Here is a 72,089-nt window from a genome sequence, read left to right on the forward strand (position 1 = left end):
TTCATCACCACTTGATCATTTTCCTTCTTAGTAGGTATAGCTTCTACCCACTTGGTGAAATAATCAGTGGTTGTAAGGACCCATTTATGCTATCCACTCGAAGGTGGGTTAATTTCTCCAACAAAGTCCAGCCCCCATTGTCTTAATGGTTCTTCTATGAAGAACAGGATCAATGGAAATGGAGCTGACATCTTTTTCTCAACAAAAAGCTGACGGTTCTGACAAATTCTGACAAACTTATATATATCATCAAATAAAGTGGGAAAATAAAATCCTACCTAGAGAATTTTGTGTGTAGTATCCTTCCAACTGTAATGTCCACCACAAAAATTTTCATGATAATCCTTAATTGTCCTTGTAAATTCATCTTCTGTCAAACATAGCAATACAATTCCCACAAGATCCTTCCAATACAATCTGCCCTCTACAATCACATATAGTTACACCTTGATTTTTAATGCTCTATATCTTCTTCTATCCAATGACTAGGGACAAGAAAGAAAACATAAATAATGAACTATGTCCCTATACAATTTTGAAGATAAAAATTTATATTAGATCTTCATACGTGGATTTGATTTTTCTTCACACTGTTTAATTATGTCCTCATTTACAGGTGTTAACAAGTTTATTCCCAATGCTTGAAAATTTGACATTGTCAACATCTTTGCCAATCCCCGCCCCTTCACCAGCTTTGTGGGCTTTATGTCTAGGTCATATTACTGTATCTTAGCTATCCACTTTCCTCTTTTACCTTCCACATCACTTTTTACTAAGACATCCTTCAATGCAACATTTAGCACATAAGAAATGATTTGCGATTGTAACACATAAGCTCTTAAGGCCTTTAGGGCCCTTACCAAGGCATATACCTATTTTTCAAGAATATTTTATTTGAGTTCAACATCTCTGAGAACCTTACTAAAGGAAACAATTGGCTGCACTTTTCCTTCATCAATTTTCTGCAACTGGACAACAAATATTCAATTGAGTGATGCAAACGAAAATATTTGAAACGACTTTTGATAATTAGGGCTAATCGAAACTGGAGCTACTTCTAACACTTCTTTGATCCTGGAAAATGACTCTCTGGCTTCCTTGGTCCAATGTACTTCATTTTCCTTGTTCAACATATTAGTAATCTCCTTTACAATTTTAGCATAATTGGATAGAAATCTCCTCAAAAAAATTATTTTTCCCACAAAGTTCTGCATTTCTTTCTTCCTCTTGGGTAGGGGTACTTTTTGCACAGATTGCACCCTTGCTAGGTGTAGTGTTCTATCTAGTGTACTAGACTAGACCATATTTATTATCGACCAGGATGTGTAAGCTTACAGGCATGCGTCTAAAGTATATAGACATAAAGGATTATTAGCTAAGTGGTTATGATGTAGGTCACAGAACTTCTTTACGGAAGATTGGGGTATGTTACCTATCATCCAAACACTTAGGTCACTCTGCTAATATACCTGATTACAACACTGTCATTAAATTCATTTACCAAATTAAACACTGTGTATCACTGCAAACCAAGATTTCAATCTCCTTACAGAGACATTATACATAAAACCCTTGTTTAGCAAATACTCAACATTCACTAATATTCATACAAGATAAAAATATACAGAGATCATAAATAGATTTTGAAATGAAAATAAAGTTCATGACATTGCTTTAAAAGACAACAAAGGGATCGAATCCCTTACAGGATACAATTCACGATCTCAGTGATGGACTGTTCAAGCATTATCACAAACACAAACCATATGCATTCGATTCAAATCAACAACCAATCTTAACTATTGAAATCGGAAACCAATCTTAATTACTGTGCATGTCATGTAATACCCTAAGTTGCGAATAAAAAGGAAATGACAGTATACCAGTTTAACGCAGGGCCCGTCTGCGTTCCAGAGGTATACTGGACTGTGTTCAACCGGTTATCAAATCAACGCAACAAGACAAGGATCGTGAATGTAACTGTGTTCTTGATATTAAGTTCAAACTTTGTTTCAAATGATACAACGATTACCCCCACATTGATTACACAGGACTGTATTTACATATGTTTTTTTTTTTACAACCCTTACATTTCGAAAACGAATGTACATTCATGATATGGCTGTTGCCGCTTTTACCATGTCGAGATTTTTAAAATGTTTCCATCGTAAACTGATTTCAAAAAGGAACAAAAACTAAATCAATTTAGAATGCTCTGTTGTTGCTTCCTTTGTCGCCAGTATGCCATACTTTGACCTCTGTTGACCGCGCATGTAGGAGGGTCGACTCTGTTGTAGGATAGGTATTCGTCCATGCTTGGACATTCTACTTTTCATCCCTACCTTTCGCTCTAGCCTAGCTGTTGTGCCACATGTCAAACAATGAGCCAATTACAGGATGTTGGAACTTCCTGTAACCATTTTACCAAAAACTTCTAATTCTTTAACATAAAACTCCTAAATCAATTTCAATGCATTTTAATAACTATAGGACTATTAACTAATCAATTTTCAAGGAATCTAAGAGATATATGATGAAAAGAAGTAGGCAAATGATATGTTTTAGGAGGAAAAAGGAGGTCATGGGATGGTACCAACATCTCTCCCTGACTTAAGGAATTAGCATGTCCTCATGCTAACCCCGAAGTGCTTCCCTTGAACTCTGTCCCTGCCTGGATCTCTGCTACCTTTTGCATTGTGTCCACATTCTTTTTCACCTGGGTATCTTTCTGACCCTTGAGCTCCTGCTTTAATCTTTTGTATTTTTCTTTGAGGGTCTTCTTCTGATTGTACCACTTAGTGGCCCAATTACAAATATCCGTTTGCTCAGCCTCCAGTTCACTGATTCTCTCCCTTAACTTTTCATTCTTCTTTTGAGTTTCTTTACTCTGTGCTCGGAGCATTTCATTTTCTTTCTTGATAACTTTTTCTAGCATATTAGCCTCCATGAGCTCTTCCTTTAATTCTTCAATTTGTTTCTCCAATTTCTTCTGTCTCTTAATGGGAGGTGGTGAACCTTTTTCCTGCCTGTTGTTGCTTTCTACCTCTATATCAACTCCTGGCCCTAGTGGTGAGTGGTCACCACTCTCAACATCCATTGGTATAGGTGCATTGGATTCAAGCTGGTCTTCTTGTAACTGGGATTTTGGTGTCCTCCTTGTTCTTCGTGAGTAAGTGGTGAAAATTTTATCTTGTTCCACCCTCTTAGCATCTTCCTTTCTCATTTTCCTAGTCCTTATGCTGCTCACAGGTAGAGGTGCCTTGCTGGCTTTGGATACTGGGATTTCTTCATCAATATCCTTCATGAACCCTGAGTCCTCCTGCAATTCTTCTTTGTCTTCCTTATCTCTAATTTGGTTGGCAGCTAAGAACTCCTTCCACATTTTCCCTCTTCTCTGCAATTCATGCTCAATAAGAATTTTAATTAAGCCAAAGTGGTATAGGCTCTTGTCTTCATTTCCCTTCTGCTTTTGAATGGTCTTCGACATCTTAGTTAGGCTTTGTAATAGAAAATATGGTAGACTGATAACACATTGTCTTTTCAAGTGGAGCAGTAATTTAATATGGTATAGATAGACAATACTGTAACGGCCTTCGCAGGTTATGAATTTTTGAAGGATATAGACCATCTCATCCCAGGGATGCATCAACCAACTTCTTGGAACACCTTTCTTCCAGTTAACTGATGAGACTCTGGATCTAGACATAAACTGCGTCCACGATTTCTCTTTAAATTTCTTTGCTTTAAAGTACTTCTCCCCTTCTGGGCTAATCCCTATTGACTGGGCTATAGTGTCCTCTGAAACCCTGAATGAGAAGTTACCTATCAGGGCTTTCTCTCCATTGAATGTGAAAGAAAATTGTTTGGTAACCTCTTCATTACTTCCATGAAATTTTTCTAAAAAGGGTAACCACTGTATCTCTCTGAGAATGGAAATGCAATCTTCATGATATTGAGAGCTGTCAAACATGCTCGGTTCGACCCTATTAGTCATCTTGGCAGAGGGTCGTGCCCTAACTCTTCTCTGCTTATGTCTTGCAATTTCAACAAAGAAATTTCAATTTGTTACCTGGTGGTGTCGCTCCAATATGATGCTCGGTTGACTGTCTTGTGACTTTGGTGGGAGTCGAAACCGAATGGTTATATTTCCCTTTTTGTGGCGCTCACTGCTTTCAATCCTCACTGTGTAAGTCGAACCCAAATGGCTATATTTCTATCTTGTGGCGCTTACTGCTTCCAATCCTTACTGTGGAAGTCACAGGAGTTAACTGGCAGCGTTAAATAACTGAGAATGATGGTGGAATAACCACTGCACTTACTTCATAGCGTATTCATTCTTTTAGAACAGAGGAGTGCTATACCGCTTGTATAGATGTCATCATAGGAGCGCTGATGGCGTATATGCAATACTGGGGTATGATTTCAGGGAGTCCTCTGAATCATTTGGCTACTTCGGGTGGTGGAGTCATAATTCAGCCGTGTGGAATACAATGAATAGGTCGCTTTACATTTGTTTCTTTCCCCTTTATTTTTTAAAAACACAATCCACCACGTGTCCTGTTTCGGTTGGCATTCGTTCAAAAGGAAGATGTTGGTATGGCTATAGGATGCATTTAGAATAACAAGGTTGATGTGTTGGTAATGGGTTTAGAGGTATGAATAGGTTGAAGTATGAAAAATGATAAGAATCAGTGGGATAAGGGATGATGGAAAATGTAGGTGTCCTTGAAATCGATCATAACAGTCACAGTCATTAAATTTACATTAAAAAATCATTTAAGAAATTAAATGTTAAGAATAAGAAACATATTACTCTTTTGTTGGTTGTTGTTGTATTGACATGCTGAGTAGGACTAGTCTCTTTTGACTATTCTTTTGCTTGTTGTAACAGGTCCCCTGAGAAAGATTGAATGCAACAGGTCCCTTGAGAAAGATTGAATGCAACAGCTCCTTATATGTATGCAGCTCCTGATGCTGCTCTCCCCCACTAAAGTTTTGACTTGTCCTCAAGTCATTATTGAGTTGATAAATCGAACAGTGAACAAAAGAAAGAGAATTCTTACCCGCCAATGAATTGGTTTTCAAGTAAGAATTCTGGGTTAAAGTGTGCCAGAGGCTGGTTTTCACATCTAACCCATTAGTTTTTATATGTTTTTTTATTTTTATTTTTATTTTTTATATATATATATATTTTTTAGTTTTTGTTTTATATTATTTTTTTTTATTTCTTTTTGACTCTGAAATTGAAAGGAAATGAACTAAGGCAGTGATACTGCAGCTGAGGGCTGCAGTATCTCAACCTCTCTTTGTTGAGATATTGTTTGGAGAAAATCTTGCTTGCTGATGGGCTTAGTGTATAGTTTCAGGCGATGACCATTGACAATAAAGGAATGGCCTTCTCCATCAATAGTTTTGAGCTTGACTTAACCATTGTCGTAAGCCTGAACAATTTGGTATGGGCCCATCCAATGGGTGGTAAACTTGGCTTTATGATCTCTGAATTTAGAGTCAAAAAGTAAAGCCCAGTCACCTTCCTTGAACTGCTTCTTCTTGATATGTGCATCATGCCACTGCTTCCTTTGTTTTTGCATGAGGATTGTCGTTTCCTCTGCTTGCTGCCTCATTTCATCCAGCTGGTTCAACTGCTGAATTCTTTCTTGTTCTGCTTGGTCCAAGTCAATTTGCAAATCTGCAGCCAGTTTAAAAGTATGTATTTGAAACTCAATAGGAAGCATTACCTCTTTTTCGTACACCAATTGATACGGTGTAAATCCTGTAGTATCTTTCCACGTAATTTTGTAAGCCCAGAGTGCATATTTGAGCTTCTCTTCCCAATTCTTCCTGTTCATTGCAACAGTTTTAGTAATGATCCCTTCCAAAGTTTTGTTTGTGGATTCCACCTGCCCATTGGCCTATGGATGGTAAGGGATACTTTTCCTATGCTTGATTTGGTATTTGGCTGTGATGTCCTTCACTAGCTTTGAGGTGAATTGAGTACCCTGATCGGTCACAATTTCCCTTGGTACTCCATACCTCACAAAAATCTCTTCAAAAAGGAAATTTACCACTGTGTGTTCGGTGGCTCTAACCAGTGCTTTTGCTTCAGCCCACTTTGTGATGTAATCAGTACATACTAAGATGTACTTCTTACCATTGGAGGTTGGGTTAATGGGTCCTATAAAGTCTAGAGCCCATTTGTCAAATGGCTCTAGGTGAACTTGGGGCTGAAGGGGCATCTCATCTGTAGCTGTTGGCCTGCCCATTCTTTGGCAGCTGTCACAACTCTTTACATACTTCTTGGCATCCTTGAAAATGGATGGCCAGTAGTATCCAAGAGTAAGAACTTTGAATGCTGTCCGCCTAGCTGCAAAATGCCCACCACACGGTTCATCATGGCAAGATTTTAAAATATCAATTACCTCATCATTTCTTACACATCTTCTAATGATCATATGATAACCAGTGTAAAATAAATTGCCATTAAGCCATGAATATCTAGCACTTTGTTTGACTAGTCTCTTCTTTTCCTTTGCAGTAAAGTGTGGAGGTGTCCTTCCTGTAGACAAATAATTGGCCAAATCAGCATACCAAGGAGTTACTATGGAAATTGCAAATAGATTTTCATCTCGAAAAAAATCTTCAACCGGAACAACCTCACCTGGATTTTGCAGTCTAGAAAGAAAATCTGCCACCTGGTTCTCTTTGCCTGGACTATCTAACACTGTGATGTTAAATTCCTGTAACAATAATAACCATTTGGTAACTCTGCCACTAGTTATTGGTTTATTCATTAAATTTCTAATGGAAGAATGATCAGTATGTACAAAGACTTCATAACCAGTTATGTAATGTCGGAATTTATTCACAGCATATATGATAGCAAGTGTTTCCTTTTCTGTCACTGTGTAGTTTAACTCTGCAGGTGTTAGATTTTTGCTAATGAAATAAATGGCATAATTACAAGATTCCTCTTTTTGGCATAATGAGGCACCCAGTGCGGTGTCAGATGCATCCGTGAAGATATGAAATGGTAGGCTCCAATTAGGCCCTCTCAAGACTGGTGCGGTTGATAACTTCTTTTTGAGTTGTTCGAATGCTTGTTGACAGTTCTCATTCCAGTTGAAAAGTACATCTTTGGTTAGAAGTTTAAACAAAGGTAAAGCTATTTTACTAAAATGTTCAATAAATCTTCTGTAATAGCTTGCATACCCAAGGAAACTTCTTACCTCTCTCTGATTCTGTGTAATTGGCAAATCAGCAATGATCTGGATCTTTGCTGGGTCAACCTTGAAGCCTTGAAAAGAAATATAGTGGCCTAACACTATCCCTCTGTTTAACATCATAAAGCACTTTTCATTGCTGAGGGACAGATTAGCTTCAATACATCTTTTCAAAACTCTCTCAAGGTTTTCTAATGCATGTTCAAATGAATTTCCATATACTGAAAAATCATCCATGTAAACTTCAACACAATCATGAATTAAATCAGCGAAAATAGCTAACACAGCTCTCTGAAATGTAGCTGGAGCGTTGCAAAGTCCAAATGGAAAAACATTGTAAGCATAAGTGCCCCAAGGACAGGTGAATGTGGTTTTGTCCTGGTCTTCGAAGGCTATCCTAATCTGGTTATAGCCACTGAAACCATCAAGAAAAGAAAATGATGATTTGCCAGCTAGGGTGTCTAACACTTGGTCAATAAATGGTAGTGGGAAATAATCTTTGAGCGTTGCTTTGTTCAGCTGTCTGTAATCAACACAAATGCGCCACTTACCATTTTTCTTGGGCACTATAACCAATGGGGATACCCACTGACTGTCAGAAATAGGATATATAAAATTAACTCTCAAAAGTTTTTGCAATTCTTCTCTGACAATATCTTGGAGCATGGGGTTCATTCTTCTCTGTGGTTGCCTCACTGGTTTAATGGTGCTATCTGTATAGATATGGTGAGTGCATGTGTCGGGGTGAATCCCATGCATATCGGTGTAGTCCCAAGCAAAGGCTTTTTGGTATTTTCTCAAGAGTCGAATCAATTTCTCTTGCTGAGATGAGTCTAGGTGATTGCCTATGTTCAGAGTTTTCCCTGGACTAATCTCTATGATCTGACTTTGTGTGTTGGTGATGGATTGAACTGGAAAAATGTCGTGAAATGTGGTTTGGAAAGATTGAATGGTGCATGTTTCCTGAAAGTTTTGGGCCAAAAGTACATCTGCAGCATGATATTGTTCATTTCTCAAATTTTCAGACATATCAGGTTGAGAAAGGAATAATTCTACCAAATCATTATTCTCTTGTTCTTGGAAATCATAGATTTGGTCAATGCTAAAAACAGATTGTACTTCTTCTTTATCATTAAATTTATCATCAAGCCACAAATTGTGTGTTACTGCTGGTGATTGTGCCGATGGATAAAGGGTGAGTTGTTTTCTTTCGGTCCCTCTTGAAATGATCATGTTGCCCGATCGACATCCTATGGATGCATCAGCAGTCGCTAAGCATTGTCTACCAAGGATGATAGGGTGCCCTCCTAAATTGGATTTGGGTTGAAGAACTAAGAAATCCACTGGATACTCCCAAGAGTCCAGTGAGACAATTATGTCCTCCAAAATCCCTTCAGGAATCACTTTAGACCTATCAGCTAGTTCTAGAACAATCGTTGTATGTTGCAAATTTATGAGCTGGAGTGTTCTCATGGTTTCAAGAGTCATGACATTGATTGCGGCCCCAAGATCTATCAAAGTGTTTGGAATTTGTATGTTGTTAATGATGGTGGTCACTTTGGGAATGCCAGGATCAACATACTTTTCCATGGAGATGGTATTGGTCATAAGGCCTGCTAAATATCCTATGACATGAATGGTTTAAGGATCAATCCTTTTTCTAGCAGGCTTCTTGAGACATATGTCTTTGATGGCCTTAGTATAGATGGGAATGTCTTTTATAGCTTGCAGCAGTGAATTTTTATGTAGACATTCTTGAGTTCATCTAAGACATCAAACTGTGGTATAGACAGTGGAGGTTTTATTTGGACCAATCAGTCTGGGAAAGGTGGATGCAGTGGTTGCATCTGTTTATCTTTGGTATCATTGTTTGGTTTTCTTTGATTTGTCATTTCATTTTCATTTTCTGTGTTTTCTTCTTGCTTATCTGTTATTGGAGAATCTTTGTGGAGTACCCTACCAGACCTCAAGTTAATATTTTGCAAAGGCAGTGTGGAATATGAGGTTCCCTCTTCTACATTGTAGGCTGGCCTCTCTGCTCTATTATTTGGATTTGGGACAGTTTGAGCAGGAATTTGAGTGGGTCTGGGAGGTTGTGAGTTAGATGGAAATTGCAGATGTGGTGGATTTATTGGTGGAGGAGCAGGCAGTGCTTGTTGAGGAGGTTAGGGCTGATAAACAACTTGCTGAGGGTACTGCTGATATGGTTGAGAATGTGATGAATATGGCTGTTGGTATTGTTGATATGGTTGTGAGTATGGTGGGTATGATTGAGGATATGTATGATAAGATTGAGAGTATTGTTGAGACGGTCTCCATTAGTGTTGTGGTTGGTTTTGGTGCTGCCATGGCATGGGTACATTCCATGAGTTTTGTGCATACATTTGATCATTTATAGGAAATTGCAAATTTTGATTTGGAAACATACCTTGAGGTGCTGGCCTTGGCTGCCATGTTCGCTTTGTGCCCATGTAATACACATTTTCCATCTCTGTGTTGGCTGCCATATTACAGTTCTGCAAAACCTTAACTTTAGGACAGTTAAACATGTCATGATGTTCAATACAGAAAGCACAAACTTGGATGTTTTCTAGAGGGCCGTCTTTTAATGCATGTTTCTTCCGGCATTTTGGGCAGAAGATAGCCATTATCTGATCTTCATCTTCTTGTCTCTTCTTAGCTTTTAAAGTGTCAATTTGGTTCCCTAGGGTGCTTAACAGATTTGTTTTAAACTCTTCTAAAAGATTCCTTATTTCAGCCCTTGTGACACTTGCAGAGGCAGATTTTGTGACTTTGGATGATAGGGTTCTCTTTCCCATTTTAGCTTTACTCCTTGAATACTTTTCGCACAACTCCACGATTTCTTCAAAGGGTAAGGCAGAAATTTCACCTTTTCCCACCAAGTTAAGATCATCCATGTATTCCTCTTGGATACCTTTCAAGAATATTGTGCGGATGAGATCAAGAGGCATAGTTCAGTGTTTAGATTTTTGTATGTTGTAGACAAACCGTTCTAAATATTCCTCTAAGGTTTCATCCTCTTGCTGGCTCATTCTAAAGATATCATCTTTAGAATCTTTGGATCTACAATAAGGCTGATATTTCCTTAGAAATATTCTCCTCATGCCATCCCAATCAACTATAGCATGCTCACCAAGCCTCATGAACCATCTTAAGGCTGATGCCTTTAATGTCGTTGTGAATAGTCTAAGCCTATGAGCATCATATGTATAGCCATATGTTCGACATACAATGTCAAACTCGAACAAGAATGAGTCTGGATCTTCTGAAGCCATACCATAGAAGTTTAGTAGCACGGATGGGGGTATGTTTTTCATTTTGATCTCATCATCTTCCTGTTGTTCATGTATAGGAAACTTATAAGCTGACTCCTCTTCATCTCCCTGTCCTTGATGTGGTACTGATCCAGCTCCTTCCTCAGCCATTCTAATAGGTCTCTCTGTGTCAGTTTCACTTGTTTGATAGAGGAGATTAAAGAAAGATTGTTCAGTCACTGTGCTACTTTCTCCTTGTGTGGAAGATCTAGGAAAGTGCTTCTTCTGCGATTTATGTGTGAATAAAGTTTGCCTTTCAATGAGGGTAAGTCTCTGTCCTGACTTTTGTTTTTCTTCTAATGCTTGGATGACTTCCTCAGCTGGTGTTGTATTCCCTAGAGAGTCTGCTCCTGATGATGATGGGTTAGCTTTTAGATGGTGGGGGGTTTTTACAAATCTACCCTGACTGTCTCTAAATCTAGGCATAAATGAACATGATTTCTAACTGTGTTTTTGTTTATTTTTGTGTATTGAATTTTTTTTTTTTGAATCCTTTAAGTACGCCTCCCCAGCAACGATGCCAAAAAGTAGTGTTCTATCTAGGGTACTAGACTAGACCATATTTATTATCGACCAAGATGCGTAGGCTTAGAGGCATGCATTTAAAGTATATAGACATAAAGGATTATTAGCTAAGTGGTTATGATGTAGGTCACAGAACTTATTTACGGAAGATTGGGGTATGTTTCCTATCATCCAAACACTTAGGTCACTCTGCTAATATACCTGATTACAACACTGTCATTAAATTCATTTACCAAATTAAACACTGTGTATCACTGCAAACCAAGATTTCAATCTCCTTACAGAGACATTATACATAAAACCCTTGTTTAGAAAATACTCAGCATTCACTAATATTCATACAAGATAAAAATATACAGAGATCATAAACAGATTTTGAAATGAAAACAAAGTTCATGACATTGCTTTAAAAGACAACAAAGGGATTGAGTCCCTTACAGGATACGATTCACGATCTCAGTGATGGACTGTTCAAGCATTATCACAAACACAAACCATATGCATTCGATTGAAATCAACAACCAATATTAACTATTGAAATCGGAAACCAATCTTAATTACTGTGCATGTCATGTAATACCCTAAGTTGCGAATAAAAAAGAAATGACAGTATACCAGTTTAACGCAGGGCCCGTCCGCGTTCCAGAGGTATACTGGACTGTGTTCAACCGGTTATCAAATCAACGCAACAAGACGAGGATCGTGACTATAACTGTGTTCTTGATATTAAGTTCAAACTCTGTTTCAAATGATACAATGATTACCCCCACATTGATTACACAGGACTGTATTTACATATGTTTTTTTTTTTTACAACCCTTACATTTCGAAAACGAATGTACATTCATGATATGGCTGTTGCTGCTTTTACCATGTCGAGATTTTTAAAATGCTTCAATCCTAAACTGATTTCAAAAAGGAACAAAAACTAAATCAATTTAGAATGCTCTGTTGTTGCTGCCTTTGTCGCCAGTATGCCATACTTTGACCTGTGTTGACCGCGCATGTAGGAGGGTCGATTCTGCTGTAGGATAGGTATTCGTCCATGCTTGGACATTCTAATTTTCATCCCTACCTTTCGCTCTAGCCTAGCTGTTGTGCCACATGTCAAACAATGAGCCAATTACAGGATGTTGGAACTTCCTGTAACCATTTTACCAAAATCTTCTAATTCTTTAACATAAAACTCCTAAATCAATTTCAATGCATTTTAATAACTATAGGACTATTAACTAATCAATTTTCAAGGAATCTAAGAGATATATGATGAAAAGAAGTAGGCAAATGATATGTTTTAGGAGGAAAAAGGAGGTCATGGGATGGTACCAACACTAGATCTATCTTTACTCCATCTCTGGAAACAATTTGTCCCAACAGTTTGCCTTCTTCTAGAGCAAAAATAGGCTTCTTAGGATTCAATGAAAGTCCAAATTTTCTACACTTCTCAAAAGGCTTTTTAAGATGTTCCAAGTGCTCCTCATATGACTTAGAGAAAGCAGTGATATCATCCAAGTATATCACTACAAACTTATCATCCACAAAAGAAATGTCCATAGCCCTCTTGAATGTTTCACTTGCATTCATTAACGCAAAAGGCATTCGAGCATACATGAAGGTTCCCCAAGGAGTTGTGAATGTAGTATTTTTTGATCTTATTTATCAACAGCCACTTGGTTATACTCGAAGAACCAATCCAGTATCATTGACATTCTGAATGATCCAGTTACCTTCTACAGCACATGATCCATTTTAGGTAGTGGACAATTATAATTTAAGGAAGCTCTGTTCAAATTTCTAATATCCACACATAACCTTATTTCTCCATTTTCTTCCTTAAAAGTACTAAATTGGCTACCTATTCAAATTACCGGAGTGGAACTATTATCTTGACATCAATAAGATTCTTAAATTCCTTCTCAATCAATGGTAAAAGCAAAGGATTAAACTACCTGCGTTTCTGCTTAAATTGTTTAATCCCTTCTTTCAGGGGAATCTTGTGCTAAATGATGTTCACATCATATGTCTTGAGATCCTCATAGGACCAAGAAAAAACATTAGTGTACTTCTTGAAAAGCTAAATATATCTCTCTTTATAATTAAATGGAACTCCCTTAAACAATTTGACTAACTTGGGCTCCTTCTACGTTCCAATATTGTGATATTGGATCTGCTCATCCTATGAAAATTTCTCTAAACTAACAGCTACATCATTAGAGATAAAAGGTCTTTCAAGAGGGACAAGTCCTCTCAGCAGAATATTATCTTTCAACTGAATAATTTTCTGATTAACTATAGAATTTTTAAAATCGCTTACTTCTATGCCTTTTGTTGCTTCGTCTCCATCTTGATCAATTTTGGTGCCTTGAAAGTCTTCCATCAACATCAAGAATTCCTTAATCTGCTAATCATCCTCAAAAACCCAACAATGTTTTATGTTATCTAGAATAGATGGCTTGTGCCTCATGTCAACCTCATATCTTAGTCTTGGATTCATAGGAGGCCTAAAGGTACTGGCTGCCATAGCGAAAGAGTTTGCTAACCTATTCCCATCTCTTGGAATGAACTGTATGTTGAAAGCCTCAAAGAAAATTTCAACTAAATCCCACACTTCATTTCTATATGCCCTAAGCCTAGGGTGTTTTGTTTGACAATGATTTTTAATTTTCTTTATAATCAACTGTGAATCTCCAAAAATAGAAATAGACTGGAATCCCATTTGTTTTGTTGTTTGAAGAATAATGGTCAAGGATTCATATTCTTCCACATTGTTACTTGCTTCAAACTCCAATTTAAAATAAAATTGGATCATGTTACCTCTATATGTAATTAATAGGAAACCAACACCTGTTGCTTCCTTAGAATAGGTTCCATCAAAGAATCACTTCATTACCCCTTCTGTTTACAGCTCTGTATTTACACGTGCTGAAGTAAGCTTGCTCTGATTATCTCGAGTCAACTCTGCATTATCATGCAGCATGAAACAAGAAAAGTCATATTTTTCTTGGTTTTACACAGGTGAATTGCTTGCTCTATTCTTTGTGATTGTTTTAACAAACCTTCTTTGTCTGTACAACCTTCTTTTCTCTCCACCAAAAATCGGTATGATAGCATAAGTAAAATCCAACTTCAGGACTCCCCCCATTTGAGCCCCCCATGACCTAGATAAGAACATTCCAAACCTAGTAGGGATATATACTACTACTATATCCATTACTAAGCTTATAAGTGGGATCTGGGCTAATGACAACACCATATACTTAATGACACCGATATAATTGTCTTTATTTGAATCAAAAGAATAGAGGTATCTATAAGGCTTAGTAAATTGTAGGTTTAATTGTTTCATTATTGATAGTGGTAAAAGGTTGCGTGAAGCTCCTAAACCAAATGTACAATTATGCAAGAGGAAGTCATGAATCAATAAAGAAATGTAGGAAGGAGGTGCTGAAGAATCTAGATTCTCCACATGTGGGCCAAAAACAACTACTAGTTTATCTTCTTGTATCTTTATAGTGTCATTTATATTCACATTCTGATAGTAGTTGATAAACTCAACAATATCTCTTTTATAAACTGGTATTTTGGCCAACTATGTGAGAGGCACCTGAATTTTGATTTTTTCCAATTCTTTAGCGAGACTAAATGCATGGACCTGGTTGGTATTCTTTTCTATTTCTTCTTCACTTTTCCTCATCACTGAAATATCTTGAGGAATAGAAACATTTTTTTCTAAAAGAATTTTATCAATTTTATCCTCGGAAGACTCACCTTGATGTATCTAAGTTTTTCTATTGGTAACCTGCTCTTGCTTTCATTTATTTAACTATTCTGCAGGTTGTGCTTCTTGTAGAGTCACATTTTGTAGGGGAGCAGGAACCCGCTCCTCACCTTCATTTTCTTTAATTCTAGATCTCTTTCTTGATCTCAAGTCATATTTCTTGTTCAATTATGGCTGCATAAAATCAGTAAATTGCTTCCAGTATTCATCAATTTCTTTTTCATCATAAGTGGCATATGTTTCATTATATTCTTCTCCCTCAACACCTATTTCATCTTCATCTCCTGCATACAATGAGGAAATATGATCATCATCATCCTTGGAATGCCCTTTTGGTATTTCATCAGGAGCTGCCTGTAAGTAAAGTGATGTTTGAACCTAATCTTGGACTTTTCTTTCCTTCTATAAAATCTTAAAAGGTTGTCTTTTATATTGGGGATTAAAGTTTCTATTTTGTTGTACTTTCCTTTGAGAATTTTTACTCTCTAATTCCAATCTAATCAATTTGCTAGACAAATTTTTAATCACATTATTCATATCCTGTAATGTTTGACATTGAGAGGATTCCACTTTATCTTTTCCCTTATCTCGGGTAGGTTGTACCTCTCGTGCTTTACCTACAGCCACCCGATTGGCTTCTATTTCTAAAGCATCAGTTTGAATCTGGTCAAGGGTTGTGGATCTTCTCTCCCTTAATGTAAACCTAAAATATGATCGAAATGCCCTTGAAAAAGTTATTTTTTCATGAGTAGTGGCGGGCTTGATCTCCACTAGAAGACTATTGTAAAGTTTATTAAACCTTCTGATGAACTCAAAAACACTTTCATCAGATTTATTTTTAATAGAATTGAACTCTGTAAGTGAATACCCATGATCTTGTTCCTCTACCCATCTCTGGGTGAACTGGTGCTCCATCTCTTCCCATGTAGGAATAGAGTTATTAGCAAGCCCTTTAAACCACTTTCTTTCTTCACCATCTAACGATTGCACAAAAACTATTAAAAAAACATCTAGTTGTTCAACATTGAGATTTTCTAAAAAATTAAAAAAACACTACTATATGATTCTCTGTTATTTTTTCATATTCCCCTAAGAAACGAGAAATAATTTTTAGATATTCTTGAGGAAGTGGATTCAATTGTTGACGAAAATGAATAGGTGGATACGTATTCAACAAGAATGTAGGTGCTACCATGTTTGCACCTGAACTTATTGAACCTTGATTACTAGTAGATGTAGAACCTGTCTAAGGGGTAAATGGAGTATGAAATGGGGGCAATATATATATATATATATATATATATATATATATAGATATATATATAGGTTCAATTTGAACAACTATAGCAGATATATTTTTGAATATTGAAAATGAAATGGACTCTAAACACTTTTCTTGACAATTGGTTTCTTGAAATAATAAGGATGTGAAAGGTAATTCTTGAATAATAAAAGGTGAATGTTTTGATTAAAGATGTGTTGAACTGCTTCCAGGTGTAGATAGTGTAGGACTTGGTGTAAATGGAGTTTTTGGCTTTCCAACCCTCTTGGAAACTATTCTCTCAAGGTTTAAAATGGCTTGAGCTTTCTACTATGAGGTATCTGACCTTGTATGAGGCTTTTTGAAGCCAAATTTGTTATTTTTTTTGTTCAGTACAGCCAAACATTTCGTCCTCACTGAAAAACTGGAGGAAAATGTTAAAAACCCAGGGAAAATGTTCTTGCTTTCGGTCCCTGACAGTGGCACCAATTAAAGTTGTCCCTTAAGAAACCAATTCCTTGGATGTGGAGAAATTGTGCTTAAGACATTAAATTTTACTATGCAGGTCACTTATTTGTATAATGTCCCTTCATATGAAGGACTGGAAGGACCTGTCCTTTAACACTTAATATTTAGTTGATATGAAAATCTCAAAATTTCATGTGATTCGAGACGTAAATGCTGTGTGAATACTATCTTGATAAATTAAAGATAATATGTTGTGTTTGACAAGAACTATTATCTGTAACTTATAAGAAATATAGAAGAAAGAGATTTAAATATAGGAGTGCTGTTTTAAGGAATTTTAACTTTATTCACATAAGTAAACAAAGACCTGTAGCTTCATTACCATATTTAAAGAGAGGAAGAAACATAATGACACATAATAGAGAAATTACAAAATCATACCCAACACTGTACAAAATAGCATAGTCTATCAAGTACACAATATCACAGTCTTCAGGTTCCTCCAAAATTCGGACCATTCTTCTATAATTTTCCCTCCTTTTATACATCGTGAGACAGTTGGTAACTACCAAAACTGTCGAATTTCTTAAGTACTTTCTAAGTATGTAAGGTAAAAGTCATTACAAAATATTACATTAGAGGGTAAAAGACACCTCATTTTTCTCAGGAAATATGATAACGTGAAGTAGTAGAAATTAAAGTATGATTGGTGATTGTTGCTCACTGTTTGAATCTATGGCTTAACTAGGTGGTCCGAAGTTGTATCTTTGGTCTGCTCTATCATCCACTTGTTGCAGTTTCTCCATAATGGTACATTTGACTTTGGTGCTTCTTCCAATTTGTCAAGTGCTATTTTGCATGTTGTAATCGTAATATAAGTAGGCTTATCTATAAATAGAGTCTTTACCATGCATAGAAGCTTAAAATATTTGTTAAGGTAGTTCACAATAGTGGCTCGCTTTAATGTTGTTTTCCTTTCATGAGTGTTATCAACTTTGGTCTTTGCCTCAACTAGGAAAGTCTCATATGTCTTCAATGGCAACAAGCATCCTTGTAAATCCCAGTGAGAAGGAAGTCCAGCTCTAACTCTTTTATCAAACAAGATGGTAAACCTGGAAACTGATTCCTTCATCTCATTTATCTTCTTCTTAGTAGTATTTTTGTAAATGTTTCTGACAATCATCTTATTGAAATCTATTGCACATAGTGTTCTATCTGGCATGTCATGCTCTTTTAATTCTGTAGTATATTTAGAATTAATGAAATCTATCATTCTCTTTGCAAACTCTGATCTATCAAAATCATTTTTCTTATTTTTCATGACCAAACATTCCATGTCTCAGACTATTGTTTTCTCCTTGGAGATAATAACAAGGAAATACCAGATGTCGGTGATAATCTCAATGATTTCATCCCAGAGGATTTTCCTTTCTTGAATTAAGGACATGTTGCCCCTCATCTTTTCCTTTAGCATTTTAATTTCATCTTCAGCCCTTCGAAGATCTTCCCTATACTTTATTGCATTTTCTTTCTCCATTCTTGCTTCCTCTTCACTCGATCTCAATAGTTTACAAGTTGTTTCCAATTCTCTTTGTGCTTTCTTTACATCATTCTCAGCCATTTTAAGCTTTGTTCCCAACTGTAATACTTGTGCTACTAGATCATCTGTGTTGGCTAGAATCACTATTGTACATACATGAGTATATACATGTTATTGCAGCTTATCCAAATATTCTTTAAGTAGAGAAACTTCTTCTATTTTTTGAAATACATCTTGTAGGAGATTTTCCTTTTCATTCTGAACTTTAATTATCCCTGCAGCAATGGGATTCTCACCAATGGGTAGATTCAATTTCTTCTTCAAAACTCCAATCTTTGACTTAGCATATTACAACAGTTTTTGAATTGTATGTTTATCATTAGGATTCACACCTATTTTTATGATAATTTTCTTTAGTTCATCCACCTGAGCAATAAAATCTCTAGAGTTGCCTTTCTCCAACCTCAATGGCTGAATTAATTTATTTAGCATTTTCTCTACTTTAACAACAACTGCATTTTTTTTTATGTAAATCATTTACAACCAATTGCCCAGTTTGCATGTGCAAATTGATCTTGTCAAGCATTGGAAGCTTGTGGTTCTCAATAATAAAATTTACAATCTTGAAATTACTGGTGGACCCGACTAATATTTTAGTAGGATGAGAGAAAGCAATTTTAAGTTGAATTTTCTCCAAATCCATAGTAGACAACAATCTAGTTTGTTTAGGAGAAACTTGAGACTCGGCATGAGCCTCCATATTTAACTTCACTTTCTGGTTTCTCTAAGCTATTTGAGAATTAGAGGAACCTGATCATGAACAGGTTCTCCAGAAGATGTGGAAGCTGGGGCACCCTCTATTTCTCCTAACTGAATTACTAAACCAAGTTCTGTTGAAGACATCGCATCCAAAAGCTTAGTCCTTTTTGCTGTTTCTGATTCTTCCTCATCCAAACTAATAACTTCTTCTCTACCCCTCTTGACTTCTTTTTTCGTAATGCTATGGGTTTCAATCTCTATCACCTAAGTGTTCTGCAAACCTCCATTTGCCAATTTCTCTGATTTTGGTCTACTTTCATGCACAGAGGTTGAATATCCATTCTCTAGCCTTCTTTTTGAAATAATTTGATGAGGGTCATCAGCCCATTCAACCACCTACAAAAGACACATATCATTGAATAATATCTCGACCTCTTGGGTAGATTGCCTCGTGCTCACAATGAAGAGTCCAACTGCTTTGGGAAATTTAAAGAAATAGCCTTTCTTCATAGGAACAAAATGAACTTTATCTACATTCAAGTTCTATCTGATAAATTCAAGTGCAAAGAGCTTCATTGGCACAAATTTTGGTAACCTGTATGGTTTGACAGAGGCTTCATAAAGCCTGATCTCTGCATGTTGCTCAAATATGAACTATTCTCCACACCTCACATCTTTACTCAATTGAAGGAATTCTTTAGCTTTAGGAAGAAATGTTGGGGGAAAGGTTCCATTCAAGATCTTATAAGCCACTGGAAGGAATAAATAAGTGAACTCAAATAAACCACCATCTCCTAGATCACCCCTTATCGGGTCTATCCAGAATACCATTGACTGCTTCTTTTTATTTATGTCAATAGCATTTAGTCCCAAACCTGTAAAATATTTAACATTCTCATACAAAAATGAATAAGTAATAACTGAAGGAAACTTAAAGGACCCAATAAGGGGCAAATTCATGAATTGGGTATTGATAGTATCCCCCCAGAATGTTGGAATATCTAGTACTACCTTTAGCTTCATCATTAAAGAGAAAAATCCTAGAACTACTTTATTAACCTCTTGGAGTCTTCCTTTCCAAGAATCTTATAAATTACTTGTAAGACAGGTCTTATATCAACTGCAAAAATGTCTAAAGAGAAAAGATTCCCATTTAGAGAGAATTGACCAGATTTAGGTGCCAGGAAAGAGGTAACATGAGAACACTCCTAAGGGGATGGATTATCATAATATGAAACCACATACTCTTCAATAAAGGTGGTGTAAGTTCCTGATATAGGGTAATTCAAAGCTTGGTGAATTAATTTAGAGGTTACTTGGAAAACACTCTCCCCTGACTGATTCATTACAAAACACTTCCTGGGGTACACTACTGAGGCTAACCATTGAATGAATTCAGGGAACAAATGAGTCCTTGGAACAAAAGGTGCTAAAACACCTTACCTAACCATTTCGATGAATATAGGGGACTTTTTATGATTCAGAATGACTTCTTGATATAGTCAAAGGTGCTTAATTGTGAAAAGGGTACCATAGATATGACATTCAACATCCATTAATGGGGTATGGATGACTGAGGAAGAACTTACTTGTTTGGCCTTGGTGTCTGTAGATGACAATTTCTTGTGGAAGTTGTTGATGATAGTTGCTGGTGGCAGATGTTGACTTAGAATGTTGAACTGGAAGCAAGGTTGCTCAGTACTAAAAGCAAAAGACTAATGTAACAGGTATTTTACTTTTGTTTTATATATATGGTAATCAAAATGGATGGAAACCCTGTAATTAATGTAACATATTAATGGAGTGGAAGATGAGGTGACGGGGTATGGTGGTGAGGTGGAAAGTAATAAATGAGAGTGGCGAATGACATGGAAGAGATGAGGTGGAGTGAAACAGTGTGGGTGGCCTGCTGTGGGGGTAGCGAGTGTACGGGAGGTTCATCAGGCTTGAACCCGTGTAGCGATCACAAGCGGTAGATCTTAGTCAACCATATTGACATCATGGTCAACTGTGGGTGTTGAGCCTGAGTTATAATGCGTGCTCATTGTTCCCCTACATAGCACTTTGCCTGCCTCCTAAGCCATCATTTTTTTTATATTTCATAATACCTCTCGCGTTTTAGCACATGGGTCAGGCCCACCTTATATTGCATTTGAATGCCACCAATAGTATAAGTCAAATCACTACTTCAGGCTTTCAAATTCTCTTTTGATTTTTAAAACATACTATTTTATTTTTATTTTTATTTGTTTGATAATATTAAAAATTAAATTCAAATGACGATGGATGTGACCACAGATATGAAGGGACTAAGGCAAGTCAATTTCTTTGGAAGTTCAACTTAATTTTTGTAAGAAGACTGGATTGTTTTTGGGACAACCATTGAAGGTTGGTTGTTGAGTTTTAAATGAATGAGTGTGTTGTTTTAAATGGGGTTGATAATGTGAAATTATGGGTTTTAGAAAGAAGGTACATAACCCATACTTGCTTGGAATCTGCACAGGATAGGAAAAGGATAAAATTAAATGCACAACACCTTCGTATGTAGTGCAGAGAGACTTCATGGAAAAATTCATGGTTGTAGAAGGGGGATAGGGAGAGGGAAAAAAATAATAGATATGGACAAAGAGGAGAAGAGAGCATTTTCTTAGATTAGAGAAAAAAATTCCGGGAAGAAAACAAAAAAAACACGAGCAAAAATAGCATGCAAACATAGGAGGATTGCAAAATAGTCATATGAATTTTTTTAATAGTGTAGAGGTGGCACAGAAAACGACATGTGATGACAATTTCTACCAAGAAAATGGAACCTCCAATCACCATAGGTTTCTATAGTTGATCAAATGTCAAAGTTCCATTCATCCTCCCTCTGCTTCTACATGGTGTAGCATGCCAAGGTTCTTGTTGAAATTAACATAGACCTAGAGAGAATATATATAATATGTGACACTTTGTATGACATGTGCCTACCTTTATTAATGCAAATGTCTATTGTAGCTACTACAAACCCCCTAAAAAATTTTACCCATACTTTGAATTTCAAGCCTCCCTTCAACCACAACAACTATCATTTCAACTTGTCTCAAGCATTCTTCTTGTTTTACTGAGTTTTATAATGACTCATTTTCTCATATTAATATTGTGTTATCTTAACTGTGCTTTCCTTCTAACATCTACTGGGCAATCCTTGGTCATAGCCAGTCCTTGTCGACAATAGTGACTTAGCTTCTAAAGATAGACAACGTAGTACCCTTTATGAAAAAACTAAGTATAACCATAATGGAATTAACTACATGCTTTTATTTGAGGAATTGTACAATCCATTGTCACAATGAACTTTGCAACTCGTTATTGGGGTGAGTTGCACAATCCCTTGTATTAGGAAACTACGCAATGAGTTGTCAGAGAAAATTATGTAACCCTATGTGGTAGTAAAGTACACCATCTAGTAAGAAAGAAAATTGCGCAAATCCTTCTCTTAGTGAACTATGCATCTCCTTCAACCAGTGAATTCCACAATTCCCAGAGTTAACCAAGTATACATTCCTAGAAAATAGGGAGTATGCTCTTCCACACAAGAGTGTAGCAGGTGTTTCTAATTTGAGCTTCTCAAATTGTCTAGTTAATTAGGAGTGTCTCCTTGATTTTAGGCATTCACATTCAAAACACTATCCCTAATCTCATGGGTTGTTATCTATATAAGAAAGCTATCCTAATGCTCATTCTCACATTTCATTTAGATCTCTTCTCATTCTCCTGAGCAAAAGGTGCTTTGGATTCAATTTACACTATTTTTCCAGCCAAGTTTCTCAATTGTCCCTTTTTGTTGATTTTTCTTATGTTGTTTTTGCTTTTGAAAGTGTCAATTTTCCCTTCTTTTATTATAAAAATTGTCATTTCTAATATTAATAGCTTATACAAGTGTCATTTTAGACATTTTAACTTATTTTCAAGAGTTGCATCACATCCCTGTTGGCTACTCGAATGGTTTATTTATTAAACAGTCGAGTACCACATTAAAATTGTCAACCCGAGAAAGTCCTTTTATCTCAAAGGTGACCTCGTACTGTATGCACTTAATTCTAAAAGTATTAAAAGCTGTAGTATAACTAATTTTTTATCAAACCGTTACTCTGTGTTACAGTAGTTATGAGCTATTGTAGAAATGAAATGAAAATAATGAACTAAAGGTAACAAATATGCTAAAAGAAATGATGGCTGTCTTGTAACAGAAGATCAGGACCCTATCCTTAGAGTAAGGATGTTTAGCACCTGCCCCTGTCATCAATTTTCCAATGCACACTGCAATCTCTAATTACCGGTGACACACTCTTGTACAGCGCCAATTGATTAAGAAAACAAAGTATCAGCAAAAGGGAAATATCAGAAGCAATGCCACACAAAACTCACACACACATTCAACATAAAATAAATGGGTGAATCTTGTGAAGAAGGTGGGCCCTGTCCCTCTCACAAGATTCCCCAGGACACAGATACTAAGTAAAAATGTTCAGGACAATACTTTATTCATCTGCCAAAATGTCAAGTTACAGTAAAGGTTTACACTTGATCTGTAATACAGTACCCTCGTTCCCCCTTCCTTACTGTAGATGTCTCCTCTTTATAGAGGAGACATCTCTTACAATAGATTGTCGTTACCCATTTAATTGACCTTTTTGTACAAAAATAAGAAATGTTGTTACAACAGTATGTGATTTTATCATATCGGATCCTTTTGATGTTGCACAGCTGACAGATTTCGACCGTCCCTTTGAGATCCTTGTACAATCCTTGGTTGTTCCACCATTGTTGCTGATCTGGTGAATCTTAACTGTTCCCGTAAAGCTCTCGTGCTGCTCCTGGTGCTCCAATATCTGCAACTGTGTTTTGTCAATTTTAGACAGCAGCTGATCATGCTATATCAACATCTGCAACGTATTGTTCTGGCCGCTTCAGACGGTTACCGCTCGTGCTGGCCAATTGTTGTTCCAGATATCACGACCATTTGCAAAATGAGGATTTACTTGGTTTACTCAGTTGTTGTTTCTGGTATGGCAGTAGCTACGCAGTTGCTATTTCTAGTGTTGCAGCGACTATGAATTATAATGCTGCAGTCTTTAAACAACTTAGTCAACTTCCAAGGATTAATTATAAAGATGACATGCATATGTGTTAAATAATTAAACTTATAGTAATGAGGAGAGTTACTTAATACCTTTAGAATAATCAGGTCAAAATGTTATCAAGGCTTTCAACTTATGGGCTAAAGAGGGTAATATAATAACAAAATACAATGTCAAAAGTAGACAATATGGAGTCCTAACATCCCCCCCAGCTGAAATTGTTGCATGTCCTCATGCAATGTTTATTCTGAATCAGAGTCGGAATACTGGGATGAAGAGTGTAAGTGGCTGATACAGTAGCTAAAGAAGGTGTTTCCATCTTATTTCTGAACCCACAGACATTCTGTATTTGCTGCCATACTACCACCTCCTCCTTTTTGGTCAGTTTGTAATGAGCCTTGTATTGCTGACCAAGTATCCACAAGAGCGGAAAATGAAAACAGTACCCAATCCACTTTTCAGCACACTGTTCCATACATCTGACATAATGGGGTATTCGTGACATTGCTACTAGAAGATTGAGGGGATTGTAAGGATGATACTCCTATCTCTCTTTTGGACAATGCTCCCAAAATAAATTGTTTGCTTTGATGGCCAGATCTCCCTTTGTTTTCACATAATGCTAGTAGTCCTGTAAGATTGTTGTTTGTAGTTGCCTCATATGATCAAGCATGATGGGTTTAGTCAGATTCTGTTGATGTTGTGCAATAAATAGTGTTGCATTCCGTGGTTCACTTCGAATCCAGAGGAGGCAATTCTGTTCATATGTGTTGCAGACATAAAAGAATCTTTACAGGTGAGTTGGTTGGTAAGGAAAGAGATGAAAGCCATTATTTGGGTATCACCAGTGATGGGAAATATATTCATCACTCTATCCTCAGGCATAGCCTCATTGTGAAGATAGAGTTCACAGAGCAAATTTTGATCATTATATGGTGCTTCTGTGAATGTTTCAATAAATTGATCAGGTCTAGCAACTTGATGAGGTCTTCCATCTTTGATTGCCTTTATTTGTAAGAACGCTAAGCGTTCTCTTAAAAATGTTGCATAGTTGAAAGAGGGTTTTCTTGTAGCCAATACCCTCTGGACCAAGTCAAAGATATTGGAGAGCCTTTCTTTTAATCTCCTGTTTTCTTTGCGTTGAGCTCCGAACTGTTCAAGTGCATCCCAATTTTTGTATGCATAGCTGAACCAGGTTGACTTTTGCGGTTGGAATGCTTTCCCTTTTGAAATCTCATATTCTGTTCTCCATGTTTCCTTTAGTTCTTGAAAACTAAAGGTCTCAGTATGAGCATTGCTGACGCTGGGTGATTCAGTCTATGTAAATGCATCAGTAAAGGACTTCTGTTCTGTAATGGTTTGGGTAGGCTGGGGTGGTTTTATATCCTCCTCTACAATTCTTGAGGGTCCTGCTGGTTCTTGTGTAATAGCAGGTTGTTCTGTTTCTTGTTTTTCCATTCTTAGAGGACCTACTGGCTCTTGTGTAGCAGCAGGTTTTTCTGTTTTAACTGTAACAGGGGGAGTTTGTGAGCTAGTTCCAGTCATCGGAACTTCGACTATCTTATATCCCGCCTGAGTGTAAAGCTCACCACACTCACTGCACATATATTCATTGTATTGGCTCTTTTCGGCTGCAGAGGCTACCCGTGCTAAGGTGTGCAGATTGAATTCATTTTGATAAGATTCCTTAACCATTATTATCTCCTGCTGATAATCCTTAATTTGAGACTTTCAAAACTCAATTTCCTCTTGCAGGGAAGCTAAAGTGGGCGGGGCTTGTGTATCTGCAGATTCAAGTGGAGGCGGAGGTTGTTGTTCATCATCAATCTGATCATTGGTGCCCCCAACAGGTGGTTCTTGTGTATCACCTGTTGGGTTAGTGGCTGGTTCTTATGTATCAGCCACATGCAGGTCATTGTCTATTTGTTCCCCAACAGGTGGTTCTTGTGTATCACCTGTTGGGTCAGTGGCTGGTTCTTGTGTGGCAGCCACCTTCAGGTTATTATCTTCTTGTTCCCCAACAGGTGGTTCTTGTGTATCACCTGTCGGGTCAGTGGCTGGTTCTTGTGTGGTAGCCACTTGCCCAATATCATCTTGGGTGTCTATTTTGGATTTTTCGGCAGCTGCTTCTTGTGTAGCAGCTGCATCTTTTGAGGAAAATAATGTCACAAAACTGTCAATGCTCTGCATTTCAGCCGCAAAGGGTGAGGGAGATGAATGCTCAGGACTTGTTAGGATGCAGGATTTCAGGATGATGGGTGGAGAACTAGGGGTAATGGTTTCAGTTGCCACCAACGATCCTGTTCGTCACCTTGGTAAGGAGATAGGAAATTCAGTGATTTTTCTCTTCCCACTCCTTTCTTTTAAAATAGAAGTTCTATCGGCAATAGCAACCTCTTTAAGTGAAGCCCTGGTTCTTCTTCTTTTTGGTGGGGTTACAATTTCCTGCTGTTTTTTCCTCTTACGAAAGATGATGGGTTTATTATCATCGGAATCATCAGTGGAGATATGGAGTACAGGGGTGGATGGTTGAGCTTCATTGGGGGATGGGGTCCTCTGCAGGGGTGTTTCTGCTGCTGATTGTTGATTTTCAGCCGCTTGTTTGGAAATTTCTTGGGATATTTTCTCTAGAGGTTGGGGAATTTCCTGGGGTATTTGCTCTGGAGGTTGGGGAGTTTGCTGGGGTATTTGCTCTGGAGGATTAACGAGGGGATTTGGGTGGTTTAGAGCAAAGCCTCTATTTATCAAAAGTTGGGCTAAGCGATGGTGTTTCAAGGACAGGAGCTGATGCTTTGCATTTATAGTATAACGTGACATATTTTTTAGACAACCCAATAGATAATAGGGCATATTTACTAACTGACCATGCCTCAAATGATTCAACAAAATGAAGTCGTGTTGGTAAATTACCTAGTAACAACCTTCGCATGCCAAATACTGCTTAACAAACTCCGCGATCTTTGGCCATGGTGGTGGCAATGACCGAAGTGCGACCCCTCTGCCTTTGGCTTCAACATGTTTGCCTGGTAGGAAAAAGTCTTGCTGTGCATTCAAGATAAGATGTTTTCTACTAAACTAGTGCATACCATTGGTCGGTAACCCGAAGACTTGGGCTATAGCTTCCTCTGTCACTGGAATTTTCACTCCCTGGATGATGGAAAATCCTTCTCTCAAGTTGCATGCAAACTCTAGAACTTGCTGCGAGTTGAATTCCGGCAGTCTTCTGAATATTCTACCCATCCTGCTTGAAGAAAAATCTGATAGGCTTCCGGGTAGACTTCCAGCAATGCTGTTGAACCAGGTTCATACGTAATTAGATTTCCTCCCATATTTGCTAGTTCAGACACAAACACAGTACAAAGCCGAGTAGTCGAGATCGAGACAAAGTAAACTGTTGCAAATGAGGATATGACGCAGTACAGTACAGTCGAGGTGAGTTAGATAGTACCAGGAGAATTAGGAGTGGTGGTGGTTGACGTGTTTTGTTATCATAACAATATTTTGCTAATCCCCCCAAATCTATAGCCGAATGATATGATTGGTAGTACAATGATTTCGGTAGTCATATCAACATCTCCACATTAACTATAATTTAATGCCCACACTTAAACATGCGTACCTTTATATTTCCCTCAGTTGTTTGTGTCCCAAAGTCTTATCTTGTCTTTTGCTGGACCAATAATAATTAAAAAGGATCTGAGCTTATAAAAATACGGGCGGTCTTTATTATTTGCAGGAAGTGGTAATGGGGAAATGTAGTTATCGGGGTGCATGACTGGTTCCTTTGATGATGAATGATGTGTTCCATTAGAATAGTGGTTCATTTTTTGGGAACATATATAAGGAGGTTGATAAAAAAAATAATGAAAAGGATTGGTGTTAAACACTAGAATATAGTGTTTTGGCAACGGGGAATGGTGGTGCAACGGAAAGTGGTGTTGTAGCAACGGGGAAATGGAAAGTGGTGTTGCAGCAACAGAAAAATGATGTCGCAATGGGAAGTGGTGTTGCGGCAACGGAAAAATGATGTCGCGACAGGAAGTGGTGTTGCAGAAATAGGGAAATGGAAGAGAAAGGATTTACGATCTGAAAGATGTTCCCAGGCTGCAAAGTGATTTTTTTGGAATTTTCGTTCTCAGCGATCCTTCGAAACTAAAATCTGCAAGATGATTAATTGTAACATGGCAACACTTTACAGGGATTATTAATTTGAAAAAGAATCTAATCTAAAAATAAATATATAAACAGGAAATTAAGTGCATTTAGGGATAGCAGACTCCCCCAAAAATGCATAATGTATCTCTGTCATGCAAGTGGCTTTGAAATCTTCCTTAGAAATAGGTCGTTGATACAGACGGAGTCGATATCCATTCACTAATAATGGTGTTCTGCTATCATCAATCGTTAGGAGTCTGACTGTTCCATTTGGAAAAACAGCATCTACTTCATAAGGTCCCAGCCACCTTGTTCTTAATTTCCCTTGAAAGTTTTCAAAACGGGAGTCGTACAGTAAGGCCTAGTTACCTTTTTGGAACTGCTTCTGCTTAATAATTTTGTCATGCCACCTAGTTCTTTGTTGTTGTATCATGGTTGTCTGATGGATGACATCCAATCTTTTTTCATCCAATTCCTGAAGCTGCTGCAACCTGGCTGTTTGTACATCTGTCAAATCGAGGTTAACAACTAAAGTAGTTCTTAAGGTTTTAATCTCAAATTCCACAGGAAAAATAGCATTTTTACCATAGACCAATTCATAGGGTGAAAAATCGGTAGTGTTTCTCCAAGTGGTTCTGTAAGCCCATAATACCTCAGGCAACCTTTGAAACCAATCCCTCCTATTCTCTTTGACTGTCTTTGTTAAAATTGCTTCTATGACTTTGTTTTTACTCTCTACTTGTCCATTTGCTTGGGGGTGATAAGGTGTAGTCATCTTATGTTTAATGTGATATTTCTGGAGCATACCTTTGAAGCCATGAGAATTAAAAGGAGGTCCTCCATCTGTGACTAGCTCCCTAGGCAAACCAAACCTAACAAAGATTTCTTCAAATAAAATGTTTAACACAGATTCTTCATTAGCTTTGATAAGTGTCTTGGCATCTACCCACTTAGTCATATAGTCTGTGCAAACCAATATATAAACTCTTTGATTGGATGGAGGATTGGTGGGACCTATAAAATCTAGCGCCCATCTTTCAAAAGGTTTAAGTATTACCTAGGGATTAAGAGGCATTCCATCCCTATGATTAGGCTTGCCCATTCTCTGACAACTATCACAAGCCTTGACATATTTCCTTGCATCCTTGAAAAGTGAGGGCCAATAGTAACCCATTCTGAGAACTTTATGTGCTGTTATTTTGTCTGCAAAATGCCCCCCACAAGGGCCATTGTGGCAAGGCTTTAGTATATCATAAATTTCATCTTCTCTGATGCATCCTCGAATTTCCTGATCAAGTCCTGTATGAAAAAGACACCCACTTATCCAGCTGTACCTAGCACTTTGCTGAACGATCTTCCTTTTCTCTCTGTGCGATAGATGTGATGGTAGTTTTCCTGCAACTAAATAATTGGCAATGTCTGCATACCAAGGTGAGTGAGTAGATACTACAAATAAATATTCATCAGGAAAAGAATCATCTGTTGGAATGTTTTCATCAGTCTTTAATCGAGAAAGAAAATCAGCAACTACATTTTCTTTACCTGGCCGATATACAATTGTGATATCAAATTCTTGTAATAATAATAACCATCTGGTAACTCGAGCATTTGTAACTGATTTGTTCATTAAATATTTAATGGCTGAGTGATCAGTGTGCACAAAAGTAGTATAGCCGGTAATGTAATGTCGAAACTTGTTAATAGCATAAATGAATGCTAAAAATTCTTTCTCGGTGACTGTATAGTTAAGTTCAGCAGGGGTCATATTTTTACTAATGAAATAGATTGCATAGGGAAGATTGTTTTCTTCTTGACCCAAGACAGTTCCTATTGCAGAATCTGAAGCATCAGAGGATATATGAAAGGGGAGTGCCCAATCAGGTCCTCTTAAAATGGGAGTTGTTGACAATTGATGTTTGAGTTCATTAAATGCTTTTTGACAATCATCAGTCCACTTAAATTCAACATTTTTCATAAGTAACACAAACAAGGGAGAAGCTATTTTAGAAAAATCTTTGATAAATCTTATATAATATCCAGCATGTCCTAAAAAACTTCTTACATCAGTTTGTGTTTTTGGGATAGGCAAAGTCTGAATTACTTGTACCTTAGCTGGATCAACTTGAATTCCTAGGAATGAAATGAAGTGTCCTAAAACAATACCTTGATTCATCATCATATGACATTTTTCAGTACTTAATGCAAGATGTTCTTCTATACACCTTTTAAGTACTTTTTCAAGATTTTGTAAGGCATCTTAAAAAGTCACACCATAAGGAGTAAAGTCATCCATAAATATTTCTAAGGAATCATTAAGCATATCAGAGAAAATTCCTATCACTGCCCTTTGAAATGTTGTTGGGGCATTACATAGTCTAAATGGGAGAACTTTATAGCCAAAAGTTCCCCAGGGGATAGTAAAAGTGGTCTTATCTTGATCTTGGGGTGCATTCTTGATCTGATTATAACCACTAAACCCATCCAAAAAGGAAAAGAATTTCTTGCCTGCCAAATTATCTAGTACCTGATCAATAAATGGTAAGGGAAAATGATCTTTCTGAGTGGCCTTATTCAGAGCTCTATAGTCCACACATACTCTCCATTTTCCATTTTTCTTAGGTACTATCACTAATCGTGAAACCCATTCGCTATTAGATATAGGATATATGAATCATGCATTCAACAGTTTTTGAAGTTCCCCTTTCACAATTTCCCTTTGATTGGGATTCATTCGTCGTTGGGGTTGGCAGACTGGGTGGGATCCTTCTTTAATATAAATTCGGTGAGTACATAATTCAAAAGAAATTCCCTTCATATCTGTGTAATCCCATGCAAATGCTTGCTTATTTTCGTGGAGTAACTTTATTAACTGTTGTGTTTCAGCATCTGTTAGTTTAGGGTTTATATTTAATGTTTTGCCAGGCTCAATTTCGACAGCTATACTTTTGGAGGGAGTGTCAGCTACTGTGTAAGACAAGTTTTCAGTTCTAAGATTCTGCTGTGATTCAGATTCCAAGTTTGCAGTCAAGTGGTCATGTAATTCAGAGTTAACCGAATAAGGTTCAGAAATAAAACTACTACTTAATTCATCCTCGGTTGAATTTTTAAAAGTTAGGGCTTGTCTGACAATCAAAATGGGTTGAATTTCATCATCCTCATAATCTAACCATACTGAATTGTCATTGTTAATCATAGGGGTGGCATGAGGGTACAAAGTAAGCTACTTGGTTTCAGATCCATTAGAGATTGTCATTGATCCTGACCTACAGCTAATGAAGGCATCTGCCGTAGCCAGCCAAGGCCTTCCTAAAATCAATGGATGACCCCCCAACTTATTTTTGGTCTGTAGTACAACAAAATCAGCTGGGTAGTTCCAAGATTCTACTGAAATTATCAGGTCTTCAATGACCCCTTCTGGTTTAATTGTGGAGCGGTTAGCCAATTCTAGAATGGTTGGGGTTTCCCTAATAAAAATTTTTAGCTACAATAATTGTGTTGTTTCAAGTGTCATGATGTTTATTGCAGCACCGAGATCTACCAGAACTCTGGAAACAAAGGTTTTACCAACCTGGACTGTCAGTGTAGGGTGACCAGGGTCACCATATTTTACGGGGGGATTTTTTTCTGACATGAGAGCAGCTAGATCACCCATCACATGAACTGTGAGGGGGTCTTTAGCTTTTCTTCCAGGGTTCTTAATACAAATATCTTTAACAGTTCTAGCATAAATCGGTACATCTCTTAATGCTTGTAAAAGTGGAATTTTAACGTACAAATTTTGTAGTTCTCCTAACAAATTAAAAGCAGGTGGCTCAAGGGTTTTGGTAAGGGCCAAACGTTTAGGGAATGGTGGCTCTGCTGTTTCAGCAGTCTTTTTGGAAGATGTTTGAACTGTTTCGGTGTCCTTTTTAGAGGATGATCCAACTGTTTCAGCATTAGGTGATTTTTCTTTTCTAATTTCTTCTTTATCTGAATCAGAAGTGATGTCATCAATAATAGGTTCCAATACTCTTCTTGAGCGTAAATGAATATCATTGCATTGCAGAGGGGAAACTAGTTGGTTTTGAACATCGATTACTTCCAGAGCTTTATTATTATTTGGGTTGGGGTTAGGTCGTACAAGCAGCTGAGGTCTTATTGGCTGATTATTAGGTGGGGCATTTGATGGTAAGGATAGAGTTTGCTGATATTGAGGTAATTGGTTTTGAAATGGGATTTGTGGAGCTGCCCAACTTGGGTTCCATTGATAGGGTTGCTGAAAAGCCCAGGGATTCCATATTGTGGGATCAACAAAAGGAGGATTCGGTTGCTGCATGGGTGGGAAATTCATCTGATTGAAGGTTGGGTACTGCATTTTATTGAAGTTTGGATAATTTGCTTGAAAAGGAAGATGATTAATCCAACGATTAAATGGCATGTTAGAATTCATACCTTGTCCTCGTGGTTGCCATTGTCTTCTCTATGTGAGGAGGTACACTGCTTCAGCTTCCTCTTGGGTTGGCTACAGTGCTGCTTTTATTCCTGGCAGAGAAGGGCATTGTTGGGTCTCATGGTCCTTTTCATAGATAGTGCAAATTGGTACCTTGTCCAGGAGGCATTACCTTAGTGGGTGTTTCTCCCTGCATTTAGAGCAGAAAATAGCAAGAGCGACTTCTGCTTCTGCCTGCTTCTTTTTAACCTGCAAAGTATCAATTTGTGAAGCAAAAGAGCTTAACATTTTAGTTTTGAATTCTTCAAGTAAGTTACCTATTTCAGCCCGTGTTGCTCCTCCACTTGCTGATTTCTGGACTCTTGAATATGTACTGTCCTTGCTCCTTGGTCTGCTTGCTGCTCCTCTTGAACATCTTTTACAGAGATCAATAATCTCATCATAGGATTCCTTAGATATGTCTCCTTTCCGAAGCATGTTTAACATATCTAAACAATCATCTCGTACCCCTCTTAGCAGTATTGATTTAAGAATATCCTTACTCATCTCAGGATGATCAGATCGCTGTAAATTATATTGTAATCTTTCCACGAAGTCTTCTAAACTTTCATCCTCTTTCTGAGTCATCTTGAATAGCTCCTCCTTTCTTTCTCTTGTTCGACAATAGTCTTGGTATTTAGCCAAAAAAATTTCCTTCGTCTGATCCCATGTTGTAATCACATGAGCTCCCAGGCTCATGAACCATCTTAATGCATTCCCTTTTAATGTACCTGGAAACAATTTTAATTTCTAAGAAGAATTAATATAGTCATAGCTTCTACACAGTATATCGAATTCAAAGAGAAATTCATCAGGGTCTTCTGTGGATAACCCGTGGAAGTTGGGTAATGCTGAAAGAGGGATATTCTTCATAGGAGTTGCCCCTCTGGGGAGGTCTCCAATGGGGAATTCCAGGGTAGAGAGAGAATTTTCTCCCCTTCCCTCTATTTTGCGTCCTCCACCAAACAGTCCTTCATTGTTATCCTCCATTGGTTGTTTCCCTAATGCGCTTGCTCGGTCTTCGGAGTTTTCTGTTGGGATCTCAATATCCTGTACTGGTTCCTCCACCTTAACTTCCTCTATTGGTCGTTCGTCTTCTTCCTCTGGTTCCTCAGTGTATTTTGATGGTTCTAGAACCCTCTCTGGCCCTACTACTTCCTCTGTCTGAAAATCTGTCTGAGAAGAGTATTGGATCTGTGGCCTCTGAGAGCTTAGCCTCTGGGATGTCTCAGCTTTTGAAATAATATCGTCAATAAAAGTTTTTCTTCCTCCTCCTTTGCCTTTTCCACCTGAATGGTTAACCTTCTTACGTCCTCTCATGCATCCTGCCTTTTCTACAAAGAAAAGAAAAATATGTTAATACCTTTAAAATTTTCAGTCGCCTTCCCCAGCAACGGCGCCAAAATGTTGGCTACTCGAATGGTTTATTTATTAAACAGTCGAGTAACACATTAAATTGTCAACCCGGGAAAGTCCTTTTGTCTCAAAGGTGACCTCGTACTGTATGCACTTACTTCTAAGAGTATTAAAAGCTGTAGTATAACTAAATTTTTATCAAACCCTTACTCTGTGTTACAGTAGTTATGAGCTATTGCAGAAATGAAATAAAAATAATGAACTAAAGGTAACAAATCTGCTGAAAGAAATGATGGTTGTCTTGTAACAGAAGATCAAGACCCTATCCTCAGAGTAAGGATGTTCAGCACCTGCCCCTGTGATCAATTTGCCAATGCACACTGCAATCTCTAATCATCGGTGACACACTCTTTTACAACGCCAATTGATTAAGAAAACAGAGTATCAGCAAAAGGGAAATATCAGAAGCAATGCCACACAAAAGTCACACACACACTCAACAGAAAAGAATGGGTGAATCTTGTGAAGAAGGTGGGCCCTGTCCCTCTCACAAGATTCCCCAGGACACAGATACTAAGTAAAAATGTTCAGGACAATGCTTTATTCATCTGCCAAAATGTCAAGTTACAGTAAAGGTTTACACTTGATCTGTAATATAGTACCCTCAGTCCCCCTTCCTTACTGTAGGTGTCTCCTCTTTATAGAGGAGACATGATCTATTACAATAGATTGTCGTTACCCGTTTAATTGACCTTTTTGTACAAAAATAAGAAATGATGTTACAAGAGTATGTGATTTTATCATATCGGATCCTTTTGTTGTTGCACAACTGACATATTTCAACCGTCCCTTTGAGATCCTCGTACAATCCTTGGCTGTTCCACCATTGTTGCTGATCTGGTGAATCTTAGCTGTTCCCATAAAGCTCTCGTGCTGCTCTTGGTGTTCCAATATCTGCAATTGTGTTTTGTCAATATTGGACAGCGGTTGATCATGCTATATCAACATCTGCAACGTATTGTTCTGGCAGCTTCCGACGGTTACCGCTCCTGCTGGCCAATTGTTGTTCCAGATATCACGGCCATTTGCAAAATGAGGATTTACCTGGTTTAGTCAGTTGTTGTTTCTGGTATGGCAGGAGCTACATAGTTGCTATTTCTGGTGTTGCAGCAACTATGAATTATAATGTTGCGGTCTTTAAACAACTTAGTCAACTTCCAAGGATTAATTATAAAGATAACATGCATATGTGTTGAATAATTAAACTTATAGTAATGAGGAGAGTTACTTCATACCTTTAGAATAATCAGGTCAAAATGTTATCAAGGCTTTCAACTTATGGGCTAAAGAGGGTAATATAATAACAAAATTCAAGGTCAAAAGTAGACAATATGGAGTCCTAACAATTCCTTGTCTTTTTCTTATTATTGATTATTGCTAATAGGTGTATTTATGAATTCATGACGTTTTCATTTCATTATCTTGCTTGCGCGATGCAAGTGACTTGTTTGTATGAATCTTGGGTCAATCCACATACTTACTCTCTTTCGTTTTTATATCCCAAGTCTACCCTTCTACTAGAGAAAACTGTGAAATCCCCAAGGTGTTCTCCCTTCCTCAAATGTGCATTACAACATAATTTCTTCCAGTAGTGACTACCCCTTGCCATCCGCAACTTTTCACGGTGCAATCAGCAAGTCCCCATCTATGCATTCTATAGTCACAATTAGCATTGAGGCCCCTCTTCCCCTTGTAACTATGCATTGCGGAGTCCAAGGCCTCTCCCAAGTAGTAAACACACATTGTGCATATCTAGGAGCCATTCAATGTCCCTTATAATCAAGAAATATGAAATTTTCCTCTGATGTTGCACATTGGTGGCTAGCTCAATTGTAGAAGAACTAGTGGCTCCTTGATGGTAGTGTCCCACTAAAACATCGTAAATAGATGATCGATTTATTAATAGCATTTAAGCATAGAAACAAGAAAAATACGGGCAGGTCAAAGGGTTTTTCTACTAGACATCCTTTTGTCTCATTGTGCATGATTTTGTGTTAATGATGTATATTCCTATTTTTTTTCTAAATAATAATAAAAACTATAACTACTAATTCATCCCCACCCCCTCTCAATAGTGATTTGATTTCAACATCCTCAAAACTTTGATCCACATAAATACAACCGATGATAAAGAATATTTTAAAGAATATTATTTTCACATGTCATTAGTACACTCTATATTAAGTATTGAACGGATTACATATCTCCCTCATACTAAAAATTAAATTTAAACCATTTTATATTCAATTACTTTTTTTTTCTATATAATGTTTGGTGAAAATTAGGATGGAAATCGATGTACTTTATTTATGGGGCACATTGATTTTTTTTGTTATTGATATTTTCATAATTTATTAATGTATTTATTATTTTTTATTTTTAAATGTAACTCTACATCACAAAATCTCCCCCATATTAAGTTGTAAAGCACTTCTAGACTCAACCCAATAATAAATTATATGTTGAATTAGATGAAATAAAATGTTTTATTATATTATCAAATGTTATTTTTTTTAGTGATACATGAGAATTTATATATTAAATTACCTATTTATCTATAATTTTAAAAAGTTAACAAAATTATTATTTTAGCTAATTTATTAAAAAAAATCTAGAAAGTATAATAATCATTATCAATAAGTGAGTTTGATCTATTCTAAATAGTTAGGAGGAATGATAGTTACTTTCCAAACTAGCATTCAATTCCCACATGGAAAATGTCTACTTTTGTCATAATGTCTTCAATATTTGTTATTAAGTTTGAGTAGTGCCCTAAGAAACAAAACATATGTATTGTTTATATAAGGTATTTCTGATTATATAAATATATAGAGAAAATAACACACACACACACACACATATATACATATATATAGATATAGATACACACACACACACACACACACACACACACACACATATATACATATATATAGATATAGATATAGATACACACACACACACACACACACTGCTACACCAAGGGAACTTTTAAGACATTTTTTTAAGACAAAAACAATTTGAGACAAAAATACTTTAAGGAAAAATTTTATATTTAAGACAAAAACAACTTAAGACAAATATATTTTAAGATGAAACTTTAAATTTAAGACAAAAATTTATATCTAAGACAAAAACAGTTTAAGACAAAAACATTTTCAGACGAAAATAGTTTGAAACAGAAATATTTTAAGACAAAACGTTATTTTAAGACAAAACTTTATTTTAAGACAATTATTTTAATACAAAACTTTATATTTAAGACAAAAAAATATTGAGACAAAAACATATCAACTTAAGAAAATATTATCTAACAACCACAAAATTGACTCTGATAGTGCACCCTAGGCTTGCCAGTTTGTGGGCTACTATTGTATCATGCCTATACCAATGCTATTATTTCACTTTCCATTCATGTTATCTTATATAAAGACAATGACTTGTTGGGCTCTTCGTTTTATAGGGATAGCTGGCTCGGAAACGTGAAAACTTTCCTCAACAATTTTTCCCAAACATTAATTACTCTTTTGTCGCTTGGATATCTGTTGATATGATTAGAGACAACTTATATGTCATTGCATTTGACACTACTATATGAAGGGGAATTTCAAGGCAATTTTTTTTGGACAAAATAAATGTTTTGTCGAAAAATTTTCAATATGATGCGCTAGTAAAAAAGGTAATGGGTTAGGGGTTCATCTTTACAGTATTGATGGGTTCTTTGGGAAGTAGAGAGATGGAGGCAAAAATCAGAAGGGTGTGTCATGAGAGGAGCGATGGAGGCACTTTTGATGAACATTAATAGGTCATAACATAGTTGGAGTACTTTTTGGGGTCTCCATTGATTGTGTTTTAAAATGTGTTTTTTACTGTTTTATTTATTTTGAACACTACTTATATCCATTGGTTGTTGTTGTTAGCACATTGTTGTGCTAGATTAGCAACATGGATTAGATTCACCTGAAGGATTGTTGAAAAGTGAAGAAAGAAATTCTCAATTTCATTTTTCCTTGATTAAATTGAGAAAATTTGAATTTCCGCATACTGAGACATCTTGGATGCAATTACCTTGTATGACATGGTTTGTGTCTCCCATTTTACTCAATAAACTCGAGTTCAAGGAGTTAGATTTCAGTTAAGCATGCATGATTTCTAATTTGTAGCAATTAGAGTCAATTATCTCAAGTTGTTTCAGTTAAACTAGTTGTAGCTATTGGAGGAACTAGTGGAATGCTAGTTGTGCAGTGGGACTTTAGTCAAATGGAGTGTTCATCTAGTTAACTAGTCAATCAGCCCAAAATAACTAGATCATGCAAATAATTTGAGTTCCCCATCTATGGTGGAGATTCCAAGGGAGGGTAACATTAGTGGTAGAATAGTCTTGATCATACACGTGTTGCATGCAATCACATGACCAACCTTAGGAATTGCACAATCCATTTTGGAAAAAATCCTAAATAATAGGGGCCTAATTTCTAAAGGAATTGCACAAGGAAATAGGGGCTCAAGCAGAGGCAGACATTGAAAAATTTTGGGTTTGAGCTTCTTAGTGAGTAGAGAGATAAGTTATTCACTTACAGTTTGTGCACAATTGAGTAAAGCAATTGTAATGCATCTATATTCATAAGATTGATGCAAGAAGGCATTGGAGTTATTGGAATATTTCCTTCCCTAGGAAAAATATTGTGTGCATGTGTTTTATTTCTTGTTGCATGTCCAAATTTTTTGTTCTAAATTGTCAATCAACTTCCATATATTAGTAGAGTATGTTTGTGTCCTATGATTTTGAAAAAAATTCATGAGCAGTTACAAATCTACACCATAATTTCTACATTATCATAGCATGATTCACATTAGAGTAGAAATTTTGAATTCCTCTGAGGAGGTTCATATTTACAGTTTAGTGTAGCGGTATCTCTTAAGAACTGAAAACATTACCTTCAACGGGATGAGGCTAGAGTATTCCTTGGAAGGAAACTCTAATTTAATTGACTAGAAGGATCACATGGAGGTATTCAGTGACAATGGATTGCTAGAATACATCAAGAGATATGTTACAAAACCAGCAGAATATAATGCCCAAAACCTTGCTCAGTGGAAGAAAGTTGTAGCCAAGGTGTGGATAGTAATATTGGAGGGAGCACATGACCGCATTGTCAACAATATCCATGGGAAAGAAAATTGCTATGCAATGTGGTAGGTAGTGACAAATCTGTTCTAGAATAGTAGTGACCACAAAAAGTTGGTGCTCAAGGATAAACTTTGAAATATCAAGATGTAGACGAATCACTTTATCTTGCAATATCTAACGAGGTTCACCCAAGTTCATGATGAGCTTGTAGGATTTGGCGTTACTCTTTCAACGGATGAGTTGGAAATAATATAACTTCTGGACCTTCCTAAGAGTTGGCATAGCTATCAAGATTAAGTGAATGGGAGGGAGAAACTAGCTAATTGGGAACAATTAAGGTACGATTTGGTATAGGAGCAAATAAGGTAGAATACTAGAGATGGGACCTCATCCAAGGGCAACGATGAAGAAAAAATTGCATTGGTTGGAAAGGGGAAGAAGAGAAAAGGGAAGAAATCTCAAACCAAACTAGAATCCAAGCAAGGGAGAAAGAAGAAATATTCGTCAAAAATTAAATGCTTCCAATATCATGAATACAGGAACTATGCCATGAAGTTCCCAAAAAAAAAGGCAATAGAGAAGACCTTAGGAGGAGCAGCGGGTGAAGCCTTGGCTTCATATTTCAACCTTGACTTTAACATTAATGCATGCATGTCCAACATAGTGATGGGGAGCATGTGATACTTGGACTCAGGAACATTGTTCCACAAGACAGGGTGTAGATATTTTTCAGTGACCTGGAGGAGAAAGATCTCCATATGCACACCAAGCTAGGGGACGATGGAAGGTACAATATAACTAGTATTGGTACAGTCACCTTTCAAAGGGAGTCGGGCTCCCCTCTCAGGCTCAAGGATGTCATGTTTGTTCTAGGCCTAATGAAAAATATCATCTCTGTTTCAGTTTTGGAAGATCATGGTTATGATGTGATCTTAACCAAAGGAAAACATTCCTGAGACACATAGCCACAATACAGGTGAAGAAGTTCGAAGTTTGTGTGAAGAATATATATAAGTTAGATGTGGAAGATTGTGTTGCATCAAGAAATAAGGAAGATAAAGTGCAGGGCCATGATGTAGGTGAACTTTAGCACATAATACTTAGCCATTTGCATCATGGCACCTTGAATATTATACAACAAATAGCCACTAGTGTCCCTGAAGGAGCACTTAAGCAGCAATATGTATGCAAAGGATGTACCTTGGGGAAGTACATAAAATATGCATTTCATGATTGGTACAACAAAGTGCATGTAGTCCAAGAAAGGATCCACTCTAATGTCTATTGAACTTTCTTGATAGCCTCCACTAAAAGATATAAATATTTTGTCCTTTTGATGAATGAATTCTCACATAAGCGTTGGATCTCTTCATGTGGAAGAAAGATGAGAGATTATCCAATTTCGTAGAATTCAAGGCACTGGTTGAGAAGGAAACCAACAAGAAGGTGAAGGCTCTCAAGAGAAATAATGGAGGTGACTATGTGTTGAATGAATTTAAAAATTTATGTGTGAAAGAAGGCATTCGACGAGAGTTGACAACAACCCAGAACCCACATCAGAATGGGGTGGTTGAGAGAAATATGTATATCAGTTTGGGAGAAATGAGGGTGATGTTGCTTGACCAAGGCATATCTATGTATTTGTGGGTTGAGGCATGCAATACAATAGTCTACTTGTAGAACCAAAGTCTTCTTCAGATTCTTGGTATGATTACACCAGAGGAGTATTTCTCAGTAAGAAATCTGGATGTGTTGCACTTCAAGATTTTTGGAGCCTTTTTTTATTGCCATGTCTCCAAAGAATCAAGGAATAAGCTTTAGTCGACCATGGAATTGAGGGTATTTGTGGGTTACACAAAAACACCCCACAACTAATATGTGTACTTTCCATCACTCATAAAGATATTTGTGTGAAGGGATGTAAATTTTGATGAGGAGAAACCTATGTGGTGCTCTCTAGAGAGGGAGCTTTAAATCCCACCAAAATATGAAATTTTAGCTCTAAAAGAGGAACCTAAGGAAGTTCTAGGGCAACCAAAAATTGTGTAGTAGAGAGTGGAGAAATCCACTAAAGAAAAACCTCTAGAGAAGGTAGATAAACAACTAAGGTAGTTGAGAGACTTGTGTAGTATGCAAGGGAGAATGTGGGATATCCTTCAAATTTGCGTAAGAAAAGGAGGTCACTTGAGATGTACACTGGCTACATGGCTCTTATGACTAAGCTTATAGAGATTGAGCCATCCAATTTTGAGGAAGAAATAGAGAAACCTGTATGGGTTGATGCAATGGTGGAGGAATATGAACCCATTGCAAATAACTGTGTTTGGGAAAAGGTTGCAAGACCAACAAATATATCAATAGTGGCTTTCAAATGGATCTTTAAGGTGAAGCAGGCAACAAGCAGAAGCTTAGGGAAGTAAAAGGCCAGGTTTGTGGCCAAGGGGTACTCTCAAGTTGAGGGAATTAACTAGAGGAGACATTTGTTATGCTCTTACCCTGCGAAATGATACCCAAATACAGAATATGCGAAGAAAAGATACCCAGAGCAAAGAATAGCAATGATTTTATTATTAAGATAGTAATGTTCACTTGCCTCTTCGAGGGGGCAACCTCAAATAGAGCAAAGCTCGATTACAAAATAAGACACGATGCTCCTCGCAGGGAGTCTCTATCCTTTATATATGACTCATACATGCAATACCATGGACCAATACCGAGGGTTTTATTAATACCATCTATATAATACTACGGCCCATTTGCAACTAACTGTGGTTCCGTCATTAATTGCGGATTAACCACTTACAATTATTAATATGGGCTTTATTGAGTCTTGACTATGACGTGATCCCATTACATAAATAAGGGGGTTAGGGTGGGACCCTAACATGCCCTCTCCCTTAAGACTAGCCTTGTCCTCAAGGCTGAAGCTACGGAAACTATTGAAGAATAGTGGTTGGTACCCAAGTTGCATCTTTCGGAGAGGTGTCTTTCCATTTGAGGAGGACTTCCTTAATCATGCGGCCGCGCAGTTGCTTGTCTTGTGTGTCTAGGACCTGTTGAGGTTGAAGCTAGATGGACCCTTCTTCGTCCAATTCAGGTAGACTGGTCTGAATTCTGCAATTGATCCCAATCACTTTCTTGAGGCATGAGACATGGAAAACTGGATGGATTTTTGAAGTAGGTGGCAAGGCCAACTTGTAAGCCACTTCTCCAATGCGTTGAAGTACTTGATATGGTCCGTAGAATTTGGGAGATAGTTTCTGACACCCCTTGTCTTTGAGTGATGTTTGCTTATATGGTTGTAGCCGTAAAAAGACCTGATCCCCTTCTTGAAATTCGCGCTCGGAGCGATGCTGGTCTACTTGTTGCTTCATGCAGTTGTGAGCTTGATGAAGATTCTCTCGAAGATGGGCGAGCATGGTTGTGCGGTGTTGTAGGAGTTGATCCACTACTTGTACTTTTGAGCACCCCTTGAGATACAAAGTAGGTGAAGGTGGGAGTTGACCATATACTGATTCATAGGGAGTCATTTTGGTGGTGGCATGATAGTTGGTGTTATACCACCATTCAGCCAGAGGTAACCACTATACCCAAAGGTGTTGTTTTTCTGAAGTGAAACACCTAAGGTAGGTTTCTAGACATTTGTTGACGGCTTCGGTTTGACCATTTGTTTGCGGATGATAGGAAGTATTGAGTTTTAGCTGAGTTCCTTGTATCCTGAAGAGTTCCTTCCAAAAATTATTGGTGAAGATTGGGTCGCGGTCGGACACAATAGAAGTGGGCATGCCATGCAATTTGAAGATCTGATCCATGAAAGATTGAGCGACCAAAGTTGGTGTAAACGGGTGGGGTAGGGCGCAGAAATGAGCATACTTCGACAGTCAGTCCACAACCACCATGATGACTGACTTGTTCCCTGAATTTGGAAGACGTGTAATTAAATCCATAGAAACCTCAATCCAAATTGATGCCGGAATGGGCAATGGTTGTAATGTGCCTGGTGTGTTGACGGTTTCCCCTCTGTGGCGTTGACAGACATCGCATTCTGCTATGAAATTAAGGATGTCCTTTCTCATGCCTATCCAAAAAAATGATCTTCTGGTGCCAGCATACGTCTTCTGGAAGCTCGAATGTCCTGCAATGGGAGATGAGTGCAATTCTGCCAAAATGCGACTTTTGAGGGTTGATGTTGGTGATATTACGACTCGGTCCTTGTAGCGAAGAGTATCATCCTACCACGAGTAGCCCTTGGTGGAATTTGGATCTACCTGCAATTGAGAAATGAGTTGGGAGAGCCCGGGGTGTGAAAACCATTCCCTGCGAGCCTCTTCAATCCATTCTGGAATGGGGAGGGAAATTGCTAGCAGAGTACTTTCCTCCTCAAATTGGCAAGATAATGCATCTGCTACACTATTGTCTTTCCCTTTCTTGTAAATGATCTCATAATCATATCCCAGAATTTTGGCGAGCCATTTATTTTGTTGTGGGGAGGATAAGCATTGCTCCAAAAAATATTTAAAACTGTGATGATCTGTGCGGATTTGGAAACGTCACCCCAATAAGTAAGGTCGCCAGGTATCGACTGCATGTAAGATGGCCATCATTTCCTTCTCGTAGGTAGATTGACCCAGATTCCTCCCACTTAGTTGTTGGCTTGTGAAGGCCAACAATCGCCCTTCCTGCATTAAGACCGCCCTAATACCTGTACCCAAAGCATCACATTCAATGACAAAAGATTTGGTGAAGTCAGGTAGTGCTAAGACTGGAGTGGAACACATGGCATTTTTTAGAGCTGTAAAGGCCTATTGTGCTTCCTCATTCCAGAAGAATGATTTTTTCTTTAGGAGTTGGGTGAGGGGCTTCGCTATGCGACCATAGTTGCAGACAAATTTACGATAATAGCCTGTGAGACCCAAAAATCCTCTCAAGCTCTTCAAGGTCTTAGGTTGAGGCCATTCCTACATTGCCTGGATCTTTTTGGGGTCCACCTTGACACCATCACGCCCCACAATGTGGCCCAAATACTCTACTTCTGCCATGCCAAATGAACACTTGGATATCTTGACAAATAATTTATGCTTGCGGAGCAGTTGCAAGAGTAGATATAGATGCTGAAGATGTGCGGCCCAAGTGCAACTATAGATGAAGATGTCATCGAAGAAGACAAGGACAAATTTCCTGAGATATGGTTTGAGCATGTGGTACATAAGGCTCTGAAAAGTAGAGGGGGAATTACAAAGACCAAATGGCATGACCAAGAATTCATAATGGCCTTCATGAGTTCTGAAAGCAGTCTTGGGAATGTCGACTTCCTTCATGCGAATTTGGTGGTAGCCTGAGCGAAGATCCAACTTAGTGAATAATTGAGCCCCATTGAGTTCATCCAGCAAATCATCAACCACCGGGATGGGAAATTTATCTTTTACTGTCAACTTATTGAGGGCCCTAAAGTCGAGACACATCCACCACTCCCCATCTTTCTTGAGCACCATGACCACTGGGGATGAATAAGGACTAATGTTGGGACGAATGACACCTGCTTCCAAAAGTGCCTTGATGATTTCTTCTATTTCATTCTTTTGGGTGAACAGATATCTGTATGGGCAAACATTTGGGGGTTGGGCCCCTGGAACTAAGGTGATGATATGATCAGGTTCCCCTCTCAAGGGTGGAAGCTCATGAGGCTTGTCAAAGACCGGCAGATGGTTATTTAAAATCTGTTGCATCTCAGGATGAATTGGTAGAGGCTTGGTTTCGACTTCCTGGATGGCATTAAATTGAGCTACAACTCCATGATTGCCCTTTTTTAACAGTTTTCCCATCCTATGCGAGCTGATGATAGAGGGGGCTCCCGCGTGGAGTCCATGGAGGGTATGTGTGTAGTTGTTCTGCTTAAAACTCATATATAACTCCTGGAAATCCATTGTGATTGGCCCAAGAGTGCGGGGCCATTCAGTGCCAAGGACAATGTTGCAACCACCCATGTGTATGGAAAAAATGTGGGTTTTCAACTGATAATCCCCCATTTGAAGTTTGACATTTTCACAGCGGCCTTCACATTTCATTGTCCCTCCATCCGCAATTTGAACTTGGAAGTTAGAAACTGCTCGTACAAAACAATGCACTGCTTCTGTGACTTTTTGATGGATGAAATTATGTGTACTTCCACTAACAATCAAGACTACTACTGGGCGATGTTTAATAAAACCTCTGATTTTGAGAGTTTGAGGGGAAGAAATCCCTGCCAAAGCATGCAAAGAAATAACTGGTTCGTCAGAGACATTGTCCTTTTGGTTGTCTTCTTCTAGCAGCTAATGTTCCTCAAGTGGTGGATCTTCCTCTGTTGAGCTGTAGTCAGTGGCATCAATTTGAAAAAATTTGGGCTCCTTACATTTATGACCTGGGGAGTATTTTTCATCCCAGTAGTAACATAGTCCTTGCTTTCTTCTATTGGCCATTTCCGCAGGGGACACCTTTTGGACCTTAAGTGTTTGAGTCGTGTTGTGAGCCTGTGGGGGGCGACCTTTAGCGGAGAAATTTGGCCGACTGTATTGGGCTGCTAATGCACGTTCCACGTTACGAGCTACCTTGCAAGCATCCGTCCATGTGGGAGGGTGGTGCAGTAGGACTTGAGCTTTGATGGCTTCTTTAAGACCGCTGATAAAACATTCCATGTAGAACACATCTGAGAGACCCCAAGTGCGGAAGGCTAAGGCTTCAAAATTTATAATATATTCATCCACTGTACCAGTCTATCGGAGCTTAGTAAGACGACCCAAAAAATATGATTCCTGGTCAAAGCGGTCTTGAAGAGCTTTGGTGAATTTGGTCCAAGTCCTAAAAGGTCCAGTGCAACGTTGATGCCATTCCCAACATTGCCACCTTTCATTGTCCAAGTACATGCTCCCCAACATAAGCTGAGTGTCATCATCTAAGATGTGATTCAGTTTGAAATACTGCTCCATTTTTACTATCCATGCCGATGGGTGAGAACCGTCAAATTTATGCATATCCAACTTGGGAGGTCGCTGACTGGGTTGTTGGTGGGTGTGCCAGACATGAGGAGAATGGCGAGAGTCACCCTCATTGTGTCCATTGCCATTATACTCCTCCTCGTGGGCTTGCTCCTTTCCCTTCGGGATTATTTTCTCGACCATGCTACATAGTCAGCTAAGCTGAATGTGGAGGGTTTGCATTGATTCTTCAAGTTTTTCCATCCTTTCATTGCCCATCACTTGAGCTCTAGGTTCTACCATACACCAACCTGATTTTTTTAAAATTGGGACCGCCTAAAAAAATTTCCACTAAGAAGTGAATGGTACCACCGTGCTCAGCTCATCGTCCTGATTCTGATGGGCTAGATCACCAATAAGCACCCTGAAAGATCTCGGACTCTTTTTTTTTTTTTGAAAACTCCTAATGGAGTTTTACTCCTTCCTTATCAATACTGCAGTCGCCAAATCCTCAAAATGTCAATGCGGTTAAAAGTCCTGCGAAAATTATACCTCGGTATAGGAACCCTTCACAACGACTCCAATCTGGTGGATCTGAGAGATCTGAATGGCGGATCTGATAGCTCTGGGTGGCAGAATAGACTACTTTTGCGGATCTGATGGATCTAATAGATCGGAATGGCTGATCTGCGAACTCAAGACTGCGGGACTGACGTCTGTTGCTGCTGCAGCCCTTTGTACAAGCGGATCTGGAGAGATTATGTGTTATCCCCTGATAGAAAAGGGAACTATGGTCTTGAGGAGTGTCAGGTACTACAGATCGCAATATACATAAGGGTCTGGCAGTAGTACTCGGCCCAATGTTTCAGGGCTCTAACTAAGGAGGATCAACCATACCCTTAGCCGTACAACCCGACTACCCTATCGTACGGGCGAGTAATCTCTCTGAGTGTTGTTCTCAGTGTACTGTAGCCGCAAGATGGCCAATGGTTTATCTATGGTGAGGTTTCAAGGGAGCCTAGGGGGCTTCTGATATACCCAGAGGGTATGTGGAAGACAGTCTGTGCACGGTTCTGTCTAATGCGCTACTATTCGAAGGGGTACCCACAGGGGTTACAACAGAGTCCAACAGACGTGACCACCTCTTGTATTTCCTGCGTGCATGCCTCCCCAAATCCACAGGTTTATGCGCTCAACGACAAATCCCGTGGTTTAAAGACACCGGAACACGTCTCTAGCCAAAAAAAAAAATTGCTAAGAAATGGAGATCCCACCGGCCCTGGAAAGCGCTCTAATACCACTTGTTATGCTCTTAACCTGCAAAATGATACCCAAATACAGAATATGTGAAGAAAAGATACCCAGAACACAGAATAGCAATGATTTTATTATTCAGACAGTAATTTTCACTTGCCTCTTTGAGGGGGCCACCTCCAATAGAGCAGAGCTCGATTACAAAATAAGACACGATGCTCCTCGCAGGGAGTCTCTATCCTTTATATATGACTCATACATGCAATACCACGGACCAATATCGTGGGTTTTATTAATACCATCTATCTAATACTACGACCCATTTGCAACTAACTGTGGTTCCGTCATTAATTACGAATTAACCACTTACAATTATTAATATGGGCTTTATTGACCCTTCACTATGACGTGATCCCATTACATAAATAAGTGGGTTAGGGTGGGACCCTAACAACATTTTCTCTTGTAGCAAGGTAATCATCCATTAGATCAATTCTTGGTATGGCTATGCATTTGGGGTGGAATTTTGACCAGATGGGTGTAAAAACAACATTTCTAAATAGGGTTATTAAGGAGGAGGTGTACATAGAGTAACAAAAAAATTTTGAGGCATTTGATCAAGAGTCTCATGTGTGCAGACTCAAGTGAGAATTCTAAGATCTCAAACAATCTCCTCATGCTTGGTACACAAATATTGATAGTTATCTCACCCGTTTGGGCTTCACCATAATTGAAGCAGATGTAAACCTCATCACATCAAGATAGAAGTTAAATTTCTTAATATTTTCTTATATGTTGATAATGTTATTTAAACTAGTGATGAGACGTTGATCATATCTTCCAAGGAGGACCTTGCAAAGGAATTTAAATCTTCCTAAGAATACCAACAAATGTATCTTTCTAGCGACATCTTGGCATGGGAAAATTTGTGTCATAAAGGACATAGTAGGCCTATTTGTTATTTACTCTATATGGAGACAATGGATGACTAGACTTGTCTATTTCTTTGATTCTCATTACCAAACTCAATTTAAAATGGTGTATTTAATATGTTGCATTTATAGGCAGATTATAACTACACTTTTGTGGTTGATTGTATTCAGGACTGGATTAATGAATATAAAATATCCGGACCACTTCCAATATACATTGGGGTTTTGACCCAAATAATGCATTACTATCCCAAGCTCCTTTGTTGTGATACATCCACCTCCATCCTTGTTAAAAAAGCTAAAAGCCTCCCTCAACTTAGACATAACTCCATCCCATATTCCTTAAGTAGATAAAATCCTTCTCTTATTTTCTTACCATGACAATATACTCTCCATCCCATATTCTCTCCCAAGCCCTATGTAAACCACCATTTCATTCAAGGATGGGGATTTTGATGCATACTCTAACCGTAGTTTTTAGATACTTTCCCCCTATTCTTGCTTAGTGTTTCTTGAGTTGGCCTCCTCTAAATATGCCCTACTCTCCTTAAATTATTCAGAAGGTAGCCTTTGGCTGCTAACCCAATCTTACCAGAGATCCTTGACATGTCCCTTGAAATTTTAATTCGTCCCCATGATCTATTTTATGCCAGTGAGTTGAAAGCTTTAGATTTCTTTACCACATTTTCATTTATGACGAACCACTATACCACTAGTTCTAAGAATCTTGTGTTTACTATTATCACATAAATGTATATTGTATCTTAGAGGAGACAAGAATTGTATATTTCCCTTTGGGACACTCCAAAAATATTTTGATGCACCCTATTTCTCTAACACTCTAGTCTACTTTATGACATTAATTCCCATTCCATGTTCATCCATGTGGATACACTTTATGATGTTCTATGAAAACTTAATGTCCTTATCAAGTCCCTCTCATCTTCCTTGTAATGTTTTCTAGGACTTGTGTATCCAACAAGAAATTTGGGAGATGAATGCCATCAAGGTAGAGAATCAAGGGGTTTTCAAGTCATTTATTTAGGGTTCCCACTAGCATAGTCCCACCATATGATCCATCCAATCCATAAATTGGGGTCTAGTGCTATTTCAATTAATTATTAGATGATCATGGTGGGCCATAATTCCAAGTTGAATGTTATGACTCTTCATAGGATGTTATTGGAGATACTTGAGGAGATACCTCTTTAGCTAAAGGGTTGAGGAAGGATTTTGACCTCAATATCGAACCATCAACCATATCCTCAACATTTTTCCCATCAACCATATCATCAACATATTGAACTACCAAAAAATAAGACAATTGAGGTGAAGCATGGGCATCCTCTCTTGTCCATGTTTTTCAAGATATATATCAATCTATGAATGCCTCTACACTCCACCAACAGTGAATCAATAAAATTTTGGGTTGCCCCACTGTCCACCAATATAGATACACATTGTCCATGCATTGTGCCTCTAATTTCCACTATTGCAAAATTGGGATTTTCCACGTCAAAATTTTAATTTAAGACTAACCATGCATTGGAAGGCCATTAACAAAATATTAAGAAATAAAAAATAAATAATTGACACAATGCCAAACATAATACATGCATTGAGTTTTATCTCACAAGGTATCTAGATGCTAGGTGAGCAAGTTCACACGAAGAGAGAAAGCCAATGTCATGATACATTGTTCAATTTGTAATCAAGAATGTTATCTTGGATAAGGGAGAAGTAGCATTTAGTTTATTTCTCATATACAAAGGAAAAATTACGAAGAAATGTCAAATGCCTTTCGTGAATCAATGTCATTGTAAAGGGTGTTAGAAAGCTTACATTTTAGGCAAGACCCTCACACAATACTAGATTTTGCTAACCAAAGCATGTTAACCATGTCGAGTGATCTCAAATTTCATGAGCATGTTCAATGAGTGACCATAAATGAGGGGTGTCAGAGTGGCTAATAATCATAGTTTATAAGGGACGATTGTCATCGTACATGACATCCGTGGTCCAAGTCATTTTTTTGGTTCCCAATGTTAGTGAATCATTGTATTGCATCATGGTAGGATATTTTGGCTTTTCTAAAGAAACAAATATTGAAAGCAAACTATGTTATGTCTCATGAAAATGGTCAATATTGTTGTTTTGTGAGTGGTTTGGATATTATATGTTTCATATATCTATAATCACTTATTTCAAGCCTACTTTAAGAAATAAAGGAAGAGGTGTAGGGCCTTTCCATAAGAAGGACTCCCACCAATTCCTCTCCTTATAACAATCTTTCAAACGTTAGCCCATAAATCAAACACATGCCCTTGTTTCTCTAGTTTGGAAACCCTTGGATGGATCTGACAATGAACTCCTCCCAACCACTACTTTAACCATCTATTGAATGCCTTTGATTGGTATGTGTAAATGATTTTGATTGATTCCTGGAGAGGTGTGAAATATAATTTTGCATTGACATAATACGAACACCAAATTTAACCCATGGTAGCCAAAATTATAACCTTACTCTCATCCAATATTAAATACTTCACTAGTTAGTCGAGGGGTAATATCCTTAACAATATATCAAATATTATAAGTATTCGTATTAATAGAAAAAATAAGAATAGTATTTAATATTAAGTTATAATCTAGGTAGCTAGCAAGTTGACAAATGAGACCCCCTTGTTTGTGAAACAAGGGGTGCCCTCAATTCAATGCTTTAACTATTTAATCTATGCAGGTGTACATACCTTAATTTCCTTTGGATCCAATACTATGACCATTAAAGAGGAAACACTTTAACAAAAATTGAACAAGTAAATACAAACTTAATTTCTATATGTATCAAAGTTACTTTGAGAGTTGCATGACACACTTAATTTTGTATAGAATCAAGGGAAAACTTGAACATTTGATCACAATAGGCATGTATGGTGAATTATGATTATCATATGTATATTAGTTTGGTTTTCCCAATCGAGAACATGCACACTTTATTACTACTATTAAAGGCATTTCATGATGGTTTACTATTTTAACATCATGTAAATTTAGTTGTATCTACTAAAGTCATGTTCAATTCAATGATAAAACCAATGGTTTGTCAACTTGGTCAGCTTAGTGAGTTATGTGTTAATCATCTCTCTGAAAAACATATCAGGTCAATTAGCTTAGTCATTAACACGCATATTCCATTGTCACTATTAGTGACATGTTACGTTGGATATTAACATGTATTTTTTATTAACATTATCTAGGAGATTAATCAAATCAACATGCATTTTTTACTACAATTGCGGGAGATGTGTTAGATGGGTCAACCCCATCAACAAAATTTATGCTCAATTTCACATGTTAGAGGCATGACACAATGGTCACTTGATTAGTAACATGTACATTTTGGTTATCACTTTTAAAGGTGTGTTAGGTTGGTTAACTTGATAAATGACTTGTATGTTTGGTTATAATTATTAAAGCATTGCTTGATTGTTTAATGCAGTATATGGAGTTTAAGTCTAGTTACCATTGTCGAAGGCATGTTTTGTTGGTTAAATTAGTTAACATCATATACATTCAATAATGATTTTTAGATCCATCAAAGGCTACTAAAGCCATTTAAACTAGTGCGTAACATTGATGGGAAATTTCTTATTGCATTGTGTGTGAGTATAGTGTGTTATCTTTTTGTGAGTTGAAGAATTTTCATTAATCAAAAGGTATGTACAAGGGCATCAAAATAAATGTGGCCTCACCCCAACTAGGTTTGTTGACCAATTCTATTACCATGGTACTAACAAAAATAAAAATACCCAACTGGGAGACCCACAGTCTTATAGACCTTACATGCCAAAAAACAAAAAGAACTAACAAGACTCAAGATACCATAATTAGTCATCAAAAGTGAAAGAGGCAATATTATAGGAGGAGGTGGGTGGTAGATATAGTGGATGTGAGTATAATGTGTTATTATTCCCACATGTGTTCAATTATGCCATGTAACATGTTTACCCTTCATGGATTGAATTTCCTTCTTAAGGGGGTTTCTTATTGAATATGGGGCTATGTCTAAGTCTAAAGAGATTTAATAGAATAAATTCTAATTAGTTGTGATTGTTGAGCCAAAAGGGTTCTTTCGTAACTTTTGAGATGCTTCTACCACATTGCAATGTCTCAAATCAAATAATCACCACTTGCTTATGTTCATCGAAAACATTTCAATCCAAAAGACAAATGTATATCAAAGAAATTTAAATAGCCAAATGCTCATTGACCCACACCACAAACATTCCTAAATTTATATCCTTTCCTGTTTTTATTGGGGTTCAACCTCATCCCCCCAACATAATTCATTTACTCCACCATTACGTACAGATGCATATCTCTAAAAAGCATGTGAAACTTAACCATTTTCATGTCTTACAAAATAATTTCAAAACATTGTTACATTTGCACCCTAAAATATACATATTTGTAATCAATATTTTCTAAAGTAATATGTGGTACTCTTAATTACAATCTACTACTACTTTTACTACACATACCCTACCCCTCAACCCCATGGAGATCATTGTATTGATGTCATGACCCTCTTGATTTTTTAGATATTCTCTTAAATTGATCTTATAACACCCTCCATTAAAATCATTACATGCACGTAAATGAAAACCCTTTCCCTAAAAAAGTGGACCAACAAGGAATCAAGAGGCTCTACTCACCCCAACCCAAGTGCGAGGAAATCCTAGTAACAAAAAGCAGGAACTTGCAAACTTTGGTGGGAATAATTCCCACTCTATCAAATTCCATGAGAAAGTGAAAAAAAAATTGCAATAGCAAGGAAAAATTCCCAATCCATGGTGAGAAGGCCAAAAAACTTAAAAGAAATCAATAAAAAGGGTGGCAATAACATTTCACAGTTTTATTCAAATCTAGTCTTCCCTGCCTCGTCAAATTTTAAAACCCTAGCTAGTTCAAGGGTTTCCAATTTACACTCCTTATTTCCATACATATCGAGGGATCTATCCTCTACACCAGAGCCGAGCCATGCAATGGGAAATCATGCTAGGAGTTCATCACATGACCACATAATGAAGAATCAAGCCGAGATGAAGAAGAGGATGACTAGGAAGAGCTTGAATCTGTAACTTGGCCGATGACAGATGACGACAAAGACGATGAAGACAATCAATAGGTGAATGCGTACAGTGGAGATGGCTATCAAGATGCTTTTACCATCGAAAATCAATATTATTCTAATGAAACTGATGATGGCGTAGTTTTTTCAACTTTTTCACTTCCTATATCTGTCTTTGGTGCTTTTCAAAGCCCTTTTTTCTTAAAATTTTATCATTTTGTCCCATCCCCCCTCTACTTGTCTTTGGTGCATTGTGAAAGTTTGAGTCTTCCATTCTGTGTGGCCTACGGTCCTGAGAAGTTTAAGGTCCCTATTCTCTATCTTTCCTTAGAAAATTCTCGACATTGAGTTGCCCCTAATCACTCTCACGCAATAGAGAAGAGGCATCGTTGCAAGAGGAAGATCTGCATCAAGCAACTCCTGAGCACTCTGCACTGAAAATTATACACATCGAGCAACCCCTGAGCATTGTGATGTAGTAGCCAAGAGGCACTACGACATAGCACTCTGCAATGAAAATGCTCCACATTGCACCACCCTTGAGCACTATGATGCATCATTTGAGAGGTGTGGGGTAGGAGGAAGCTCTACTTCGAGTTACCCCTAAGAAATCTACAATGTAACCACACCTCAAGTGCTTTTGCAATCCCTAGTCTGTTTCTGCTACCTAGGTATGTTCAATACCCTCTCCAAATTGCAGGAAGTGGGTAGGATTTAATCTTGTTAATTAGGATTTAATATCTTTTTATTTAGGATTTAATTGTGTATCAATGGTTATATCTTGTTAATTAGGATTTAATAGTATTTAGTAGGATTTCAATTTTAATGAGTTTGTTTTTAGCCATACACTGCAATGGTTATATATTTAAATAATACCAAATTTTCTTTTGTCTCTTCCCTTAAAGAAGATACATTTTCCTTTTTTGTTAGATTTTAACTTCTATCGTTTTTATAGCCATTAGGGCAAGCATTTTATGTTCAAATGGTTTTCAATTTCGTTGGGGTCATCCAATAAAGAATGCATGTGTTGCTCAGTTGTTAGGTTTTAACTTTTATGATATTTTTATAGCCACACAGGGAAAATTTTTTATGTTCAAATTGTACCCAATTTCCTTTCGGGTAACCCCATAACCAAGATCTGTGTTCCTCTTTAGTCTGATTTCCAATTATATGATTTTGTAAAGGAAATATATGCGAAGCATTTTATATTCATATGTATGATTTAAAATTATGCATCTCAATACTTTATGGTTACAAATTTCTTATTTTGCATGTTTATTGTTCTCTTCGAATTGTGATAGGGATGTTACTATGAAACACTCATAAATATACAAGTCTAATAACCTGGATCTTGTTATGAGAATGGCAATTTCATTGTACTCCTACATATGCATAAGATCCGCCATGCATATATTCAAATGGTGCCCAATCTCCTTTGGGGTCATCATTTAATGAAAACTCATGTTCCTTTTCAATGGGATTTCAAATTTTATGAGGTTTTGATAGCCATATGGGGCAAGCATTTTATATTCGAATATATGATTTGAAATTCTATGCATTCTCTTAAACCTTAGAGTTCCACATATCTTAGTGTGCATATTTATTTTTCCCTTAGAATCATTAAGAGGCTAAGAATATCTATGGTTAAATTAAGAGTTATAATTTGGTTATAATGGAGTAAGAGGTAGATTTTACAGCTCACTATATCTATGATTCCTCGTATAGTTTAAGCAAGGCACTGTAAATGTTAAACATAAGTGATTTCTTTACCCTTTAATTGTTTTTTATTTGTGAAATATCTCTAAAGCAGAGGCCAGGATGGAGAAAAATTTTAGGGTAAATTGGACCTGCATTTCTTGTGTCGATAGCCTTCATGGATCTTGGAATGTGTATCTAGTTACTAATCTTTAACAATTTTTTCGTATATATTTGGGTATCGATGTTGATATCGAGAATTATGGTTGTGTCTCAGTCGCGTATGATTTTCACAGAGGGGCTAGGTTCAACTATGAGGTATTAATAATAATAATAAGCTCTCGAATGAGATGATTGATAATGATTAATTAATTTTTCGATGAGAAGAATTTAAAATTCATCTTAATATAATATTGTTTGCAAAAAAAATTTGTGTTTTCTTGTAATTACTCTGGGTCATTCTTGTGAAGTCTATAAGTGGCTTGATTATTCAATATCTGGCATTGAATTTAGGAGTTGAAACAGGTTTTTCCCTCATGTTCTCTCTACCAAACATCTATATGAATTGAGATTATGCTCACCCATGAACTTGTTAGTCCATCAGGTAAGCATCTTGTGCAACACTACAGGGAAGAATATCCAAGAAATCTAAATTCTATCTTATGGTTCCTATCAGAACTGGGTGTAATTATTGTACATATTCCATAAGGTTAGCATTTTAAAGAATGATTTTGCAATGTAAACTTATTTCATTTTGATTTCTGATGCAGTAATGTTATTTTATTTTACTCCGTGTGTCGAAATGAAACTGCCACTAATGTAGGATTTTAATGAGAATATTGGATTTGTTGGAAAATGAATTGAATTTCAACTAATGCAATGAATATCGGTTCTTTTTGGAAAATGAATTCAACTGCAACTAATGCAAAGAATATTGATTTTTGTTGGAAAATGAATTCAACTGCAACTAATGCAAAGAATATTGATTTTTATTGGAAAATGAATTCAACTGCAACTAATGTATAGAATACTGATTTTTGTTGGAAAATGAATTCAAGCATATTGTTAAGAATGGTATGGGAAATAATGTACATAATACATATAAATATGCACTATATAGAATAGGTAGGTAAACCACTGATTCAATTTCCTAAGTTTAAACGATAAATAACTGTCCACAAGAACCCTAACTAAATAAGGGTTAACAATTTTGACCCCAATTTACTTCATTCACTTCATTCATTGTTTCTAATTTTCTTATCCCCTCATATTTTTACCACTGTGCTGGGAACTACATTTGATCTTAACATGCTATTCCATATACCTACATGGGTTGGTGTTCTTCTAACTAGATTCAACACAGTGACTGTCATTGGAGTGCAGAGGTTTAGGGAGCTCCATCTGATCCTTTCAACTATACTCTATGCATCTATTTCAAGACAAAATGAAAATTCATTTTTGTTATGTAACCTCGTTACTTCAAAGCCTTTTATCCTACATTATAAGTTGGGACATTGGAAATGAGAAATTTAGAGGCGATCATTGCTTTTCTTGTACTTACGATGTTTGGTTGTTTCGTTGGAGAGCTCGCATATGAAAAGCCTAAAGCCAACGAGGTTTTAAAAGGAATGTTCATTCCTAGTTTAAGAGGAAGTGGAGAAACTCATATTTGTTGAAATTATAATTTCAACTACAGTGAACAGTTGAACAGTAGCAACTACTTTACTTATTTGTCCTGATCTGATACCCCACATTTATTCCCGTTCTTTTAAGCCACCGCCATTACCGTCCTTTCACCCTTTAATTGTTTTTGTGTTCTCGAAGGAGGAAGATCAGATCCACCGCTATGCCATTACTTCTAAACAACCACATTAAAGAGCAGAATGGTCGAAAGTGAAAAGAACCAGCCTCGAGGTGGCCTCAACATTTATCAGCTATGGGTTTCCACACAACCGACTCAAGAAGCATAGCAGAATGTCAGAAAGATCATATTTCATTCATTATGAGCAGTAGATTGCAGCAAAGACTCTATCAAAGAGTTGAAGCGGTTGATCGACTGTTATGACCCATGTTTCACTATATATGTGAAGACACAGTAGTGTAGATGATATAGAGAGCAGAGGAGAGCATGCAATAGCGTGAAGAAAAATGCTTCCAGAATAGTGAACCGCACAGCAGTGCAGATTTGAATGTAATCTGTTTTGTGATTGTTTGCTGTGAGAGAGGGTAGAAATGCAACAGCATAATTTTTGTTGTTTTCATCTAAAATGCAAGTGAGGCACAGTAGTAGTGTGATTTTAATCAATGAAGGGGAGCACACAGAAGCGTGAAGTTTTGGTTATTGTCCATTGTGAAAACAACAGGAAGGGAATGCACAGTAGCGCAAGTGAAATGTAATTCAAAGAAAACACAGCAACGTGAAATCTTTGCAGTTGTTCTATTGAGAAAACAAAAGGCAATATGCTGCAGCGCGTATGTGCTAAATGAATGTAAGACACAGATTGAAGTGCCTCTGAAGAAGGCATGTTGGAGAATCCCTCTGTTAGAAGGAGGATGATGTTTGTGTGGAACTGAAGCATTCCTTGCTGAATCCCTCTGTCAAGAGGAAGATGTTTTTCAGCATAATCATTGGTGAATCCCTTTGTTAAGAGGAAGATGCTCTTCAACATGAATTGGTGAATCCCTCTGTTAAGAGGAAGATGTTTTGTAATAGCAATTGTGAAAATCCATCTATGTGAGGAAGACGAATTTGTATCAGTTGGTTTACTGTTTATAAATAGAATTTTTTTTGTGTGTTGCTGAAACATCGTAATCAGAAAATATTTTTTTTGTTACGAGATGTCAAAACAGAGTGTTCCTGAAACACCAGTTCCAGTGTTGCTAAAACACCGTTGCTGAAACACTGCATTCAACAATCGATGAAACTGCATTGATGAAACACCATATTCCGCAAACAATTTTTATTTCCGTTGTGTTAAAACAGAGTATTGTTCTGTTTTGTTCAATTTTGTTTGGAATTATCAGAGATTCCCAACATGGTATCAGAGCTTGTCCAGGCTCTTTGAAGACGTCAAAGAAGCTGAAGGAAGGTTTCTTGCTGCAGTAAATTATCCAGCAGAGTGAAGACTCAATCAAGAAAGATTCAAAGGTATTTCTCATTTTTTTTTTTTTTCTGTGTTACTATTGAAGGCAGTCAGTTATTTTAGATACTCAGTCAAATGGCGAGGTCAAAGAAGAAAGTCACCAATCCTTCTAAAAATGTGTTTCCCTCTACTACTAAAATAGAAGACAATCAACTTGAAAACATTCTATTTGAGTCTTCAAGGTTCAATGGGAACTTTTATATATGGGAAGTAAAAATGAGGATTGTCTTACAGTCTCAAGCGATTGAAATTTGGGAATCAGTGATTGATGATAGCAGGAAGGGTAGAGAATCGAAGGAGTACAATGCAAATGCAGCAAAGATAATCTTGGATGGGCTGCCTGATTCTGTAAAGAAGAATCTAGGAAAATATTCATCAGCAAAGGATATATGGGACAGACTTCGTGACCTTCACGAAAAGGGAGCACTCAAGAAGGAAATTTTGAACCCATCATAGAAGCTGAAAATGAGAAGGTTGACCTCATCAAGCTTCAAGTACAAGAAAGGGATGAAGAGCTCTCCAAGCTTAAGGAGGAACTTGATCAAAGCAAAAGAAGCATTATGAAGAAGTCATATCCATGAAAAATCAATTGAATAAAGCAAAGAAGCAGGACGATACCTTGTCAAGTCAACTTGAACAAAGGTACAAGAGAGTGAATAAACTGGTAGAAGAGATTGGACAATACAAGGTAGAGGTCTCCTCCCTTAAGTCTGAATTACAAGAAGCCAGGAAGCAGGCACAAGGAGCTGAAAAGAAAATGGAGAGTAGTCAAGCAAAGAATGAAGAAATCTCCAAAATGAAGTCATATATCATCTCCCTTAAAATAGTAGCAGCTAAAGCTACTCGTAGCAAGGAAGAAACTGAGGAACAACTTGCAAAGAAGAATAATGAGTGTGAAATATTGGAAGAAGAGATTGTCCTCCTCATAAAAAAGGTTGAAGGGATGAACAAAATCATGAAGAGCTCTCAAGCCTTGGATGACATGCTCAGCTATCACAAATCTCCATCTAGTAAATCAGGACTCGGGTATGTAGGTGAACCCTCAAACAAGAATGAAAATACTTTAAGCAAAGGAGATGTGAAGAAGGCAAAAAGAAATTTTGATGCTCTTAGTTCCAGCAAAGGCAAGGAGAAAAATCAAGGATACAATAGAAGAAATCATACTCCAAGTAGAAAACTAGCTCCAAGAAGAAATGTTGATGATGTCAACAAGGCAAGAGGCAATGGTTATCATCAAAGGATCTCAAGGCAGAAAAGCTTCAGATGTACATCAAGGAAACCTCCATCTTCCAGGTACCAAAGTTCATTTTCTGGTTATTGTTGTTTCTGTTCAAACTTTGGTCATATGGAAAAAGATTGTGGAGCATTTCATAGAGATAGATGTTATGGTCTCTGACAACCTCCAAGAAACAATTTTACAGGAAGAAATCATGATAGAATGTTTCAAGTGTCATAACATTGGGCATATGGCACGTGATTGTTGGAAATAATACTGAGAGGGGGGGTGAATCCGTATTATCTAATTCTTTTAATAAATCTTCCTTATTTGTTCTTTGAATTAGTTTTGCATATCAGTACCATAAAATAATGAGCATGAACAAAGAAAACAGATAGTCACACCAAAGAACACAAGATGTAAGGTGGAAACCCAATGTGGGTGAAAACCACCTGCTGCAATATGTCTCTATCTTCATTCAAATTAGAAACTCCTTTTACAATGGTTTTGTACAGGTGCAGTCCTTTACCAGTACGCAGGCTGCAACCTGCAGAGAGCTACAACTCTCTCTCGTTTTCCAGTCTCTCCTGGAAGGGAGCTACAACCCCCTACTTCTTTTCTTACAAGGATCACTTTTCATAAATTTTCAAACTGGATCCATAAGCATCAAATGATCATCAAGTATAAGAGAATCACCAAATCAACTGTAGTAACCAGATCAACAATAATAGGACCAAACCCAGAACACAACAATGATAAACAAAGATTTTAAGAGAAGTAAGCAACCTGTTTAACTGCTCGCCTGCTTACGTAAGCACCCTGCTCAACTGCTGGCCTGCTTACAGTACTCACCCTGCTCAACTGCTTGCCTGCTTACAGTACGCACCCTGCTCAACTGCTTGCCTGCTTACAGTACGCACCCTGCTCAACTGTTCGCATGCGTACCTCGCTCTGAGTCCATTGAACTGCCTGCGGACCTTCGCACCTGCAACCCTTCTGTGCCTGCGTACCGGCGCACCTGAAACCCTTCCGTGCCTGCGTACTGGCGCACCTGAAACCCTTCTGTGCCTACGTACCGGCACACCTGAAACCCTTCTGTGCCTGCGTATCGGCGCACCTGAAACCCTTCTGTGCCTGCGTACCGGCGCACCTGAAACCCTTCTGTGCCTGCGTACCAGCGCACCTGAAACCCTTCTGTGCCTGCGTACCGGCGCACCTGAAACGCTTCGTTCCTGCGTATGCACGCACTTTTCTTTCACTGTACCTACGTACCTTCGGGCATAGATGATTTCAAGACTTCAGAAATAACCCAGACAGTTAGATCTACAGATCTGAACATGCGCCGAAGAGATCTCAGTCCATCAATAGATTCGCCTTATTTAGATCTAGACCAGATCTAGCCCTCATAAGATATTCAACCAAAAACATGCTCAAGCCAAATGATCTCCTTTGCTTTATATAGGAAAGCTCTTCCTTAAAACATGGATCAATACCACGAGCCGACACCATAATAACCCAATACCGTCGGCTAAATATCAAGAGTAAAACATAAGAAAACCCCACATGTGAATTTCTTTGCCTTGAAATGTGTGCACTGGGGATACGCACCTCCTGAACGGGATAACTGTGGGTATGTACGCACTTTATGTAACACTGACCTGCGTGTACGCACCTTATGTAAGGTGTACCTGCATACCCCTTATTTTCTTCAATGTTTGATAGCTGATCATCAATCTCTGCTGCTGACTTGAAGTACTGTGATCTATCACCTGAATGGGTTGCCATCAAGGACAACACTTTAGCCATAATGCCAACAATCTCCCCCTTTGGACTTGATGGTAACCTCAAAACTTCAGCTTCATTCTCCCCCTTTGACATCAAGTGCAAAGGGTTATGCTCCCCCTAAGAACATGCTCCCCCTGAATATGAACCAGATCTGCAACGAAGAACCATAATCCACCATGAAAGAGATAGAGACATATTGCAGCTACTTCCAAGATCTCCTTTTGCACAACCTCCATAATGCCAACAATGCATTATATGCTCCCCCTGAACCTGTACCATCAATCAGAAGAGGTTCAACAATAAGATGATGCATCAACAACCCCCAGCTTTTGCCTGAGGTATTCAAAAGTGTCCCTGGGCAATGGTTTGGTGAGAATATCAGCAACTTGTTCCTTAGAAGGAACATACTCCAACTTGATCTTCTGTTCAAGCACTTGTTCCCGGAGAAAATGGTACTTGATTGGTATGTGCTTGGTTTTTGAATGCATAACAGGATTCTTTGAGATGTTGATTGCACTTGTGTTATCACATAAGATGGGGATTGGTGGTGTACAAGTGATTTGAAAATCCTGCAAAGTCTGCATCATCCAAAGGAGTTGGGTGCAACAAGATGTAGCAGCAACATATTCCGCTTCAGCTGTAGACAAGGCAATTGAACTCTGTTTCTTGATGAACCAAGATACCAGTCTGGAACCCATAAAGAACGCACCACCACTTGTGCTTTTCCTGTCATCCACGCTTTCGGCCCAATCTGCATCTGTATAAGCATGAAGTGTAAGATCTGTATCTCTAGGATACCATAAGCCATAATTTTGAGTCCCTTGAAGATATTTGAAAATTCTCTTCACTGCCTGAAGATGAGTCTCCTTCGGATTTGCCTGAAATCTTCCAACTATTCCAACTGCATGCATGATGTCCGGTCGGGTACCTGTCAAATAAAGTAAACTTCCAATCATAGATCTGTAGGTTGGTTGATGTACTGCTACAGATTCATCATTTGCACTGAGGCTACATCCTGTGACCATGGGTGTACATACTGGTTTTGCATCTTCCATACCATATTTCTTCAAAATCTATTTGAGATACTTGGTTTGAGATAAAAAGATTCCTCCTTCTTTTTGTTGGATTTGCAAACCAAGGAAATATGTCAGTTCTCCTAGCAAGGACATTTCAAATTATTTCTGCATGACCAAGGCAAAACTTTGACTCATAGCTTCTTCATTGCTCCCAAAAATAATGTCATCTACATACACAACAAGTATTAGCAATTTGTCATTTTCAACTTTTATATAAAGATTGCTATCTGCTGATCCTTTTGGAAAGCCTTGTTGATGAAGATATTTGTCCAAACGGTAGTACCAAGCCCTTGGAGCTTGTTTTAGACCATAGAGAGCCTTCTTCAATCTGCATACAAGATTTGGATCATTTCCAAGAATGAACCCATCTGGCTGTTCAATGTACACTTCTTCTTCCAAGTCTCCATTCAGAAAGGCTGATTTCACGTCCATTTGAAATACTTTGAAGTTTTGAAAACTTGAGAGAGCAAGGAACATTTGGATGGCCTCAAGTCTTGCAACAGGAGCAAAGGTTTCTTCAAAGTCTATTCCTTCTTGCTGCACATACCCTTTACAAACAACTCTGCCTTTGTTTCTAATTACTTCTCCATTTCCATTCAATTTATTTTTGAAGACCCACTTTGTTCCGATAACATTCTTATCTTTTGGTCTAGGAACCAGCTCCCAAGTGTTGTTCTTTTCGATCTGCTCAAGTTCTTCATCCATTGCTTTCACCCAACATTCATCTTCGCATGCCTCTTTCACATTTTGTGGTTCAGTAGAGGAGAGTAATGCCAAATAGCTTGAAGCTTCTGCAACTGTTCTTCTTGTTTGTACACCTGCTTCTTTCTGCCCCATAATCTGAGATTCTGGATGATTCTTCTGAACATATCTGGATGGAGTCTTTTCTTCTATTCTTGTTTGCTCCTCTGGTTCTTCTTGAGGTTCTTCTTGAGGTTCTTCTTCTTCATCATTCTGTCGTTGGGGGTAGCCTTCATCTTCTTCGATGTCTTCATGATGAACTTGCCTAGGAATGTATCCCTTCTCATCAACTACTACATCAATGATGTCAACAATTCTGCCAAGTCTTTTATTGTAGCATTTGTATGCTTTGCTATGTGGAGAGTAACCAAGAAGAATGCCTTCATCTGCTCTAGGTTCAAGTTTGCCAAGCTGCTCATCAGTATTCTTGATATAGTATTTTCTCCCAAAGATTTTGAAGTGCTTTACCGAAGGAGTCCTACCACTCCAGAGCTCATGAGGAGTTTGAGTGATGTTTACCCGGACATTTGTTTTGTTAAGAATAACAACCGCAGCATGTGCAGCTTCACCCCAGAAAGTTGTGGGAGTTCCTGACTCATCAAGCATAGCACGAGCAATTTGTTGGACTGTTCTGTTCATTCTTTCCACAACTCCATTTTGTTGAGGGGTTCTTGCTGTAGAGAATTCTCTTCTTATCCCATGTTCTTCACAGAAATCGAAGAATTCATTTGAAGTAAATTCCCCACCTCTGTCGGATCTGAGGCACTTAATTTTGTGACCTGATTCATTTTCAACCAAGGCTTTGAAGGATTTGAATTTTTCGAATGCCTCATCTTTGTGCTTCATAAGTCCTAACCAGACAAACCTGGAGAAATCGTCAATGAATAATATCAAGTATTCTTCTCCTCGAGGTGTTCTTTTCCTGAAAGGACAGCATGTATCTGTATGTACTAGCTCAAGAGGCATGGTAGCTGAACCTTCTTTCTCTAGAAAGTTAGTTCTGGTTTGTTTTCCAAACTGACATGATTTGCATATGGTGTTGTCAGGAATTTTGATATCTGGAAGATCGCGAACTGCCTGATATTTGCATGCTTTCCTTATTTGTGAAAAGCTTAGATGTCCCAACCTCCGATGCCATAACCAGTGCTCATCATCCTTGCTTAGATAGCATTGTTGTTGTCCTTCTTCAAATATGTACAGATTATTTGGAGTTCTTTTGCCTTTGATCATTGTTTTACCTGTATCAAGATCACGAACAAGACATCCATTTGATCTAAATATAACCTCGGTTCTTTGATCACACATCTGGCTGACACTTAGAAGATTATGCTTCAATCCATCAACATACAAAACATTTCCAGCCTTGACCTTTTCTTTTAACTGAGCAATGCATTTTCCTTTTATAGTTGCAGGAGTATCATTTCCAAAAGAGACTTTCTTTCCCTTTTCTAGAGTAGAAAATGACTCAAGTTTTTCTTTATCACCTGTCATATGCTTCGAACATCCACTGTCAATGTACCATAGATTTTCCTGTCCCTCTGCATAAAATTCTATCCCACATCTTTCTGTTTGTGGTTCCTTTATTCTCCATGTATTGGTGCTTGAGGCTTGTTCCTTTTTCTGCTGAAACCTGCTCCTGCATTCAGAGTCTTCATGACCAAAGTTATCGCAAATAGAACATTCAACTTCATTTTCAAGAACCGAAAAGTTGTTATAGGTCCTTTTTGTAATCCCAGTCATACTTCTTTGTTTTTGAGCTTCCCTAGTCATGATTGTTTTATATGCAACACATTGAGCTGCTTTGTGACCAAAGTTATGGCATGAAAAGCATTGTCCATTGAAGAAACTTCTGTGGTTATCGAATCTACTAGCCAATTGATTGTAATTTCTATTGTCATCTATTCTTGAACCAAATTGAGAAGATTTTACCTGTGGCTGGTTGTAGCTTTTGTTCACCCTTAAGATGGATTGCCCCTGATAGTTTCTGTTTGTAATTCATCCCTGCTTTACCTGATCATCTTCATTGTGCTTTTGCTCATTTCTTCTTGCTGCATCAAGATAACTTTTTGAGGTGGATGCTTGAGAAGTTTCTCCATTATAGCCCAAACATGTCCTGTTTAGTGGAGACCGCTGCATATTGATAATCTCATCCAAAGTTTCAGATCCTTTGACAAACTTGAGATTAATAGCTTTTGTTTTCTCAATCTCTTTTCTAAGACCAACAATTTCACCTTCTAATTTTTCAAGATGTTTTTCCTTTTCATCAATTTGAAATTGTAGAGTATCAATGATCATGTTCTTTTCTTCTATACATCTCTTGAGTCTAGTAATTTCATCATAAAGGTTATCCACATCTATAGCATCCATATAATCATCATCTTCAAATGCCATTAACAACTTATATTCATTACCTTGCTCATCTTCATCACTGTTTGATAGACCATCACTATCTTCATGAGTGTAGTAGCTTTTCTTATTTGCATTCTGTTTCTTGTTCCATCTAGCAGGTTCCTTTCCTTTATCCTTATAAGGACATTTTGCAGCATAATGACCTACTCTTCCACAAGCAAAGCATTTAAAAGGTAACTTACCTCTGAACCTTCCAGAACCCCTTTGAAGATTTCTGACAAAATTTGATTCTTCTTCCTCTTCTTCTGGGATGTGGCTTGCTTCATAATAATCTCCTTTGCCTGATGCCTTGAAAGCAGCTTCTCTTCTGTCTGATGGACCTCCCTTTCTCATTTCATAAGCAGTTAGAATTCCATGTAGCTGAGACATAGTAAGAATTCGTAGATTTTCCTTTTCTTCTATTGTAGATACTTTAGATTCAAACTTGGGGGACAATGATCTTAGAACCTTTTCAACCACAATAGCCTCTTTTATTTCTTCACCCAAATTTTTCATACAATTAACAACCTCATCTACCTGAAGAAAATAGTTAGCCACACTTTCATCATTATACATTTTGAAAGTCTCATACTGAATTCTGAGAGTTTGAAGTTTAGCACGCTTTACCTATTCATCTCCTTCATAGCTCGTGACAATTTTGTCCCATATCTCTTTTGCGGATTTACAGTGCATTACCTTCATGAATTCTGATTGAGATATACATCCTAATAGAGTACTGACTGCTTTCGCATTTGTTTCATACTTCTTTCTCTCGGCTGCATCTGTAGGAGTAGCTGAAGGAAAAGCGTAGGCTGTCTCTATGATGTCCCAAACTTCTGTACCAAGAGATTGAAGATAGGCAGTAACTCTTACCTTTCAATAATTGAAGTTTGTCCCATCAAAAACTGGTGGCCTGATTGATGCTTCTCTCTCGTAGTTGCTCATAATGAACGATCTTCCTTCAAGCGATCAAGCTTCTCTGAAGGACCTGCTCTGATACCAATTGTTGGAAATAATACTGAGAGGGGGGGTGAATCAGTATTATCTAATTCTTTTAATAAATCTTCCTTATTTGTTCTTTGAATTAGTTTTGCATGTCAGTACCATAAAATAATGAGCATGAACAAAGAAAACAGATAGTCACACCAAAGAACACAAGATGTAAGGTGGAAACCCAATGTGGGTGAAAACCACCTGCTGCAATATGTCTCTATCTTCTTTCAAATTAGAAACTCCTTTTACAATGGTTTTGTACTGGTGCAGTCCTTTACCAGTACGCAGGCTGCAACCTGTAGAGAGCTACAACTCTCTCTCGTTTTCCAGTCTCTCCTGGAAGGGAGCGACAACCCCCTACTTCTTTTCTTACAAGGATCACTTTTCATAAATTTTCAAACTGGATCCATAAGCATCAAATGATCATCAAGTATAAGAGAATCACCAAATCAACTGTAGTTACCAGATCAACAATAATAGGACCAAACCCAGAACACAGCAATGATAAACAAAGATTTTAAGAGAAGTAAGCACCCTGTTTAACTGCTCGCCTGCTTACGTAAGCACCCTGCTCAACTGCTGGCCTGCTTACAGTACTCACCCTGCTCAACTGCTTGCCTGCTTACAGTATGCACCCTGCTCAACTGCTTTCCTGCTTACAGTACGCACCCTGTTCAACTGTTCGCCTGCGTACCTCGCTCTGAGTCCATTGAACTGCCTGCGGACCTCCGCACCTGCAACCCTTCTGTGCCTGCGTACCGGCGCACCTGAAACCCTTCCGTGCCTGCGTACCGGTGCACCTGAAACCCTTCTGTGCCTGCGTACCGGCGCACCTGAAACCCTTCTGTGCCTGCGTACCAGCACACCTAAAACCCTTCTGTGCCTGCGTACCGGCACACCTGAAACCCTTCTGTGCCTGCGTACCGGCGCACCTGAAACGCTTCGTTCCTGCGTATGCACGCACTTTTCTTTCACTCTACCTGCGTACCTTCGGGCATAGATGATTTCAAGACTTCAGAAATAACCCAGACAGTCAGACCTACAGATCTGAACATGCGCCGAAGAGATCTCAGTCCATCAATAGATTCGCCTTATTTAGATCTAGACCAGATCTAGCCCTCATAAGATATTCAACCAAAAACATGCTCAAGCTAAATGATCTCCTTTGCTTTATATAGGAAAGCTCTTCTTTAAAACATGGATCAATACCACGAGCCGACACCATAATAACCCAATACCGTCGGCTAAGTATCAAGAGTAAAACATAAGAAAACCCCACATGTGAATTTCTTTGCCTTGAAATGTGTGCACTGGGGATACGCACCTCCTGAACAGGATAACTGCGGGTATGTACGCACTTTATGTAACACTGACCTGTGTGTACGCACCTTATGTAAGGTGTACCTGTGTACCCCTTATTTTCTTAAATGTTTGATAGCTGATCATCAATCTCTGCTGCTGACTTGAAGTACTGTGATCTATCACCTGAATGGGTTGCCATCAAGGACAACACTTTAGCCATAAAGCCAACAGTGATTGTAACTTAACATGGGCTCCTACGTAAACTAGACCCACGCAAAAGAAGAAAGTTACACAAGTATGGAGAAGGAAGGAAATACAGTCCGAAAGTCCTTCGAGCTCCCGAGCCAATCTAACTTTATTTTGAGAAAACTCTGCCAAAAAGGAGACAATGCATATAGTTAAGGGGAGCCTGTAATTTCTTATCATTATCGCTGAATTATATTAATAGTTATTCTTTGATGAAGATCTTCTTATAGGGGAAAGATATGAAATTAAATCTGCCATAAAAGAAGAGAAGAAAAGATTGCAGGATAGCTTGGAGATGCAAATATTGTCTTGCCTAAGATAGAGAGAAAGAGGATATTGCATGATTAAAGCACCTGAACACAACAGTGAAGGTGATGAAAGGATGCTAATATGAATAGGAAGAAAAGTTTCGAGTTTTTAATGTAGTGTCTTGGTATGAATGATAACCCAGCAGTTCAAATTAAAGGGGAGTGTTGAAATTATAATTTCAACTGCAGTGAACAGTTAAAAAACAGCAACTACTTTACTTATTTGTCCTGATCCGACGCCCCACATTTATTCTCGTTCTTTTAAGCCACCACCATTACCATCTTTTCACCCTTTAATTGTTTATGTGTTCCTGATGGAGGAAGATCAGATCCATCGCTATGCCATTACTTCTAAACAACCGCATTAAAGAGTAGAATGGCCGAAAGTGAAAAGAACCAGCCTCGAGGCGGCCACAACATTTATCATCTATGGGTTTCCACGCAACCGACTCAAGAATAACAGCAGAATGTGAGAAAGATCAGATTTTGTTCATTATGAGCAGTAGATTGCAGCAGAGACTCTGTCAGAGAGTTGAAGCGGTTGATGGACTGTTATGACACCTGTTGCACTATATATGTGAAGACACAGCAGTGTAGATGATATAGAGAGCAGAGGAGAGCATGCAACAACATGAAGAAAAATGCTTCCAGAATAGTGAACCGCACAGCAGTGCAGATTTGAATGTAATCTGTTTTGTGATTGTTTGCTGTGAGAGAGGGTAGAAACGCAACAACACAATTTTTGTTGTTTGCATCTGAAATGCAAGTGAGGCACAGTAGCAGTGTGATTTTAATAAATGAAGGGGAGAACGTAGCAGCATGAAGTTTTGGTTATTGTCCATTGTGAAAACAACAAGAAGGGAATGCACAGTAGCGCAAGTTAAATGTAATGCAAAGAAAACACATCAGCGTGAAATCTTTGCAGTTGTTCTGTTGAGAAAACAAAAGGGAATACGTTGCAGCGCGTATGTGCTAAATGAATGTGAGACACAGATTGAAGTGCCTCCGAAGAAGGCATGTTGGAGAATCCCTCAGTTAGAAGGAGGATGCTATTTGTGTGGAACTGAAGCGTTCCTTGGTGAATCCCTCTGTCAAGAGGAAGATTTTTTTCAGCATAGTCATTGGTGAATCCCTCTATTAAGAGGAAGATGCTCTTCAACATAAATTAGTGAATCCCTCTATTAAGAGGAAGATGTTTTGTAATAGCAATTGTGAAAATCCCTCTATGTGAGGAAGACGAATTTGTATCAGTTGGTTTACTGTTTATAAATAGAAGTGTTTTTTGTGTGTTGTTGAAACACTGTAATCAGAAAATATTTTTTTTGTTACGAGACGTCAAAACAGAGTGTTGTTGAAACACCAGTTTCAGCGTTGCTAAAACACCATTGCTGAAACACTGCATTCAGCAATTGACGAAACTGCGTTGATGAAACACCGTATTCCGCAAACGATTTTTATTTCCACTGTGTTAAAACAGTGTATTGTTCTGTTTTGTTTAGTTTTGTTTGGAATTATCAGAAATTCCCAACAATATTTCCATTTCTCTTATTGGAGATTTGCTTACACCCTAAGCCCGACTGACTTGTATGTTTCATTAATTCAATTCAATGAATATTTTTTGTCAGAGCAAAGTAGTAATGATTAGAAAATTTGGCCAAACATTTTCCCTTATGATGTAGATGATGCATTGGACTTTTTCTGAAAACATTTGTGGCCAAATTCTGATTTGTGTTGTTTAAACTTGTATTTTTTACTACACATATTCAACACCCTAAAAAACCTCTAAATCACTTCGATTGTGAAGATTTCACCTGTCAGACTTGTGATTTTAATGAATGTCGGCCAAAACAAACTAGATAGAAAAATAAACTAGAAAAATTTCCCAAAAATAACACTGTAAAACTACTAGTAATAAATTCCTCAAATGATGTGTATATTATCATGTACAAAATTTAGTACTATTATATTGAGTGTTTATTGATTACCTTCATAAAATGTAACTGATCATGTCATCCACCATATCCAGATACAATTTGTTTCTTCACTCTGCCTTGGTTCTCTCCCGAAAAGTACCACCAACTATTTCTTGGAGTTAATGTATGTACTCTTCCATAGTTTAGAGAATTCTTAAAATAATTGGAATATATTATTCATGTACATTTTGTTGTGATTTATTTACAAATTAGATCGATTTTTGATGGATTGTTGAAATTACAAGTTTTCATTATAGAAACTATGAAATGTAACTATTCTACCTAGAATAAGGTCTAATTGTCCCATCTACATGAACATAATTTGTAAAAGTAGACTTAAAAACATGATTCTTCAACCCAAACTGTCATAACTCTTTCTGAAACTCTACAGATAATCATTCACTACATGAATAAACTACTTCCTGACAATGTGAGGTAGCCATTGACCTATCAATCACTCATTAATCAGATCAGAAGACTACAAAATGATCTTAAAATGTTGTCTATGTTCGAGTTAGTTTGAAGGTATTTTTTCATGAAAACTGGACTTTCTATATTTATGGAATTCCTAATCAGTGTCATTGTTACCTTTCTGAGAAGGGCAATCTCTTCTTCACCAAAGTTATCTACAGAGGACTCAGATAACTATCAGAACTTGGACCTAAATACCTTATATTTTCTATTAAAAGTAAGTGAATCCTTCCATCCCAACAAATATTTCCTCCACTTTGTCACTATGGTCTTCATTCACCTCCCTATTCTTCTAGCATTTTAATCACTTAGACAACTTTACAAGAAAATTGACTTATCCATGTGATGATGATTTTAATTATTTTCTCAGCCACCTGAAATGGATCCAGAAAATTTGTTAGTAAATATAGATCTAATTCAAATCTTTGGCATCATTATGAATTTCCTGATATTGTTAATGGTAGTGTTTTGAATATCGTAAATCGAAAACCCTCTTTTATTGTTCCTTAGCATGTTCTAGGTAACTGGAGCTCAAAGATTTATCCCATCACACTACTAGCATCTGGCTAGAGTGCATCGATCACAGGGACGTACGGTGGTCAGTATATCATGCAGGTGCATTAATGCATTAGTAACTAATGTTTTTGCCCTCTTGAAAATAGTTGAATTTTGAATTTTGATAACCATATTGAATAATATTCAGATGACACTTATTTTACTGGCATTTGAGTGTGGTTCACTGGTTTTTGTTGCAGGGTTTTTTCAATATGAAAATGAATCCATGGCTCCGCAATATTATCTCTCGGGCCATTGCCATCATCGCAAGATTGTCAACTTCTATTATCTATGGTTCTTCTAATGTTGTGCAACTTATTATTGTTTCGTCGGTATGATCCTTGATGATCAAAATTGGCATCTCTATAACATATTTAAAATCACAAAAAATCATGATTGCGCTTAACATTATTTCCTTGGAGTCCAATTAAAAATTTCCATGGATTTGGATTTTATTAGTTAGATAATGTAAATGCCAAACAAAATTTAGTAGTTAGATAATGTTATCTTAAATATTTCTTAATGATTTAAAACTATAGGGCTAGATTGATATATATACACTCAAAAACACATTTCGTTCAATCCAGAAAACCTCTAACTTACCATAATTAGAAAACATTTCTCATCTAAACATTTCGCATGTTCTATATTTAAAGGTTAATTCTATGCATATTCCTTCCTTGCCGATCATTTTATCATTTCAACTACGATTTGCATTAATTCCACTGTTGAAGTTTACGAGCAGTGA

This window comes from Pinus tabuliformis, chromosome 4_2 (genome assembly GCF_031772625.1).
Source record: "Pinus tabuliformis cultivar Carrire ecotype Pingquan chromosome 4_2, CPIR1, whole genome shotgun sequence".
Lineage (NCBI taxonomy): Eukaryota > Viridiplantae > Streptophyta > Pinopsida > Pinales > Pinaceae > Pinus > Pinus tabuliformis.